The sequence below is a fragment of the Lathyrus oleraceus genome, chromosome 4 (assembly GCF_024323335.1).
Source record: "Lathyrus oleraceus cultivar Zhongwan6 chromosome 4, CAAS_Psat_ZW6_1.0, whole genome shotgun sequence".
NCBI lineage: Eukaryota > Viridiplantae > Streptophyta > Magnoliopsida > Fabales > Fabaceae > Lathyrus > Lathyrus oleraceus.
The window spans coordinates 489,989,341-490,061,429 of NC_066582.1; the positions used below are offsets into that span (position 1 = coordinate 489,989,341).

Here is a 72,089-nt window from a genome sequence, read left to right on the forward strand (position 1 = left end):
CAAAGATATATTTTCCTCAAAAATTAAATTCAATGTAACTTAAAATTGAGACTAGATATATAATCATTTTTGTTTATTTAAATAAACAAAATGATAACACTTCTTTTAAATTACACTACTGTTACACCATTGAGGCGTTTACCATAATAGTTATTCTTATATCATCCAAAAATCTTCAAATGTCTTTAATAGCCTGGGCTAACACCCATATAGCGAGTAAGTCTTTAGCAAACAAATCATTATCTTCCATAGAGTTCAATAAAAAGTTGAGTGCCACCATTCATCATCCTCATAAGAATGTGTCCTTTTTTAAAGATTTCTTTATGCATTTCTATGCTGCGTAAACCAGTGGTTGAAGACTTGAGGTGATAATAGAAAGAAATTGTGAGCTTGGATAAACCTTTCTTAAATTTGCAAATTATGAATCATCTAGTTGCTGAGAGGCTATTTTCTATCTGCCACGGTTAGGGAATGGAATTCCATAAGCAAATTAATTGTGAAAACAATAGAATACTATGTTCTACAGCCGTCTAATCCTTGGGAACAAATTCCTAGATGGCATATGCCCGAAAAAACTAGAAAGCAAGAATAAGCTTATTATTTATAGATGCAAAAATATACATTTTACAATATCAAAATTTACAAAGCAATTTTCCAAATGAGGGCACGGGGAATACAATGGGTACTCAATAGATTTATTTACAGAACCATCATGTCGTAGTTAAGTATATTACCGGATGACCGATCTTCAACGCTCCTTTTACTAATTTTGGAAGGATTTGGATTTGGTATAGGTAATGGCAACTTCTCAGATTCAGGCTTCAGTCACACAATATTTTCATCAAATAACAATATCGTAGCTTCAAGATCAACGACTCACAAGCCAACCCGGTTTTATTAGGATGTCTTCCTTAAAATTGCGACCAGAGACAGACACTGACTCACCTTGACGGCGGTAACACTGCAAAGTATTAGAAGCAACAATTGAGAAAACCCGTCTCTAACAATTTTCAATATTAAGGAGCTTATCTAAACAATCATCAAGTAATACCAATTAATATAGCCTACCAAGAAGAAGATAACAAAGGAAACAGCTTAATACAATTATTGATAAGGCAGGGAAGTTTGGACAAATGCTCTATTTGAGGAATCAAGAGAAGTGATCAAGCACTAACCTTGTAACATACAACTGTATCATCAGGGTACATTGCAAATAACTTGGTACCAAGGCGTGCATTACACGAGTCACAGAGACTCTCATCATTAATCTGCACATGCCTTGATCTTTCATCTAATCTTGACAACCTTGCATCAGTGTCTACGGCACGAGATAAATTATGGACAATCTGAAATATATGTTAATAAAGTTAACAATACTAGTCCACAGTACTTGGTTGTCTTCCAATTTATATCAAAAGAAATGTCGACCAGAAAATGTTGGACTACAAACAAGCTATCTCTAAAAATCCTCATAAACTGGTGATACAGTAGAGACTATACTCAAGATGATGGTATTTAAACCAGTCATATACTTTGTTCCAAAAGAACTTCAAAAAACTGTTGTAGTTACAAAAATCTTGTGGAATGCACCTCCCTAGGAAAGAACTTTGCAGAAAACAAGATTACCCATAACTCTTTGATAGCAAGTAGCAACCACTACAACTCTGATTTGTATTGTATCCCCTCCTCCAAATTGAAGAAAATAGTCTCTAAGGTTGGGAAAAAATCTATCCAGAAAAGAAAAACTGTGACAGTACCTGTCCTTGACGATGATGATGAACTCTGGCCCTGAACATTCTTAGTAAAGTCTCAGAAGCAAGTTGAAGGGGCATATCTGGTGATAGTTTCTGCATTTAAAAGCCAAAATATTTTACAACTACAGATTTGGGGAGTGCATAAAAATATACAATAGCAGCCAAAGATAGGCGAGCGAAAATCAGTAAATGATTAGATGCAGAGTCCAGCCATCCATCCAATCCTGATAAAGGATTTATGAAGCATTGCATATTGCTGAAATAATGCCTGTTTATGCATTTCAAACTATCTCTTGTAGTAATTGACTTTTGATGCTAATATTTTAATAATAAGATATCAGACATGTCCATAAAATATTTTCCTATTTATTTCCTACCAAAGCCTCTTGTCAAAAAGCATTTAAAGCAGTCAGGTAAAAACACAAGCAAAATTACATCATGTCCTACATGCAACCCCGACTTGAAAAGAGAATAGACAAAAACAGATCCTAATGGCGCGTGCAGCAGGAATTGTTGGATTAGCAAAACAATGCATGACCTGAATCTTCCCTGATCCAGTGATGGGCATAAATAGGTGTATTTGTATCACATCATTATGGCCAACTTTATGACCCCCAACCAAAAGGGTGTTTGACTATATTCTTAATTTTACCGTCTCCTAATATATCTGACACTGTTGCTGGGATTTAAGAGGTTCAAACTCCAGACAGAGTAGGGGTTTGTGACCTGACCAGACCAGCGAATGAGACAGTTCTCGGTGAAACTGACTAGTGTACTTGTTAAAACTGATATAGACCAAGTTTAATACCTCTAAAACTTGCAATGGGTCCAACGATTCTCCATGATTGTGGAGAAGGCGAACAGCAGCAGTAAACATGGGATCTTTCCCATCTTGTGGATCCAAATACATTTCTAGCAATCTGAGAAAATTTGACAAAAAAGTAAAACAGTCTTTAACATAATTATGCTAAATAGCTATTACTTACATAAATAAAGCATTAAAAGGATGAAATTGGGACAAACTGCATGTAGGCATCCGCTCTTCCAATCTCGGCACAATACTGCTCAGCAGCTTCACTGTCTTCTAACTTTCTGGGAGCCAATAGACAACAATAATAAATAAAGATACTCTGTTTTTTTTCACTTTGTAAGCCATTTGCATTCAATTGTTCATGTCAGCATGTTTTAATGAAATTTACAAAAAAATTATCTTGAAAATATGGGATAGTTGATTGAGCTGTGAAATCCATCGAGTTAAACAATGGTAAATCCCAAAAATCCTTTCTGCAAGTCCTATATCTCACCATGAATTGGAAGGATTTTTATTCTCAAATTATTATAAATTACAAGTTACTGTACTCTAGAAGGATCGGATCAGTGTTGTTCGGTAAAAATAGTAATCCATATTTTTCACTTCTTGCCCAATTCTTATCAGACTAGGAGAGGGCTTTCAACTATACATATCAAATGACATCTTTGACCTCTATCATAAATCAATTTTTCAACAAATCAAATTATAGCAAGGTCAATTTAATGAATGTCTCTTTTTAGTACATATAAGTAAACCAGGGTTATTACAATTCTCAACCCTCCTGGAGTTTAAGGTCAATTTTTGAGGTGACACTAGAGAATGGCTAGGACAAGTTTGTATCATCTAATGTAAAAGACATACAGGCATATAGATGGCATCATATAAAATTGTTCGTAAAATTACAATGAATCAACAAAAAGAAAATGCATGCAAGGAATTACATGGCATCATACAATATCGTTTAAGTAAATTTTACAAGAAAAAATAGACAATAGCTACAATTTCAAAGCTAATTTGAAACTTACAAAGCCAAAATTTGGAGGACCAGAGTCTCTTGCCCCAATCTTCTATATAGAATGGCCTGTCAAGTAAGCCCAAATAAACAAAACACAAAAATTGTTGGTAGACATCAATTTGAACATAAGGGAATTTATCACCGCCTGTCCCAAAGATAGTCTATGAAACAAAGAACTTTACATAAAATATACATCATACTAAAATATAAAATAAAAATTTGATAGCTTAGTCAAAGGACTTATAATTACCTTTTCCAACCATAATTCTGATCCTTCAATCAAGTCGAGAACTTCTTCTGGATCATACAGGTCTGATGATTGCAAAAAGATCTGTAATCTTTCCCTGACAGGAGTCTGAAAGATTGAGTTCCTCAAAGTAGGCAAATTTTCTCTCTCGGTATTTGCACTAGCAATATTTTCAGAGATAATTTCAAACTCAAAGGCTTCAATTGCTGATTTGGCAAGTGAGAGGGCATACAATGTATGCAACTGAGTATCAAAACAGTCTTGGTCTTCAATCAACCATTGGAGATACCTAAAATAACAAGCATGGCGGGATAAATTAAGAAGCAGAATGTTAATAAGAGTATAAACTAATATTATAACTATAAAACACTTCACCATTAGGTATACTCATATACATTACAGCATAAAAGCAATGAAGATGAGACAATAAAAGAACTAACTGCATACTGAAATCCTGAGAATCAATAATAACCATATACATCTCAATACAAGTCTCCAACATATACCTCTGTAAAATTTCTACCTTCTGTGGATCAATAGATGTAACGACTTCATCTGCAGTGTGAATGGAACATATCACTAATGATTTAATAAATAAAATTAACAGAAATGAAAACATGATGATAAACCAGTGGTCCAAACTACACAATAACAATATATTCAAAATTTGCATTCTTCAATACCCTAAACACTATCATAATATCATTGTATAAATTCATGAGGGTGAGCATGGTTGAAGAATTGAGGCCAACCAGGAGAAAGCTGGATTTCTCGTTTGTCGGATGTTAGAACTTTGACTGCAAGAACCTGGCTGATATCTGCAATCTGAAATGAGAAAGTTCAAAAAGAAGAATCATGGAATTGTACATTTTACTTGCATTAACAACCAACTTCTTAACCACTCATAGTCATACCCATCCTAGATGTTGGAGAATCAAATCTTGGTCAGATGATTCCTCAAGAATCCTTGAAGCTTCAACTGCTGCAATTGCCTTGCCAGAAATGAGGTTTTCCCCACTATTCTGTATAATAGTCTCCAAAGCAAGGTCTTTCCGTAGGCTAGATGAATAACTTCTTGCCAGGATGCGCCAAATAGACACAGCTTTTGAGCTCATTCCTTTACTAGCGTATAGAAAGGCAAGGGTTCGTAGGTGCCCCGACTCTTCTAACATGTGTTCCAACTCTTCCTACAAAGAAATGTATTATCATAAGATCATCTTTCAGGACAATCCCACACAATTGCCATCATGTCATGCAATGAAACAACCTAAGTTTTTGTTTAACAAGGATTTAGACAATGGGGTCACCTCTTTTACTTTTTCTATTCACAATTGTTGTTAGTGTTTCAAGCAGGTTTTACCATTCCAGTTTTGCAGCGTAATTTTGCAGTTGACACAATTCACTTTTTGGAGAACATTAAATGTGGTCATGCCAACAAGATATTTAAAAAAAAAAATTCTAAAAGAATAATAGGCACAATTCCTACTACTACACACTTTACTGTCAAAATTTTGAAAATTTATTGATATCTCTCCAATCAAATAGTTCATAAACAAAATTGACATTAATAGAGATGCAACATAACAATTTAAATGAATCAAATCCACAATAACAACAATCTGCACATACCACAATACACCAGTTAGTTGAAGATGCCAACCTCTCCATGTCCTCAACGCGATTTAGGGCTCTATAGAGATACACTAAAAGAGTGTCAACCCCCTCACTGACTGACTGCATTAGTTTTTTCTCTCGGCAGGCCTCCAAATACCTATTCATAATATTCATAAATAAAAGGTCATGAAGAAGATGATCGCTATATAAAAAGCACGGATACTTGCAAAAATACAAATCTACATCAATGCATTGTACGTTTTTGTCAAAAGAACCTTGTTACGTGGCAAAGTAAGAAACAAAATTTGGTGGCAAGGAGTCATGCTGAAGCATAATTTAGATCAAGGGTCCACAGAATGTGTGATGTGGTTTAAAAGACTACAGAAGAATTACTATTAGGCAAATCGACACCTATGAAAGTATACTGCGAGAACAAGTAAATAACTTGCATAACTCACTCTGTTCTCATGACAGAGCCAAGCATATGGAAGTAAATAAACACTTCATTGGAGAGAAGATGAAAAACTGTGAGTTCTGCGAAACGGATGTCATCCTAACAATCAAGTTACAGAAATTCTCACCAAGGGCCCGCCCAATAAGTACTTTAATGATTTTATCAACAAGCTATTTATCGGAGACATTTCGGAGCCAGATTGCAGGAGGGTAAGGTAAGAAGCAAAAGAGATGTCAAATTCTATGTCCTGGATAATAGGACTTTGAATAGGATAAAAGTAGATAATGGTACTAGTGATTCGATAAGATAAAAATGTAATTTTTTAATCTTTTGGGATGTAGAACACCACACAGATTCATGTCATATCACTTCTACTAAAAAGAGGATTTAGTTCTCTTTTCCAGATCAAACAAAAAAAAAATACATATTTATTTTTCTTTAAGTAAAATATAAAACAAACTAAAGGATATAAACCTTTCATTAAAAAGAGGAATATAAACCTGCTAATGTTTTTGATTGCTGACTCCAACAAATCAGCTCTATTCGGTGGATTCAGAAAAAGATCATTGTCTACTATTGTTTCTACCCCTGCTTTTCTTAGGAAAGATGCTCTCTGGATTGTCATCAAGCCATCATCAACTACATCTTCAAGAGGAGCTGGGGGAGGATGCAAACCCCAATACCGATTCCTAGGAACCTACAAAAGCCAGTTTGAACCTCTGTACCACATTCATAAAGCACAAACTATAAATATTTGAATAATTCATATGCATTAAGAACAAGTGCAAAATTTCACATCACCAGACCAAAGAAAAATTACCGGTTAATCTTGGATCCAAAGTTCAAAGTTATAAAGCACATCAAATACACCTAAGTATTACAAGAAACATAAATTTCAAATACATCATGTGGTCAAGCAAGATCATACCAACTCACTTGCACATTGCACAATCACATGGATATTTTGCTTAAATAAATATGTATCTCTATGCTATAGGTTCAGCAATGAAAAAGCATAACATGTATTGGTGTCATGTAAAAGAACATAGATCAAATAGTTTATCAAATTAGCACAAATACAAAATAAATGTCACTAAATAGTATCTGATGAAACAATGAAGCTTTTAAACAGGTTGCTGTACAAAACTGCATTCAGACTTTGCACTCTACCTTAATATTCATTTCAAGTGAAAACAAGGCATGAGTATTACAAAAGTAAATTCAGACTTTTATTCTACCTTAATATTCATTAGAAGTGAAAACAAGGCAAGAGACAAATATACAAATCTTCTACCAAATTTACATCTTATAACTGTTGCTAATATAGTAAATGACATTAATCAAGTATGGAGCATTTCTTCACACTTAAAGTTTTATTCCTGTTGGCTTAGCTCATCGCAGAGACAAAAATACTTGCGACAGTAATATATTAAAAGGGAGACAAACACGATAGTACCAGTAATGACCAGCGATTTGGATCTCTCATTATAAATGGGAATATTTCAGAAGGTTGCATTGTCTCAGAGAGCAAAAAGTGGTCCACAGCTTCTTCAAAATGCAAGTCAAAAAGCAAGAGGAACCCCACTTGAGCATGAACAAATGAGAGCAAGTCTTTTGACATTTCACCTTCATAATCAAGCTCCTCTACCAAGGATATAGCTCCCTTATAGTTCTTCTTCCTCAAAAGGTCTTTTATTTGTTCTACAGACGGTAATTTCTGATAGCACACAACCTAGTAGTATATGTAACAAAAAAATGAGTTTATTCAATGACCTAGTATTATGAGAGCATATGGGTTGCAGTTATTACATATTGCTTGATTGCAGTTTTCTAATCAAATAAAATTGTAATGATAGTCATAAAATCAAAATAATAGGCTAAACCTGATGTCAGAAATATAAGAGTGTCTAGTACTGCATGGAATGCATCCAGTCCAATGTCATTTGGTACTTAATGATACAGAATTGAATATAATCTAGGGCTGAAATTAAATTTTAGTTTCAATTCAATAAACTCAGTCAAATTAGGAGTGAAGCCTTTATTTATATTATCTTTACCAGGCTGAAGGTATACTCAAAATGAAGCAATATTGATTTCATTATACAATTTCACCAAATAATGTCAATGCTTCCAAAACTTAAGTTGGGCCATGCCTTTTCCATCTTAATGAATTACTAGGAAAATGAAAAAATGTCACACATTTTAGCAACCATCAGGGAACGAATTTCTGTAGTAGAGTAGTCAAACCATATCAACCGGGTTACCCTCGGTCTAGAATAGTAATCTGCACCGCACAAGTTACTACCCGTAGCAGGAGAAAATTCAATCCAGCTGACAAAACATGTGAATTTTCTCTTTTTATGTTTCAAATTAGTTTTTTGTCCACCAAGCATTTAGCTTGGCTACTCCTGAAGTTTGAAAAAAAAGTACATACTTGGCAATTTTACTTCCCACATCTGAATTTGTTTACAAGTTTGAATAATGAAGCAATACAACAAGATAGTTCTCATCTTTCAAATTGAAGGTACCCACAAAAATGAAACAATATCCTTAGTGCTACTAGAGTCTTCTACAACTACTTATAGTAAGTTCTCGTTTTCTAGTCATTTCATTTTAAGCATGTTAGGATTTAGAATAAGTTTCCTAATATTTAAAAACAAAATTATTTGTTGTAGTTTTTCAAATAAAGGTGTTCATGAGAGACCTATCTAGTATCTACTACAAACTACTTAATTCTCCCCTGATGTAGATTGAACTTAAAAGCTTTGTTACTTATATTTTTTCCCGTTAGATTTGACCATATGGTTACAATATGGATTCAATGTTATCATGAAATGGCTTCTATTTTGTTTATCTAAACAATCCTAGCTTTACATCTTAAAGAACTAACACACAGTCGCACACACACGTTCAACAACAAAACCACAAGTATGTCAATATGTAGAACCTGAACAAAGACCACAGGACAATCAGATTCAAACAACAACTTACCTTGGTAGCAGTTGCAACAGCAACAAGCTTCCCACCCTTATCTTCCTCACTAGCAACAACACAAGGTCCAATCCCTTCCCCACCAAACGGCAACACCTGAGCACATCCCCCATGTTTCTTATTATACAGCTCAATCTTTCCATCGCTCACAACAACCACATAAAAAGACAACTCTCCAACAGAATCCAACCCATTCCGAAACACCAAACTACCCCCAACCGGCTGCCCTTGCGCATCAACAATAATCCCCACATTGTCCACCAACAACAACACCCTCCACTCCCTATACAACAACTTCAAGCGCGGCGGCCGCGACACATCCGGCAACGAAAATATAACACTGCTCTGTCCACTAACACACGAAATTAAACTATAACCATTCGCAGTACCAACAACAATCGAATCATCAAGCCAAACCATAGTACTAACAACACCATCAACACATTGAATCTCTTTCAAAACAACAAGTGTTGCATTATTAACATCTTTATCACTCTTCCCACTTTTACTTCCTAAAACAAGCTCCACAATCACTAGCCTCCTCCCAATAGCAAGTGCTAAAACACATCCACCACAACCCTCACTATGTGATTCACCGTCTTTCACTATCAAACCTCCCAATTTATGCAAAAACCTTTGATTACTATTACTATCCAAACCTAAACCTAAAACTTCAGATTCATTATTTCTCATTCTCCTTCTCGATACAACAGCAACACCTTTCGAAAACCCTAACCTAACCGCGCGATTCGATAGCTCGGAATCCACCAAAAACAACGAACCATCGGAAAGCAACAAAACCTTCCCTAAATCTGCTAAAACTAAAACATCATCCACCGAAGAGTTGCTCACAGAAACGCTTCGCAGAAACGAGAGCTTCTGCAAAAAGGAAGGCGAGTTTGTGGGAACGGTGCCGTTTTGGGAGGCGTTAGTGTCGTTTAGGTTAGGGGAGAGGGAGAAGAGAGTTCCGGAGTGAGTGCCGACGTAGAGAATAGTCCGATTATTGGAAAGTGTTGTGATGGCGAGAGATCGGACGGTGGTGGTGCGAGAGTGTGTGGATAAGTCGAATTGTGAGTGTGGTTCGATTACGATTCGGGTTGTGGTGGGTTCAGTTTTCGCCATTGGAAGCAACGATGAGTGGAATTATGGGAAGAATTAGTGAATTGAAGCCATTATTACTGTATTGAAGGTTTTTTGTGAAGCTTAGTTTGGACTCTGCTTCATGGTGAATGGAGTGCGGAGATCATAATCTAGAACAAATCACGGTGGACTGTGGTTGTGTTGTTGACAAAAGCAGAAGCAAGGAGTTTAACTTGGGTTCGCGGTAACGCACCGGATTTTACTTTGGATGGGAGTGAGTGACTACCTAAATTAAATCGTTAAAAGAAATTATTACTAAGAGTGGTAGTTTTTTTTTTATATAACAAAGAAGACTAAGGCCCAAAGAAACAGAAAAGAAACCTTCTAGGATATCGATAACACAAGCACTTCTAGGATATCGAAGTAAATCTTAGACTTTTTAGCCATATAACCCATCTTAGTTAAAAGAATAGTACATACATTGGCTTCTCTGAAAGTGTGACATATTGTTACTAGATCATACTCTAATTAAATTTATAATTTCTCTAATCAATGCAAAACAACTAGGGATGCTTCTACTCTCTCCCTCATTAAATAGCTCTTACCATCAACTCAAAACCGAAACTCATTTCCACTCTCCTCAATCATAGACTCTTATTGAGCTTGAGTCATTTTAAAACTCTTCAAAATTCTACCATAATAGCACTACAATTTCCCAAAAACTTGAAAAAAACCCTCATTCATTCACCCCTCGTATCACGAATAACATCACTATACTCAGTTTTATTATGATCCTTACTAGCCCCATCAAGATTAAGCTTGACCATATTATTTGAAGGCGGCTTCCAACCATAATCCCTACTCTTCACCTCTTGCTGAAGCACAAGAGAATTCATGCTAATAGCTTCCTAATACTCCATTTGTCTCTGAAAAATAAAGTAAGTATGATCAAAAGGTCTCACAAACTCATCATCATGCTCTTCGATTCCTTAACAATCATCAAACCCTTTTATAATTAAGGATGAAAAAGGAGATGGTTTAGAGCCTTCGATTCCTCTCCTCGACTATTTGGATACGAGTTGCCTTACTCGACTACCCGAGTAATCATCATACAAACAAAACATTTAACATATCAATTCAACTTGTCACCCCATGTGATCAAAATTCTTGTCAAAAAGAACATTATTTAACTCTTTCTAACGCGTATAACAAACCAGTGCTTAAGCCTCCGCCGAGAGTAGACAAGTCAATGTTTAGCCTTTAGAATGCGATCTATATAGTTATTCATTAAAAGACACCAACAAACTGTAGTTTCTCGAACTACGAATGCTCTGATTTCCTTATTGCACTATAAGGATACGTCATACGTAGGCACGAGATTGCGAGATTTTGGCCAGCACACTAATGAAATGAAGGAGAAGAGCGATCCAAAATGTAACGGAATTTAAAAAAAAATCTTCTTTAGTGATCCTTACGAATGGGCATGATCAGTGATAGAATTGTTACCTCTTGTAGCGATTGAAACCTTTGATGCAGATCTACAGAGCGATCACGAACGTTGAACGATGACAACGCCTCTACTCAGTCCACACGAACGGATTCCTTCAATCTTAGTGTTAGCTGCTACGAATGAAGGCTTTGAGTGAGAGAGAGCGAGAGAGAGAACCGAAATTACAACTGCACAAATGCTTATGCACAAGGGTTCTATTTATAGAACCACTTGTGCGGACTGCAAGCTAAAAAGCACACTTAAGTGTATGTGGCCCATATCTTATAATATGCCAAAATCACTTAAGTGTGTGGTACCTTACCATATTTCTTATTCTACTTAAGTACATCGTACCTTACGATGTTCTACAATTCACTTAAGTGCACTGTACCTTACGGTGTTCCTTAGTTACTCTATCTCTCATCAATCCGTCCTTTTGTGTGTGACCCTGTAGGTTTTCGCGGCATTGGCAATTATATTAAATCATGTATTTAACATAGTAAACAGTGAGCGGTATCTAGCAACACATCACTGCTACCCAAGACACGAAAATGTCATGTGATCTGACAAATCCTTTTGTGATAATACTTATCTGTACAATTACCCTTTTGCCCCTTTGTCTATATTGAACACAAGGCATAGACCGTGTCATCCTTGTCCAGTTCAATATTGGGCTCGTAGACATTTATCCTGTTACGCAGGATGGGCAAATTCCATCTAGGTCACTCATGTCCCTCAGCATGCTTCGTGGAGTACCCATCAACTGTCTTTATGGTCATCCAGTTACGGACAATGTTTGATCAACAATAAGGCACTCGACTCTACATCTAGGATCCATAGTGGTTTCAGGTCGAAGGGTGGTATACACCACTATCACCATGAGAATAACTTATGACACATTGCATAACATTCTATATAGTATTCTCATAGCGGGTCAATCCAGTATAAATATTACTCTTAATATTCATACCTATGTTTAAAACTTGATAACTCCTTATCCATGACTCATGAGATGTGATCATCAATCTATATACATAATAGTCTTAATGCTTTAATGTTATCCCACTTTACAACAAAGCTCGACTAAAGATACTTTAAGAATAGTGTCATTATGTTTAATGGGATCTCATGATTAAGTCACACTTGATGCATTAAACGGACTAGCTATTCGATACAAGTACCAAAAGTATTGGCCTTTAGGGCTTACACCAACATGAAAAACCTTCATTTTCCCCTTATGAGGTTTCCTTTCATTTCTCTTTTCAATCTCTTTATCACTCAAAGAAATACAATTAACATTAGCTAACATTCAAATAGAAAATTAGACTAAAAGGTTCTCGTTGAGTACAACTGACGTAAGGGGTGCTAATACATTCCCCTTGCGTAATCGACTCCCAAACCCGACTATGGTTGCGACGACCATTATTTTGTTGTTAAAGGTTTTATCGATATTTTCCTGTTCCTTCATTGGGATAAATAAAGTTCGGTGGCGACTCTGTTTGAACTATTTTTCCGTGACTATCGCGAGGAATCGTATTTTTCAAGATGCGACAGCTGGCAACTCTGTTGAGGAAGACGACTCCAAGCAAGAGAGAGTCAAGCTTAACTTAGTTCAATTTCCGTTTGAATGTTAACCTTGTTTGTTTGTTATCTTTATTATGTTACTATTATTTCTTTGTGATTGTTATTTTGTGATTTACTGATTGATTCTTATTTTGCTATTGAGGTTCTCTGATTGTTGGCACTTTGTGAGATATGCTCTCTACCCGAGTCTGAGAAAAACCATAGGTTTAAGATGATGGTTGTGTAGTGAGGCCCACGAGGAGCCTTCCTTGTTGGGATGATACGAAAACCTCGCCTAGAGTGAATTCTCTTGAGATGTTATTGTCCGATGAGCCTTCATCATGGCAATAATGTTTTCAAGTTGGATATGTGACTATATGGACCTTTTAATACGTTTCATTTTCGGTGGTTGTGTAGTATTAACCTATGGGACTTCGATCTTGTTAGGTTAATAGAAAGCCCCAATCATATGAGAACCCTTGGACGTATTACTACCTTACAATAATATTTCCAACCTCGATCTATGATTATAGAACCTTTTTTAGAACCTTATACTTGATGGTTGTATAGTAGAGGCCCGCAAGGAGCCTTCCTTATTGGGGAAATACGAAAGCCTCACTCAGACGAGATTATTTTGAGGTATTATTGTTAGATGAGCCTTCGTAATGACAATGATATTCTGAAAAAGAGATCTATGACTCTAGGAGCATACCAACTTTAGTGCCTACCCATGGGATTCCAATTATCAGAGATACTTGTTGTCATGACCAATATTATGAACTTACATATACTTGTGATCCCAAAATCATGCATAAAAACATAGCATACTCATAACATAACACTCACATTTTTTATTTATTTACAGGGAATATAAGAATCAAAAGTTGCGGGAATTCATGAAGCATGGAATTAAATAAAATAAGCACTTATTATTTCAAGTTCAAAGAGCTTGATATGGGTAGCCTATGTGACTTGGTTTCTCAAATGCATCTAGTATACATAATCAACTTTGGAAAGAACTATGAAAACCTGCTTAACCTTTTGAATCAAAAGGTAGACCATACAACACTGGTGACTTTGGCTCAGTTCTATGATTCACCATTAAGGTGTTTTACATTCCAAGATTTCCAATTGGCACCAATGTTGGAAGAGTTTGAGCGTCTCACTGGAATTCCCATGAAGAGCATGTCATTGTTTATGGGGGTGGATGAATCCTTGAAACATGAAGTTATTGCTAAAGCTCTTCACGTGGATAAGAAAGAAGTTACTTCCAATCTAGGAGTCAGAGGAAATACCAAAGGCTTCTCACTCAAGTAGCTCCTAGAAAAAGCTCAGACCCCATTGAATACAGAAAGTTGGGAGGCTTGTTACACTACCATGGCCTTTGCTATCTATGGAATCATCTTATTCCCAAAAATGGATGGTTTCATAGACATGACTGACATTAGTATCTTCTTCATAGAAAACCATGTACCTATCCTTTTGGCAAATGTTTATTACTACTTAAGTTATAAACATGCGAAGAAAAGGGGAACGATTGCTTGTTGCGCTCCTCTTTTGTACCAGTGGTTCTTGGAACATCTTTCAAAGACATAAGCTTTTGTGGAACATAAAGATGATAGTTGGCCTCAAAGGTTTGGATCACTCCAATCTAGTGATATTTCTTGGTATTCTATAGAGTATGTTGGTATGGAGATCATATTCAGTTGTGGAGACTTTCCCAACCTACCACTCATTGGGACTCAGGGATGTATTAATTTTAATCATGTTTTATCAGTAAGGCAAATTGGGTACCCAATGGTAGGTCCTCCAGATGCAAACTCTTTGGAATCCTTCTTACTACTTGACTTAGGGGTTAAGAATCCTAGCCTATTCCAAAGGATTAGGGAAGCTTGGAAAAAGGTCAACCGAAAAGGAAAAGCTAACTTAGGAAGAGTTAATGAGATCACCAAGGAACCTTACTTCTAATGGGTGGGGGAAAGGGTGGAGGTAATCACAACGCCTTTCATCATTAGGATACATGTACCCCTTCCTGAGCCTAAACTCACTCATATCCCTATTGAGAAAGTTGAAGAACTCAGAGCTACCATATCAAGATTGGGAAAGGAAAAAGAAAAGTTACAGTTAAATCTCCAACAAGTCACTGATGAAAAAAACAAGATAAAATGGGAACTCGATAAGATGAATGCGCAACTTTAGGCAAATAAGGTAAAATTTAATAAAGAAGAACAACATAAGAGGAAAAAGGTTAAAGTGGGTGTAGAGCAACTGACCTTTATTTGGATACCATAAAGGATCAATTGAAGCAAGCCCAAAATGAATGTTAAAAGAATGAGCATTGGTGGTACCTTGCTAATAAGGAGAACAAGACAATAAGAGACACACTCAAAGCTCAGATAAAAGAACTCATTATTTCTATCTGCCATGCAAAGTCATGGGCAGATCGAGAATGCTGACTCAAACACATAGCTACAAAAGCTTCTCGAGTCACGCCTAGTATTTGGGAGGAGAAATGCCAAGAATTAAGGGATGCTAAGGAGTCTTCCAGTTATTGGAAAAACCAGTTAGAGGCTTTGCATCAAGATAGATTTATATGGTTGAAAGAAAGGGAATATGTGATTGAAGATTATGAGTCCTTCAAGAGAAACATTGACTTCCTGCAAGGGGATAAGGATAAGTATCGTGCAAAACTCAACGGGTTGGTAGAATTCTGCAATTGGGTAGCTAAAGACATGCCATAGAAACTAAGGAATGCGTTGGAAGAATTAAATGAAGATAATACATATCCTAATGTGATTAAATTCATCCTACTTTGTAGAGAATTGTTGAGAAGATTCAAGAAGGAGTTGGAAGAGCTTCAAGCAAGGAAACTTGCAATCTGATTTTTTGTTTTATGTATTTTTGATTATTTGTGATGTATTTAACTTTGGGCTTTTAGGCCTTTGTATCATGTACTTGAATGAATGATGTTTAAGTTGCTTCATTATTATCTTGTTTTGATATTTCTTACTTCTCTGAATAATTAAACAACTAATGAACTCAAACGATTTCCTGAAAATAAAATATGCATATCATTTGCATCTCCATATACATAACTCACCAGAAAGTCCAAAACTTACACCATCTTCTACCTTTTGTCCAGTAACGCTGACTAATCAACATCGATACGAGATGTGCAACAACTACATGATGATGTTGGAATAAGTTAAGGCCAATCAGGTCATCACGAGGACAAGTATCAATACCATTTAGGAAAAGATGGACTAGCTACTCAAGACTATGCTGGAAATTGCTCAGAGAGATAGAGAGTTGCTGAAATGGAGGTTGGCGCCAAGAGAATTACAAGTCAGGTGGGCACCTCAAGCTGGGTCAATCAAGATGACAATTTTGCTCGTGCTAAGGGAGTTCCTGTCCATATACCAGTGGGGAACGAAGACCACATAGAGATTTCTAACGCATCTGCTCAACATGGATCCGAAGTGGCAGAAGATGACTAATATGACACTTTTTACATATCTGATCCACCAAAACCAAAATTTCTTTTGTATCCTGCTGCAGAAAGACTATGCGCTTTAGAGAAGAAAGTGAAGGATATAGAAGGTAACAATATCTTTAGCTCAGTATCTATGAACATGCGATTGGTTCCGAATTTGGTTGTCCCGACTAAATTTAAAACCTCTGATTTCGAAAAGCACAAAGGTCATACCTGCCTAAGAAGTCATTCGGTGATGTACTTTAGGAAAATGGTTGCACATACTGAAAATGATAAGCTACTTATACATTGTTTTCAGGACAATTTAAGTGGGGCATCTTTAAGATGGTACATGAGCTTGGAACAAGGACAAATTTAGAGTTGGGAAGACTTGGCTGATGCTTTCCTCCGCCAATACAAATACAATCTCGATATGGCACTTGATCATATGCAGTTACAAGGTATGGCTATAAATGAAAGAGAGTCATTCAAAGAATACACTCAGATATGGAAAGAGTTGGCCGCTCAAGTTGAACCTTCATTGCCCGAGAAGGAAATGACTGGAATATTCGTAGACACCTTAAAAGATCCTTTCTTTGACAGGTTGGTGAGCAGTGCGGCATCAGACATTGCTCACTTAGTAACAATTGGAGATCAGAATTGAAAATAACTTAAAAGATGGTAAAATTCAAGGCACAGTTGGAACATCCAACACACCGAAGAAGTACTCTAGAGGCTTCTAGAAGAAAAAAGAGGGTGATACAAATGCCATCTCAAGGGGTATAAGGGTGAACAACAAATCCCTTAATCAAGTAGATGTTGTTGTACCTATACCATACCAAAAACCAATACAACAACAACAATATGTTTATCATCAACAACCTTCACCAGAGCGACAACAACTGAATGCCCCTCCACAACGGCAGTTCAAGCCAAAACTACCACGAAGACAACTTGACCTTTTGTTTGTGCCTTATAGCCATATATTTTCATACTTACAGAAGGAAGTATTGTTGAATTTAAGAGAATTAAGGACGACCATTTTCCCCTATCCTCCTGGATATGATGCTAATGCCCACTGTGAATTTCACATGGGTGCACCTAGACATACCATAGAGAACTATTATGCCTTTCAGAATCGTGTACAAGATCTGGTTGAGGCTAAGGCTGTTACTTTTACTCTGAGAGGTCCGAATGTTAAGACTAATCATATTCCTACTCATAGGGGGGTATCGGTCAGTGTCATAGAAGAAACCAATGGACAAAGATTGGTTAGGAAGGTGGAAGAAATCCAAACCCCTATTACTGTGATAAGAGTACAACTATTGAAAAGTGGTTTGATCCCAGTAAACCCTGTTGATGAAGATAACATTGAATAATTGAAGGGTTTCATCCAGGAAATGATGGACCGAGGTGCAATGCAAATCGAGCGTCATATCGAAGAAAATGAGGTAGCTGTGATTGACATTCCTTATGATGTGGTCAGTGTGCAAATTCCCATCACTCCTTTGGTGATAGAGTTTCCAGCACCGTTCGACTACAGAGATGAAAAAGTTGTGCCATGGATATATCAGCCCAAAGCTTTTAAGCAGAGGCAGGAGAACCACTTTTTGGTTATTAATGAGCAAATGTAACCTCTATTGTAGGGTCGGGAGGAATGACACACAGTGGCCGAGATTTTGCACCAAGAAATGTTAATACATCTGCTAAAACCAAAGGGAAGGAAGTTGTCAGTCATGTTCAAGTTCCTACTCCAAACAATGAATCTCGAGAAATGCACTTGTCTCCAAAAGCTGCCACTACTCAAGGAGAATGAGCAGAATTCCTGAGAATAATCAAGAAAAGTGACTACAAGGTAGTTGACCAACTAAATCAAACTCCTTCGAAGATATCCATGTTGTCTCTGCTACTCAGCTCTGAGGCACATAGGGATTTGATAATGAGGATTTTGAGTGCTGCTCATATTACAAAAGATATCACAGTATAACAATTTGATAATGTGATCGCTTATGTAACCACTGGTAATTTCCTAGGATTTAGTGATGATGAATTGCCTTCTGAGGGGAAGAGTCACAACAAAGCTTTACATATTTTCATCAAATGTGTAGACATCATGTTATCAAGAGTTTTAGTGGATACAGGTTCTTCCTTGAGCGTTATCCCAAAAACTACTTTGTTAAAGCTGGTTATTGAACGATTAAATATGAAGCCTAACACTCTGATTGTAAAGGCTTTTGATGACTCAAGGAGAGCAGTGACAGGGGAGGTTGACTTGTCAATCAAAATAGGCCCAACCATATTCACTATCACATTCCAAGTCATGGATATACATCCTGGGTATATTTGCTTACTTGGAAGACCTTAGATCCATGTTGCAGGCCCAACAACTTCCACCCTGCATCAAAAATTAAAGTTCATTACAAACGACAAGATGATCATAATCAGAGGTGAAGAAGATATATTGGTTAGCCACTTGACATCTTTCAGATACATTGACATGGATGGTGAAATCATGGAGACACCTTTCCAATCCTTGGAAGTGGTGAATGTGTTGACAGTCCAACAGAACTGTGACATTAGCATATTCCAACAGAACTGTGGAGGGTGAAATTACCGAGACACATTTCCAATATGTTGATCCAAATTGGAAGAGATCTCAATATGTCTTCTTTTATATTAAAGTCAGGTTTCCATTACCTAAGTAACATTGGCATATTCATTATTGTGTAAGGTCCATTCATCAAAACTGTATCCATGTCTTTGTGTGTTCTAAAATTGAGTAGGAAATAGCCATCATAGTGATATTGCATATCTGGGAGTTGGACAAAATTCCATGACTTGGTCATGAAATGCTTCACCAAATTCATACTCACCCCTAGAACATACATGATTAGTGCCGACTCCCAAAATTTCACTTCAGACACGATATCCTCCTCCTTTATTTCAATTTTGGTTGCACCATTAACAACCTTGGGTGCAACATATTCAATTGCCATTCAGTTTGATGGGTTTTTATTTTCTAAAAGCACATCGACCCATAATTTTCTCGGCTCCATGATTTCCTCTGTAATTTCCTTTTCTAGGGTTTCTTTCTCTAGTTGATTATTCTCGTTGTCTGAAGATTCATTTCTTTGAGGTATACCACCGAGACTCGAATTCTTTGGACTTGTTGTGCTACAATGAATTGACTTCACTGTTGGCGTGTGGTTTGACGGTGACACATGCACTATTTTCTTCGGTCGCCCCTATCCCCGACTTCCCATATTGTTTCTGGAAGAATTTGAGTATTAACGTAAATAAAGATAACTAGTTTTAGTTTTCTACCTAACAACAAAATATAGTCTTTTGGATGTATTGGGGATTTAGGTACTTGTGTGTTTAGAGAGGTTTCCTATTTTTCCATTCAAAAATAATTTGTTTAGACTTTAAAGAGTTTTTTATTTTTTCGTTCAAACATAGTTTGTTAAGAGGCTTTGTAATTTTTCCTTCCAAAAATTATAGTTTAGAAGAGTTTGCAATTTTTCCTTCCAAAAATTGTAGTTGAGAGATGGTTTGCAATTTTTCCGTCAAAAAATTGTAATTGAAAGAAGGTTTGCAATTTTTTTGTACAAAAATTATAATTGAGAGAGAGTTTACAATTTTTTTGTTCAAAAATTATAATTTGGCGGGTTTGCAATTTTCTCCTTTAAAATTGTAATTGTATGGGAGAGTTTGTAATTTTGTCCAATTTCAAGTTGAATTATCATTTTATGAATCTTTTGTTTGAATTTTTTTTTCTTTCTCTTTTTTATGGATATGCTTCCGCGTGCGTAGAATTTTTTGTTGTTGTTATTTTCCTAACAACTGCTATCAAAGTCTGGTTCTGATCAACAGAGGAATGAAGTATCACAAAAATTTCGATCAAACAAAAAAGGAAGAGTAAAAAAAATTTGATCAAGGGAGGAAGAAGACAAAAAGATTGAAGATTAATAATTTCATAAATGCGACTAATCATTATAATTATAATGATCATTTTGAAGATGAACTTGAAGACAAAGTGAAGATATGTCAAACTTTGGATGAAAGAAGAATTTGTTGGGTGAAATAGTATATTCATTCAAGTTTCACATCAGGTAGTAGGAAGAAAATAGAATTTAAGTATTAATATAAATAGAGATAGTTTATTTTAATTTTCTACACAACAACAAAATATAGTCTTTTAGGTGTATTGGAGATTTGATTATTTGTGTGTTTAGAGATGATTTTCTATTTTAATGTTCAAAAATAATTTATAAAGAGAGTTTTCTATGTTTCCGTTTAAAAATAGTTTGTTGAGAGAGTTTGCAATTTTTTCTTCGAAAAATTATAGTTGAGAGAGGGTTTGCATGTTTTCCGTTCAAAAGTTATAATTGAGAAAGAGTTTGCAATTTTTCCATTCAAAAATTATAATTTAGAGAGGGTTTACTATTTTTAGGTTCAAAAATTGTAATTTTGTGGGTTTGCAATTTTCTCATTAAAAATTACAATTATATGGGAGAGTTTTTAATTTTGTCATTCTAAAAATTATAAGTTGAATTATGATTTTATGAGTTTTTTGTTTGAATTTTTGTTTCTTTTTCTTTTTTGTAGGTATGTTTTTGAGTGTGTAGAATTTTTTTGTTGTTATTTTCTCAACAACAGGTATCAGAGCCTAGTTCTGATGAAGAGAGGAAGGAAGAGTCACAAAAAACTATAATCAAGCGAAAAAAGAAGAGTAACAAAAAATTATGATCAAGGAAAGAAAAGACAAAAAGATTGAAGAGTAATAATTTTATAAATGTAACTAATCATTATAATTATAATGATCATTTTGATGATAAAGTTGAAGAAAAAGTGAAGATATGTGAGACTTTGAATGAAGAGATGATTTGTTGGGCCAATAAGTATATTTATCCAAGTCCCACACCGGGTAATAGAAAAAAAAATAGAATTTGAGTATTAATATAAATACAGGTAATTAGTTTTAGTTTTCTACACAAAGACTAAATATAGTCTTTTTGGTGTATTGAGGATTTAGATACTTGTGAATTGGGGATCAAGGGAGGAAGGAAGAGTCATAAAAAAGTTTAATCAAGCAAAAGCAAAAAATGAAGAGTGACAAAATTCTGATCAAACGAGGAAAAAACAAAAAGTTTGAAAAGTAATAATTTTACAAATGTGACTAATCATTATAATTATAATGATCGTTTTGAGGATGAAGTGAAAAAGTGAAGATATATGAGACTTTGGATGAATGGAGAATTTGTTAAGTTAAATAATATAATCATCAAAGTCTCAAATCGAAAGTAGAATTTGAGTATTAATATAAATAGAGATAATTAGTTTTAGTTTTCTACACAAAAACAAGAGGATTTTTAGAGAGTTTTTTATTTTTTCGTTCAAAAATAGTTTGTTGAAAGGGTTTGCAATTTTTCTTTCCCAAAATTGTAGTTGAGAGAGAGTTTGCAATGTTCCATCCAAAAATTGTAATCGAGAGAGTTTACAATTTTTCCGTCCAAAAATTGTAAATGAGAGATTGCAATTTTTCATCCAAAATTATAATTGAGAAAGCGTTTACAACTTTTCCATTAAAAATTTGTAATATTATAGGTTTGGAATTTTCTTTTCAAAAACTGCAATTGTATGTGAGGGTTTGTAATTTTGTCCTTGTAAAAACTACAAGTTGAATTATGATTTTATGAGATTTTTGTTTGAATTTTTACTTCTTTTTCTTTTTTGTGGGTATGCTTTCGTGTGCGTAGAAATTTGTTTGTTTGTTGTCAACAATTTGTTGAGAAATAAGTGTGAGTTATGTTGAGAAACATGTGTGATTTCTAAGTCCCAAATTGCTTAGAAAAGTGGAGGTTGAGCACTTCATAAGTAAGAGGACCTATACACCTATCACGTTGAGGTTTTGGGTGAATATGTGATATCTCTCTCACTTATTTGGATGAATCTTTGGTCTTTAGGTGAGTATTTGACCCAATGTGAATGCTTCTCCCTCATGATAACCCATTAGTGGCATCATACCTGATTCGAGTAAGGGGTCGGTTCCTTGTGTCGAAAGTCTTTCTGACATATAAATAAGAGAACGCATACACCTATCACCTTAAAGTTTTAGATGAATATGTGATGTTTTTTTCTCTTGTTTGGGTTAGTCTTTGATCTTTAAGTGAGTGTTTGACCCAATGGGAGTGTTTTCCCATCATGATGACTCATCACATTGGATGAATTTTTGATAAAAATGTTTATTGTCTTGTGATATTTTCTTAACATTTTATGTGTTAGAATTTCAATTTTTAAACAGTGAAAAAATATTTTTTGAATATTCTATTATAATATATTAAAACAGAAACACGTATTCTCATGCTAATATTTATACTTCATTTGTGCTATATCATCTCATGATCCTATGTGAAATTTCTCAAAATTCATCTTTATTATTTAAAAGGCAAGCTAGATATAATACTTATGCTCTATTGATGGTCACCGGTTCGAACCGTCGCCGAAAAAAATATCATTTTGAATAAAGTGGTCTAACAAATCAACCATTTACTCTAGTTATGTATATTCCTTTAATAGTTATTCTAAAAAAAAAATCATTTTGAATAAAATGGCCTAACAAACCAAACATTACTCTAACTATGTATATTCCCTTAATAGTTACTTCAACTAAGAATATTATTTCAAATTTCAAAAATAAAAGAGATATGAAAATCCAAACACAATAAAATATTTTTTGTTTTCCTAAAATTATAGCATTAAAAATAAAACTTGAAACAAATATTTTTAATCTTAAATAGTTCTTACACAATTTTTAAAAATAAAATCGTTCATAATTGAACTTAAAATATAATAGAGTATACAATTATCTTTTATCATGACTATATACTTTACTAGTACAATTTTTATATAATATCAAATGATAAACTAAAGAAAAACAACATGATTTTTTATTTATCGCATATAAGAGTAAAGAGTTTTTCCATAATAAATTATAGTTTACTATTTCTTTTACTATAGTGACCATATATAGAGTATAATAAAAACTATAATAATAATATTTTAAAAAAGAACACTCATATTTCAACTTATATCAAAGATAAAATTAAATAAACTTTTACATTCTCATTAATAAAAATTAAAATAATTATGTAAAAAAATATTAAACTAATTTAAAATTTAGCAATTTCAATCCTTATTTATCATATAACTAAAGTTTGATAAAATAGACATAAATTATATAAAGTAATTGAAAATTTTATTTGATAATAATTATTAAAAAAGTTAATTTTATTTAACACGGAAAATTAATATATATCTTTATCGATTTAAAATTTAAATATCCAAATCAGAGATAAAAAAAAAAAACACGAGACTCAAAACAAAATAATCACTTTAAATTTACAATCATTTATTTTCCTTCCAAATAAACATGAGACCCACCGTTTTTATAAAACTAAGAGTGGAATAGCATCTCCATCCCCTTTATTAATTTGTGCATTACTCCCTTTGAATCGTGGAAATACTTCAATATTTGGGAGGATAGAATACACCATGCCAACAAAGATACAATCGGAGATGCATCTTCGAAAAAGCTCTTGTTTGCAACAATGGCAACAAAAAAAACAGCATTTCCCTAATAACCCAAAATGCATTCAAAGCATAATGCATGTCTCTAACAGCTATCTATTTCAAATGTAACTACTACCTAATGCATTAAAATTAACTATTTAGGTTAATAAAAAAGTTAATGAAAAACTTATTTAAAAAAATGTTCGATGAAAAATATTCAATATAATAAATGGAGTGAAATGGGAATGGTACTATTGAAGTAGAGACACCGTTGTTTCTTGAAAAATTAGCCTAAAAAAATTGTTCACAAGCTCCAATAGGGGTTTGTAAAAGTTTCATAAAATGAAAAAGAAGATTTGTAGGCAGACGTTATATATAAATTAAACTCGTTTAGAGATTCATCTCCAAAAAACACACCTGAATTTGAAAATAAGAGTTAATCTGAAGATACATATGTGAACAAGCCCTAAAACGCAGAAGCAGATATATTTTCAAATTAAATTTTAACAAGATTAATTCTTAACAAAGAGATTTTTTTAATCTGAAGATACATATGTGTCATAACAATATGCTTGGAGATGTATGTCTGAAAACATAGATATTTTTTATTTTTTTGTCAAGTATTTGAGAAAAGAAATTCCTTTATACTAGACTTTTAAGAATGAAGGTCCGTTGAAATCTTCAAAAAAATCTTTGACGAAGTATTGATTAGACCTAAGCTTTAAAGATCATACTTACCTTGCAAAACCTAACTCGCCTACCTAGTGCCACACCTCCAAATGAGTTATAATGAACACATACAGAAAATTCGCAAAATACACTCTAAAAAAAAAAGGAGTTTTCAGTGGCTAGGGAGGGGAAAAGTAGCATCCTTATATTTAGGGTTACATTCCCTTCGGAATTATTTGACGCCCGAAAAAAAAGGGTAGCTGTTAATATTACAAACTCCAATGAGATCAAATATTTGTATGATACACATATTTCATGATAATGTAAAGCTATTTTTAATGCTAAACAAAGCTGTACAAACAATTAACCTCGGTAAAAAAAAACTGTTTGATGCATTATCAAGAGATTCAAGATCTTGCAGCATTGATCAAAGCTCAGACAATCATTCAAAGGAAATGCCGGCGCTGGAACGGAGAAGACGGTGTCAAAAATGGTGTAGTTAAGATGTTAGGCTGCAAAGGCTGAAAAGAAAACCCCGCTGTCTGTGGAATTCCAATTGGCTGGTGTTGAACAGATCTGTCGAGAAGACAAGCAAGCCAATGCAAACGAAGCAGAACGATAAATTACGCATTGCTGGCTCAGTTTGTTTGGTTAACAAAAACTAATGCATATATCTATATATAATTAATCTAATAGTATAAATTGCAGCACTTTATATTATGCATATTTACATTGATCTACTTGTAAACCTATCATATCAACTTACACAAAAGGCACCATTTTGCTTAATTAAATAATATTACTGTTGAACTATTAATGTTTTCTAGGAGGCCGAGTCTCATTCTGATGGTGTCCAAGATGTTTATCACAAACACTAAAAATCACTAAATCACTTGTCATAATTCGTTTATCTGAATCGCGTGTATTTCATATTTTTCATATGGATTTAGATCTCTAGCAGTACTAAGTTGAATTCCATTTCAACATGTAACATTTTTATGGAGTAGTGAAGCATTTAGATCCTGATATGAAAGCAGAATATAATTAATTTTTCATCTTTTAAGAAGTCAAAAACATAGTCTTGGTTATACTTCTACTTTACCTTATGATAAATATCTGAGATATTTATTCCTCAAATATCACTAATATTACAATATAATGACATCAAGATAATATGCATGTATGATAAGAAAATGCAGAGTTTGTGCAAGAACTTACCCAAATGACAATGATAATGAAGTCTCTGCTGAGTTGTGAACTCCATTCTGATCAGGAGATAATAATGACCAAAAAACTAGATCACACAATAAAAGGACTATTTAGTATATCATATCAAGTAAAAAGAAAATGAAAGTTAACAGAAAATTTTCAAAAGAGAAATAGAAAAATGTCAGTCTCATTCTAGAAATAACAACCAAGCTAATTAATTGGAATCTGCAGGTAGTTCCACAATGTTACTCCATCCGTCTCATATTAAGTGTCCCTTTGCAATATTTTTTTAAGAAAATTATTTGTCAATTTAGAATTAAAATATCAATGTAGCATTTACTAATTTTCTCCACTACTATACCTTGTATTTCATCTATCCTAACTAGATCCCTAATCATAATTAATAAGGGTATTTTAGTAAACAAGAGGGTCTCAGAAACTAATTGGGATTTAATTGGAATTAAGAGTGAGAAATAAATGGTGCACAGGTTACAGCCACACAAAAAAAAACCTTCTTTAATGTATCTGAACCTTAACCATTGTTACTAAGCAACCGGGTCGCAAACCCAACCCGAACCCGTGAAACCAGAGTTTTGAGGAAGATGAACACAAACGGCAGAAATGCCCAATCCCACCGCCCCTACATGTTTGCACAACTATCCCAAGGTTCCCACCCAAATCCGAGTTTTTGCCTTCACAGGTTCGTCAAGCCCCATCAAGATTGCAAAACTGTACAATCTTGCGAGTGGGATTGCAATATTGGCTATCATGATCAACATAATTAATCATTATCTTAGAGAGTGTGCAAAACTCAAAGGGCAACTAAATTGAGACAAAGGAGTAGCATTTGTCCCTTGACATAACTGACCAAGTAGCTATGACTGTTGCTTCATAGGAGCGACTTAAGCATTTAATAGGATCTAACTAATTGCTTATCCCTGTCAAAAACTGGACCTTTGGCTCCCTGAAGCACGATGGTGCTTTTGTTAGTGTTCAAAGGAAGCTCTATGTGCACATTGAGTAGAAAATAAATCGGTAGTTTTTCTGTTTTAGAAACTACTAGCCTACTAGGCATATAGGAACTGGTAAATGCAGAAATTACATAAACAGGTGTGTCTTCTACAGTTCTACATTAGGCAAAAGAAATGTTCGCAATATCTGATGACATCACAGCACAAAGGATCCGGTCAAGAAGTTGACGCATCTTATTATTAGTATTGGACAGAGTTTTTCCATATATCTTCAAACAAAATTTACCACATTAGAGCAAAATAAATCCAAGATGCCATAAACAGAAAACAAAGCAATGAATGTATAGCATTGTCCTGGTGTCATTATGATCCTCAGCTAATTTGATTTATGCAAACCTTTGTGCAGTTGTTCAAATAGATATAGGGTTCAATTGTTTTCTTCTCTATTTTCTAATAAGAGGGATCAATTGTTCCATGTAAGAACTTAATGTTCTACCCCTACATAGTTTTACCATTTATGTATACAGCAGGATTTCTCCGCTGTATGTATGATACTTTCTTTTTAAGTAACAGTTCATTTATTAGAAAACAGAACGAAGATTTCCAGAAATATAAATCAAGATTGATAACCAAAATTCAAAAATTAAAAGCAAACTCTTCTCTGCAAATATAGATAACTTAATTAGAAGTTAAGAAACTAAGAATCACCTGATTGATCTTGATGATCATTAAAATTCGAGCAAAATAGCATATTCTGCATTTTCATAGTGCATTAAGTCAAACAAGATGTAAACAGATATAATAAAAGGAATTCAAAACAAACAAAAATGGAATATGGTATGTTGCTGAATATACAGCACTGTACACCAACCTCTCCCATACCACGCGATGGATTTTGAACCACATCTGCAGGAAATGACAATAATCAAATGGTCAGGAATGTTTACTATTGAATGAACTGCAGGAGAAAGTGAGAGAAAGTTTATAATGTGAACAACGGTCAGGGTTGCAAAATGTACTACAACAACAACCTTGTCTTTCCATTAAGTGAGGTCGGGGTTGCAAAGTGTACAGAGTGAAGAATATTTAATACTGGAAAAAGCTTAAATATCTCAAAGAACTGTTAGGTATGGGCGTCTTTAAAAAACAGAACCTAGATTTGACACGAGAAAATGAAAATCGTTATCAACAAATTGTAACTTGAAACAGATACAGCCATACAGATCAGTGGCGGGGTTTCAGTAGAAGCCAGGACATCTTCCCGTGTGAGTATTAAGAAAATCAAATTGAAATAAGGGGGGAAATAACAAAATTCAAACAATAACAATTGACATGCTCTAAAGTATGTCAGTTAGTCAAGAATACTGCTCCACTTAGTATCCTCAAATAACAAATTTAGATAAATAAATATTCTACCCCAAGACCACTATTTATTCATTAGACTCTCGCCAATTCAATCAATCTTCTAAAAGAAAGAAAGGCTTAACTTTTTCTTTTCATAACATACCACTGCATTCAAAGAAAGGGAATGAGATCATTAGTCTAGGCAGTTCTGTTTTCAACATCATTCCGGATGACAAAGACGATTATATATATCACAAAAAAAAGGGTGTCATGGACAGGTTAACCACAGTAAATGACATGGTTGGACATGAAGATTATTATTATTTATTTACTGAAAATAATAAAGTAAAAAACTAAATTAATAAAGTTAGCCAACTTCTAGTGTAGGATATAACTTTGGCTTTCAATCTGTGCGCAATTGGCATTACGAATGAGGCACCTCAACCCAACTTTAAAATACAAATTTATTTGTTATGCAAACAAGAAAATTTTAACAAAAGAATTGTTATTTCCATTATATTACAAACAAGCAACAATACCAACCATACTATTCTACTAAAATTGGGTGCAAGAGAGCAATCACTTGGGCCAAACACATTAATTACATTTTCTATAGTAAAATAAATAGTTATGATACTATACCTAAGTTTGAAACGCTGGGCTTTACAGCCAATGTCAAGCCAAGAAAACAATCATCGGGATCAGGGCCAAAATCATACAATTTCAACTCAAGATTTGGCTTTGCCCCTGAGAGCAGTGCAGAAAGAAAACAATAAGCACTAGAGTAAAAAACCTTATCAGTGCAATTAGCCTTTAACATAGTAGTTATCTAACAAACTGAAAGGGCTCAAATTAAGGATATGACATGGAACAGAAAAAGAAATTTCCTCACTCTTGTTACTCAGCTTCAGCTCGAGTGGATCACCGAGTGAACGAGGAACCCTTGTATGCACCTGTTCAGTATATGTCGGTGAATTGGAGACCTTAAGTATAATAAAACAGGCTTAAAAAAAATGTTACATGGAAAAAAGGATGTTGCAGTGACTGATCCGCATCTGGTCTTCTAGATGGGTCCCATGATAACAATTGCTGCAGAATTTACAATGGAGTAGATACTAAAAAAAATCACTATTCGACATAAATTAAAACAGTAAATATTTTGTATTTGATATGAAGATAGGCAGATGCTATTGGACCAAAACATACTGTGATTAAATCAATAGCTTCCATGCTAGCATTTGGAATGATATCAGAAAGCTTCATAGGTGGAACCTGTAGAACAATCGCGACAATAAAAAATACAGGATGCGTTAATGAAAAGAAAATGATAAAACAATATTACATGACCATATTACTGCTATATGAACACTTACAACTTCATGGCGTACAAAGTCCAATAGCCTAGAGTTGTTTGCACCTATGGTGAAACAAGTTGAATCTGGCATACCAAGAATGCAGTATATTTTGTACAGTTGATCTATTTCACTGTCATTGGACAAAAGTAATTTTATAAGATGTGATTAAAAAAACCAGTAGTTCATTTTTAGGAATCTATAAGATATTATGCTTGAAAACCAAATAGATATTTATTTTGAAGAAGTCCACAAAATTCATAGAACATACATTTTTTATACGAATTTGACAACACCTTGAGATATATAATGAAGTCATAAAAACAATATTGTCCATTACTAAATTAGCTATTGAAAACCTGAACCATAGAGAACGTAAATTGTACATTACTAAATCAGCTATTGAAAACCTGAACCATAGAGAACGTAAATTAGCTATTGAAAACAATATTGTCCATTACTAAATTAGCTATTAATAGTTTATTAAATGTAAAGCACAAAAAAACAAGTAGGTGACATAAATGAGTTTGTCTTGCCATTATCACTACAGCAGACAACCATAGAGAAAACATGGGACTCTTAAGATACCTTTCACCGGGAAATATGGGGGTCAAAGTAAAAAGCTCAGCTAATATAGCACCAATAGCCCACATGTCTGCAAAAAACTTGTGTTTGTTATTCATCGTCACAAGAAGAAAAACCATCTTAAAGTGACAGCATAAATGGCAAACAAGTTCGACAATATAGAAAGTGTACCAAAAAAATGTAAACTCATAGCAAAAGAAAGTGATGGTTCTACTCTTTGAAGCATGGGTACTTATAAAATAGTGAAGTACCCACACCGAGTACACGCACCGTATTCGTGGTACTTACTTTTTTCTCATTATTTTGTTTAGAGTGAAATTTATGGTTTTCTCATATATATAATTTACACATATATAATGTACACATATAATGCCTACCAACAGCAGGAGTATAGCATGCGGACTGCAACAAAACTTCAGGAGCTCTGTACCTGAATTCCCAAAAATATTAAATGTGATGAAGTTGATAATGTGATGAAGAAATATCTTAAAATAACATGCGCGCACACGCACAGACTATAAAATATTTAATGTTGCATCCGAAGTTGAAAAAGATAAACTAATAAAGATGACATGAGAGAACATAACTCACCACCGTGTGGAAACATATTGAGTATATGGAGGCATTGATGATACTTCTCTAGCGAGTCCAAAATCAGCAATTTTAAGAACATCATTTGACACCAGCAAATTTTCTGAATAGAACAAACTTTCCTATCAGATCATGATCTTTTTGACTCTTTTGACAGATTGAACTGGAAACATAAGCACAATGTGCCATTAGAAATTCGCTAAATGAAGTTATATGCCTTACCAGGTTTTAAATCCCGGTGAAAGAATCCTTTCTTGTGCACGTGACTAAGTCCTTGGAGCACTTGCTTCATCAAGCATCGTATCTCTTCCTCCGAAAAGGGTTTTTCTTTCTCTTTTATTAATTGATAAAGATTACAATCCTGAAAGACGAAATAGTGTGTTAAGAACTTGCTGAGAAAACAACAGTCAATCCCACCCAACCTTAAGCGTGAATATTGGAGGATTACGGATAAATTACATAGGAGTTAATAATATTTCCAGTCAACATGCATGTAGCACAGAGAACCGTGTAACAATATGTTATTTTCTGCCAAATTAAGATTTAAGGATATTATCATATCCCTGTTCTTTTAGGCTATAAAATTGGTTTTATTCAATGGAAACGCGCCATAATATATCAGTAGATCGTTTAGGTAGTTCTTCAACCATTTTTATGGTCTAGAATTCTTGGATGATAATATCATTTCATCCTAATTACAATTCCTCCTCTTTGAGCAATTTTTTCCTCAACATTTGCAAGATAAATAGATAATATAGCCCTCTTCATTTTCATCACTATATTATAAGAGATGTAAAAAATGTCAATAAAAAAAATAAGATATCTAAAAATCACTTCACATGCTGAGAGGAAACTTAAATGTAATATATATAATATACTAAATGAAGGAATAAATAAAAATTTAAGAATAAAAGCTTTATTTACCATGTATTCAAAAATTAAAAAGAGTTCATTATTTTCTTTAACAACTTCTCCCAACTTTATGATATTTGGATGATTCATTTTACGGAGGGCCTGCAGAAGAAATGCAACGCACATCAGTGGAGACAAATCAACATTCAAATAAGAGTCAATTTGGTTTGAATATAATTTTTCGATTGGTCAATGTTTCCTATTCAAATCTGTGAAAGCAAGATGCATAAGCAAAAGTAAGGTGACAATTTTGTAATTAAAAGTGAATATAAAATGGAAGGAAAAAAAGCTCTCAAACCAAATAAAGTTCAAACTCTTTATTGCAGATTCAAGAATGCGTGAAAATCACCTTGAGTACAAAAAATCTACTGTAGTGCATACCTTAACTTCTCTTAAATTTGTGTATTCTTCCCAAAAGCAAAACTTTCTTTTCAACCTTTTGACAGCAACCTAATAGATAAGATGAGAATAGGAGCATAAACGTCAAAAAGATATTCCAAAATGTAACATCAGAAAGTACAATTTTATGGAATAACACCACCTCGTGAGAGGGGGGGGAGACAGAAAGTAAAACATGCTTTTATAATTTAAACAAAACTTAGATATCCATTTCGACCTTCACTACAAAATGTATGTATGAATGTATAACACCTTTATCTTTATTGCATTCCCCCACAAAATATCCATTGACACATCTCACTTTAAACATATTATACATTTGCTCTAGACCTAAACTTATCAGAGCTATTATGACATAAAATTTATTGGCTATCGTGCAGAACACGGGGGGAGTTATCACGTGTCTTGACGGTGGTCCTACATTCCAACGAGAGAGGTCTTGCAAAAGGCACTCCAATTTGAGGCTTCCTTTCATAGTAAACTCAATTGTTCAATAGACACAGTCCAAATTCAATTCTAATAGATTTGTGATTAATACATCATGCTGCCTCCTCCAACATGATGTATTAACCACTAAACTATTAGAATTGAATTAGGACAGTGCCAGTTGAATAATAGAATTGTTAATGGAGGTCAGCCTCGGGTTGGCGATAATACATGGGTTGCCCAAAATATAAGGTTTGCTCTTTTAGCCCATTTAACACTCCTCCGCGGGAATAAGGATCTTGGACTCCTTATTTTGACTACCCCTATATTGTGGTTGACTTAACATCAGAGTGCCATTTGCACGTAGCCTGCCCGGCCAGCGAGTAGGACCAGCATGTTTTGTAAGAGAAAGATGAAAACTGAAATACAAGATTCGAGGATACAGAGATAAAGAAAGAAAAATGTTTAAAACAGTTATTTTGGGATGAACATGACACAATGAAGGATAACTTATACCAGATTGCTAGAAGAACAAAAGCACATGAATATGCTGAAGTTGAAAAGTTTACTTAGTTAGCTAAAGTTGCTTACAATCTCAAAAGTTCTCGTATCACGGGCTTTATATACATGACCGCAAGAACCATGTCCAAGCTCTTTCAAAATTTTATACCTAGAGAAAAAGACAAACATGAAATAAATTAATCTGGGGCCGTTATTGAGAGCCTGAGAATTGTGCACAAACCAATAGATGAAAAGAAACTAACCTTTCCATTTTTTAAATTTATAACACTATAGCCGATAACACTTCAAAGAGACTGGAACGGATTCCATGAAGAGACATCTAACTGTCAACACTGTGTTGGAATTTGGTTTGAATATGTAGTTTAGATTTGAAATGTAGCATGAAGCATTTAATATCACCAATAATCCACTTTTCATGGTAGAAGCGATCCACAAACAGCAAGCAGTATGTCAACGTGTACCTTTAGAACCCCTGCTGACTTGGTGATATCGTTTGTATACTACAAAGTTGATCTATCATGATTACATCAACTTCAAATTGAGTCGGTGTATTGGAAAACAGGTGATAAGCTGCACTGGAAAATAATATACAAATTTTAGTTCCTTCAAAAATTAATTACCACCTTAAACATCAAACCAACAACAAGTGCACTTGGAAAGTACAATATTAGGAAATACAGTAATAACATAATATTTTATTGTGCAAACTGCAAACTCAACAACAAAAAATCACTTCATGTTCAACCAATTTGGAGGTTTGCCTTTCAATTCACTCATGACAGACCCTAACCAGTGTCATCAAACGTGGATCACAGAAAATGGTGGTTTGCTCAAATTTCGTTATATTTTGTAACATACAACATACTGCAGAACAATAGTGATTTGTTCAAATTCCCCAATACAATATCATTACCATGATGAATTCAACTTAAACTCCTCTATTTAACCTCCCCATGAAAATTAAAATCTATTGGCCAGCAGATCCAAAAATCAATTTAGAGAACACATAAATTAAAAAAAGAAGGAAAAAAAAAACTATAAACTTAAAATTCCTTTGGATTAGCGGAAAAATAATCACTTTTTATTCCAACATCTCTCAAGAAGCTTGAAACGATTTGTGCCTGTGTGTTTTAATATAAACACAAACCAAGCCATCACTGTAAACAAAAACAGAATACTGAATCCATATAGAAAAAGTTTCTTTGCAATAATCATATGTCAACAAAATGTCATATTCACATTCAATACAATCTGTTTAGAAATAATTCGAAAATAAAATTGGATTTTGTTCATTGCAATAGATCAATAAACTATTGCTCCAACTCAAACCAGTGATGAAAACTCATCTTGAAATTTCAATTTTGATTCTCTAAGGAAAGAAACAACCGATCATAATAAGAAAAAAATGAATAACATGATTCAAACTGCATTGGAGTTTGCTTACAAGCTACGAACTAGAGGAAAGAAATCAAAACGAAGAACTGGAAATTCACGAAACCGAACAGTGAAAGAGAAAGAAAAACAAAACTCACCGTGTAGGATAAGAATCGGAGCAGAATCGACAACGCGGATCAGTAATGAGAATGGCGACTCGAGGAAGAGAATCGGTAGAAAACGGTTATCGGTGGAAAAAAGAGAGAGAAGAGGGAGAAGCTTGGAGAGAGAGAATTCGGATATGTGAAAAATGCAAAAAAGAGAGGGTGGATTCCATAGAATAGAAGAAAAACAAAGGAGAAGAAACCAACCAAATGATAAATATTTTATTTTTAGGGAAAATATAATAAATTGGGTCAAGCTATCATTTGTGAAAATGGGTTGGATCCAAACCCACACAAAACAAAACGGTATTTCTTAATCCACCTTATATATTACTAAAGTCCGACGTAAAAATATATTTTTAGATTTCAGAAATACATCTTCGGATGCACTTCAAAAATATATATTTTAGGTCAATTCTAAAGCATATTCTAGGAGTGTGTATTTTTTAGATTCGGATATACAGTTCTGAAATCTGTCCGTAACATACTGAAATAGAAATAGAAATAGAAAATCAGAAAGTTATATTTTGACAAAATAAAATTATCATTCATAACATAAAATCAATATTACATAGGTGATGTTAACATAAAGTTAGACATTACATTTCAATATTTAGGTGGGTGTTTCAACATCTTCACAATATCTTCTATCAATATTGAAATTGTCGCCTCCACGATGATCCGAACTTTTGTTTTGAAACGGAAAAATATATTTCACATAGCCATTACATCTGCGTCTGCCTTGAGCTCATAGTTGTTGAACTCAATCTTAGTATCGTTGTTAATTGACGGTGAACAGTACTCGGACTTCACAATTTTCGATTATCTCCGTAAGGTAAGAGATTTCGCACTTCGTGTTGCAGATCTTCAAAAGAGGTGTACTCACTGTTCTTAAACTTTAGTCGAGGTGTCGTGCTAAAAAAGGAGACATTTGCGACATACCAGATGATTTTTATTTGTGATATTTGTGACATTTTCTTTTTGTATGAAATAAAAAACAATATCCTAAATTTATAGAAGTTATAGACAAATGTGGTGATTTCGGAGATACATTTCTAATACCATTATATTATCTTATTTTATAGGTACATTCCCGAAACCTCTCATGAACCAAACAGAAAACAAAACTTTAAATATTCGGGCAAACATCATATTATTCTGGAGGTACCATCATATTATCTTTATTTGGCAGATGAACAAATCTTTTGGCAAACATCAAAATATATTTAAATATTTGAAATTGTATATATTGCACTTCATTAATATTAATACATAATTACATACGCTTAATTGATGAAGAAAAAGTAAAACGAAACGAAAGATTTATCGTCGACTAAATATATAAGTATGGGTAGTACCCCTTTGACTTTTGTGCCTTTGATTTTCTTCCAATGTTGCTCAATACGGTGAACTCTTGCATCCTTTCCACAAATTGGTCTGACAAAGTCTCGACTTTTATTGTTGAATGAGTCGTCCACTCCACTAATGTAAGTGGTATAGGACATCCCGATTTCAAATAAACTTGAACAAAGTGTCGTGACTCTGAAAGTCATCCAATACACATAATACGATCAAGGATCGGTCTATGCACAAATAATTTTCAGCTTCACCTAATCCAAAATTGTACTTTCAATATATTTTAATAAATCTAGATATTTCTCGCACACCTTCCTCAAATGTATAACAGAATCGACATATAACTCTTTAGTATACAAATTTACTGTAACATCCATATAAAAATTTACAACAACGTTAGATGTTTTTGCAAAATTACTAATTGAATTGACTTAATCGAGTAATTAATAATGATGGTATGATGATATATATATATATATATTATATAATATATAATATATATATATATATATTATATATATATATATATATATATATATATATTATATATATATATATATATAAATATATATAAACCTTTTTAAATAAATAAGATTTAAATATATTATTCGTTTTTTTATCTAAATTAAATTTTAGTAGTTTATATATTTAAAGTTAAGTTTTTAGTCATTTTATTTCACAATTTTCACTCCATTAAATTTTGATTTTAACTTTTTTTTTGTTAAAGTGATGTCATTATTAATGATTAATAATATCAAATTTATTAGTTAAATTAAAATATTAATAAATATAATTGAGAAATATATTTAATATAAAGTATAAAATTTAATAAAATAATAATAACAATAAATATTTAAGTCAGTTAGTCTATATTTAAAATGAAAGATGAAAATAGTATTTAATCTATTTTATTTATATATTTTTTTAATATGTGTGAAATAGGAAATTGTGTTATTCTCCGTCAGAGAGAGTAATAATAAATAAAATAATAAGATATATCCGTGAAAGATATCTTTTTATTAAAATAATTGAGTTTTCTAAAAAAAAACTTTAAATAATTAAGTTTTTAAACTAATTTCGAAAGTACCCATGCTTTAAAAAAAATCAGTAAAGCAAGAGCATGTTAATCCAATTAGTATTTGAATTTTAAAAAGTAGAGTTAGTGTGAATTGAATTGGTAATTGTAATCAATTTAATTGGTACAAGATGAATATGTTAATTGAATTGACTATTGTCTACGAGATGAATTGCCGGATATATTTACTTCGCATAAATATTTGTGAGTGTCACCGATTTAATTGACGTAATTATATATATTCTTCGATTCAATTGGTGCTAGCTCTATTCTTTTAAATATTTGCGTCAATTGAATTTGCATGTATTTTGCACTGTCAATTTTTTATAAAATATTTAATTATTTGGAATTAATAGGAAAATTTGGTTATTTGGAGATTTTTTTTTTAAATTTAGTTATTTTAATAAAAAAAATCATCTTTTATGGTGTGTAATTTGGTCAAATAATCATCTTATAAACTATATTCGATTTTTGTTTCAAAATAATAACTAAAAATGTCAAAAAAAGTAATTTAAATATTAAATAATTCTAAATAAATATTTAAACTTTTAGTTTATTATTTTAAATACTATTTTTAAAATATTAAAATAAGGATTGCTTGTCTGTTGTAAGTGGGGTGGGGACGTGGTCCCCTACGTTGATATAAAAATGTATTGTGTCTTTACCATTGTGCCATTCAATAACTTTAATAATAACATAAATAGTATTGAGTGTGCAATTTTACCCTTATTTTCAGTGGTTTGAAAGACGATTTCATCCTCAATATTTTTGGAAAGACAATTGTACCCTAGTTGACTGGATAAGAATAAGGAGTCAGAAAGTCTTTAAAAGTATTATTCTGGTTTTATGGTCATTTCGTGGCCAGAGAGACAAGCATATTCTGTTTCAGATTCTTATGCTTGATTTTTAGGAAAACAATAAAACAATTTAATTGGAATGTTAATGTTCTTTTATTAAGAATTTAATTAGAAATTATAGAATTTTATAGATTTAATTTTTTAGGAGAAATACATATTTAATATTTATGTAATAATTTAGTGCAAATTGAAGAAAAATATGAATGATAATATAGTATATGAGTCAAAAAAGAAATTAATACACTTTTTTTTTGTGGGTGTGTTAAATTTAATACACTTTAACTATTGTTGTTATTACACTTTAAGTTGAATTTGTATTATTGGTTGAAAATGAATAAAGTTGAGTCGAATTATTTTCAGTGTGACTCAACTCGATAAGAATTTGTTTAGCTTAAAATTTGATTTAAGTTTGATATGATTTTTTTAAAGTTCAAACTCGACTCATTTTAAATTCACGAATAATTCGGCTCAATTCGTTAGATTCAACTCGTTTGTTTCATGAATTTAGAAGTCATTTTTTAAGTCTATTTTTTTTATATATTTGATATTTTAAATTAATATTTTTCAAAAAAAATATTTAAATAAAATAAATATTATAAAATTCGAATTTAATTTTTTCTAAAAAATCTTTGAAAATTTTATTTGATATAAGAATTTTATTAAATAAAAAATTTAATCTTTAATCACTTTATATAATCTTTTTTATATGACGCAAATTTATTAGTATAATTATTTTTAGAAATATTTTGCTCACTTAATAATATAAATGATTAATTAAAACTCTCGGAATAAAACAAAATAGAAAGCTAAGACTTAGAGTAAGTTTTTAAATCTAATCTTATAACTAATATAACATTTCTCATATAGTGGACTTATTAACCTAATGAGTCAAACTATGCATAGTTCAAATTCAACTCATTTAGTTAACGAACTTAATTTTTTTTTTCATATTGAACTCATTTGGTTTATGAACCTAGTTTAACGATTTAGTTGTGGAGTCAAGTATCGATCTATGTTCGAATTGATTCGGTTCATTGTCAACTCTATCACAATGTCAGTCATATATTAACTCAATCTCTCAATAATAATTACTAGGATGTGATTAATTTAGGGAATTTCTTTTCCCACCTTTAAGGTTTGACTAAAACTATTGAAAACTCAAATTTGTCATTGGGTATTTTTGGAGATATGTTTTTGGACCCACCTAAAAACACTCCATCCTTCGTAAATCAATCAGTCATCTCATTTTTTTCAAAACTTGTCTGGAGATGCATCTGCAAAACTTTATGTAATACATTTGGAGATGCATCTCCGAAAATAACCCTGAACTCCATTTACTTTGCATTTTTGATTGAGCTGATTTATTTAATCATTCAGTGATATTTTCGAAAATGCATATCCGAAAATATCAAGTGGAAAATTGAATATAACACCATCTTGCATGACCATATCTCCCACACTCCATATCATTTCCATAACCCAAAACCCTTAAAAAATCATTCTCAGTCAATTTTTTTACTCCAAATCATCATTCATGTGTTTTACCACATCAAAGGGAGCAAAAGAAGCTACAATTTAAGGTAAAGCTCACTCATTTATCCCACATTGCTTACATTAATCTTCTTTTTAAGTTGAAAAATGAACGTCGAGTCCGGATGTGCATATTCGAATTTACCCAGTCATGTTTTAGATGTACATATCCATATTTTCCTACTACTGTGAGTTTTGAAAAACGTTTTTTTTTGTTTTAGTTCGTATCAGATATGGTGCACCCAAATATGTTTCCTAAAGTTGTTATAAGTAATGATGTAAAAATGGATGAAGTGAAGGATTATGTTAAACCGTATGACGTGAAGGATGATGTTATAGTTGTTGTCGAGACAGATGTTGGTCAACATTTTAGAAATGAACAATTGTTTACTTCTCGTGAACATAGGCTTGAATGGGTTCATACTGAGGTCATGGAATTGAGGTTTGACATTGTAATCGAAAGGTCTAGCAATGGTTCAAATAAAATGCAAGCATTTGCAACCATGAGATGCGAGAGAAGTGGCATGTATGTTCCACCGTTCATAAGTTGAAACGTGATGACACCGGATCGAGAAAATACGAATGTCTGTTTAAATTATATGGATAATGTAAGGTTAATTATACATGGAAATTTAATGTGATTCTGAATAACATAAGCATGCCTTGCAAAGCGAACTAGTTGGCCATCCCATCGTATGTTGCCTTAAACCGGAGGGTAAGGAAATTGTTTCAGATAAGTCTTTAATTAGGGTGGCACCGAAAAACATACTTGCATATTTGAAACGGAAAAGACTTGAAAGTGTTTTAAATATCAAGCAGATATACAATGCGTGTTATTGAAACAACATGACGATAAGAGGTCCAAAATCTGAAATGCAACAACCTTTGAAGCTTTTGTATGAGAACCACTATGTTTCTAGGTACAAAGTTTATGAGGATAAAGTCACTATTTGTGACATATTTTGGACTCATCTCGAAAGTATCAAGTTGTACAACACATTTTTCATTGTCCTCATAATTGATTCAATGTATAAGACCAACAAGTATAGGCTTTCGCTTCTAGAAATCGTTTGTGTTACTTCTATGGAGAAGACTTTTTTAGTGGGATTTGCATTTTTGCAATCTTAAAAAAGAGGACAACGTTACATGGACCTTGGAAATGTGCAAGACTGTGTTGAAGAACCAAGAAAACACGTCGAACGTGATTTTTACCGATCGAGACACCACACTGATGAATTCGATTACAAAGGTGTTTCCTACATCCTACGCATTACTTTGTCAATATCACATAACCAAAAAAGTGAGAAGTCTGCTCATACTCGCGGTAGGCACCAAACAAATCAAGGGTGAAGACGGAAAAATGGTCAAACCTGGTGTGGTGTTGAAAAAGATAATGGATGCATGGAATGGTATATTAAACTCATCCACAAAAGACTTGTGTTGCACCGCGAAAAATAGAGAGTCGCCAACAAATTTTATTTATTCTAAAGGAAAGGGAAAATATCGATAAAACCCAAAAATAATGGTCTTCACAATCAATAGCAGATTCGGGAGTCGGTTATGCAAGGGAAAGGTATTAACACTCCTTACATTCGTTGTACTAAATGTGAACCACTTTGTCTGCCAAGGATTCAAACCATTATGCTTACGTATCCTTATTGTGCAATAAGGAAGTAAGAGTTTCATAGCTCCTAGTACAAAATGGAATGTGTGTTGATTGTTTTTAGTGAACAATGTTAACATTCACGTTCTAGCGGTTAACCTTACTTGTATGCTCGCACATAGGAGACTTAAGCGTTTATTTGTTTGCGATAAAATGGATGTGCTTGGATTACATTCTAGAAGTTAAACATGACTTGTGTGCTTACACATGAGAGGCTTAAGCATTGTTCATACCTCGGTAAAACGGAAGTAACATTTAGTGTGTGAAAAGGTTTTTGATTACCCTAAGGCGGAAAATTGGATTTGATTGGTTGTGGTTACTTTTAGACTTGGAGACAAGTATCAGACCACAAGCTAAGTACGACAGACAATCTGAGTACTTGGGAGTTAAGAGGACAATTGCATCATAACCTCTATTTTTCATCCAAAGAGTTTTTGTTTATGAAATTGTTTGGAGAGTTTAATCATTGGTACTTAGAGGGAGACAAACATCTAACCACTGGATAAGTACAACCAACAATCAGAATACTCGTAAGTTAAGAGGAGAATGGCATCCTAACCACTCTTTTTTACTCTCAGAGCACCAAATTGGACTCGTTTTATTTGTAAGTATTTTGAATGGAAGTCAAGTATTGGTCAACAAGCTAGGTACGACCGACAACCCGAGTACTTGAGTGTTGTGCACAAGTATGTACACCCCGCCTTTATCTTCTAGTTTATTGTGAAAATATTTTGAAAAGACACTTAACATTGGATCAATTGTTTGAAATTTATTTGATTAAGAAAAGTGTGAGAATAATGGGATCGAGATAGAAATATAAATGTGAGAATGGAATGGAATGAATGAGATACTTGACGTCGGATCAAGCACTCACGTTGCTTTCAAGTGAGTTTTAGTTGGAAAAGCACTTGACGTTGGATCAAGTGTGTTTTATTCTTTTGAAAAGTTATCTTTATCGTTTTATTTTATCTTATTAGTTAGCATGCAAAGGAAAGCAATGAAGGAAATTAAATAATAAACTATTACATGTTCATGGGAATGAGGGACATTTTACCCACAATGGGGGGATGATATAAACCAAATGAAATGGAAATTATCATACAAGTTTTCAACTAATACATTACCTAGAACAATCAAGTGGCCATGGTAATCCTCAAGCACAATCACACAACAAAAATGAGAAATGCAACAAGGATGCAAGTTAGGAACTAGGTCTAATCTTATACGTGATCAAAGTAGACAAATGAAGGTGAATGGAATTATATGATCACATGAGATTTTCAATAAAAAAAGAACTAAAATAACTAAAATCCAATGGACAATTGAATGCAAAATAACCACAAAGATCAAGTGAAAATTGTCATACAAATGATAGCACTCGAACTTACCATGGTGAATCAAAACCTAATCAAGAACCTAGGTTAGCCATATTATTTCAAAGTATATTAAAAAAACTCAATGTAAAAATGATTAAAAAAATCAACTTAAAACCTAATGGATTAAGCAAGTACACTTGTTAATTTCTAATTATTTCATGTCAAAAAATGCATTAACAACAATTAACCAAAATATGTAAAAAAAATGACAAAAACAAATAGCAAAAAAAATAACAAAAAGAATGCAATGGCATAACAAACAGGGGGTTTAAGAGCTGAACAGGGTGCAAAAAGGAACAGGGCGTAGGGCCCATCTGCACAAGCCCCATATATTTCTCTTGTTGGAGTCAGGGGTGTGTTAGTATTATGAGAGTGCAAGAAGGAAATATGATGGGCCAAGGAGTGAGTGAGGCCCAATGTGTGTAGGGGAAAGAGGGAAGAGATAACCATATTCAAATAAGAAACGAAAATAACATGTTTATGTTCATTTCAATATCTCACTTCACCCTGGCCCGAAACAACCATCATGCACCACACTGGAAGTCGCCTCTGGCGGCGGCGGAGAGCTAATCCAGAAATCTCAACACCATTACACTCATCTTATCATGCTTTATCCTAATCCATTAACAATTTCATTCAAATCGAAACCTAAAGCTTATACTGAATCGAAATCATGCAAGAACCCTAGGTACTAAAAAGATAAATTAAATGATCATCTAATGGAATCAAAGCCCAAGAGGTCGGGGCTTTGATTTCCCACGCCTCGGTTCATTTCCTGGTAAGAATTTTGAAGCAAGAAGGTGAAATTGAGCTTACGCTTACAAAGACTATGAATATGACAACATAATTCCGATAAGGTTCTTGCTCTGAGATTTCTTTTCCTCTAAAATTCAACTCTTCTTTTTCCGATTCTTCTCTTGATTTCTGCTTCTACCCTGCCATTCTTCTGTTGATGTTTGAATTGAATTGAAGGCGAGGTAATGAGAGAGATTCAAGGAGAATTTTAATGAATGGATTTCGAAGTGATCTGGTTCAATGATGATGAGTGAATGGATTGTAGGGGGTGATGAAGGTGAATGATTGGGATGAGTTTGATGAATCGAGAGAGTGTGGTGAATGAAGATGATCAATGATAGGGTCTGAAGTGAATCAATGAGTTAAGCTTTATAGAAGTTAGGAATTGGTTGCATATGGATTGGTGGAAGGTTAGTTACAACTTATTCAGTTAGGTTTAGAAGAATTAAAATTTTGTCAGTGGTTGCAACTGAAAATCTGTTAGTGAGCATTTTGATTTTTCTGTTACATTGGTAAGATTGCGGTTAGTTTTTATGTTATAGCAGTTAGTGTGAATGAACTGTTCAGTTAGTTGCAAGCCTGTTTTGAAATATGTATGCTGCTAAATGATTGTTGACTAGTTATGAACTGTTTCGATGAAATGGTTAGTATGCAGACTGTTAATTCAGTTGCAGTTGGATGAATTACGTGGAATTAATGCATGTCTGATGTTAGCTTTATTAGACGAGTTTTGGATTATGTTAGTGCATAATTATGGTTAGCTATTAGGTTTGGAAAGTTTGTCATGAATGTATTGTGTTGCTTGTTAATTGTTGTTATATGATGATATATTGTGAACTATTATGCTAATTTGCATTGCTGTCATGAAGAATTGGTGATGATGAATGTGATATGCAGCTTGTTATGAGAGCTTTTTGTGTTAGGTCTGCTAGTGGATGCTTAATGAATGTGTGACTGTTGTATGCTAATTGAATTGGATGCATGACTGCTATGATATATTGTTGTTATGCTTTTGCCATGTTAATGTATGATAGGGCTGCTTGCTAACGAATGCTTATATGTTATGCTTGAATGTTCCTAATGTGTGAATGCATGGCCTGCTGCTGCTATTGATGAATGCTTGTTAGTTGCTAGTGATGTTTTGCTGTTGGGTGAATGGTATTTCTATCTCATGGCCTGCTTGTAATTGTTTGCATGGCTGTTAGAAATGTATGGTTAATGGCTATGTGATTGGAAATGCTAGTTTGCTAGGCATTGCTTGAAATGGATGTTATAAATTATTTGAAATGTTTAGAAATGTAACTGCTAATGAATTGAATTGGATGCATGACTATGGTTGAATTTATGTTATGCTTTTGTATATCTGGAATGATATGTATGATAATTGTAATACCCTAAATTTCCCCCGCGTAAATTTAAAATATTTATTAGAGTAAAACAAATAAACATGCAATTTAGGATGTCACACTACAACATACAATCAACATGCTCAATCGAAAAGACACACAACACTTTACAGTTATAAAATCAATAGTAATAACTACATGTCCTAATGTTAACTTTTATTAAATCGCAGCGGAACAACAATAATAAACAGATAATTTATCATATCGAACATCAATATAACATGTCATATAAGAAATGTTAAAACATAAAGAAAGACACAACGTTCCAATTCCTCAGTGTTACACATCAGAGTAGACGCCGATACAAAAATAAAATGGAAGGCTTAATCTTTCACTCACATCTGAGCTCTTACTGCGGATTATCTGCACGTTACCAGCGTGGAGGCAACATTCAAACAGAAGGGGTGAGATATCATAATTATATAAAGGAAATCATGATAATAAGTAAGCATCAGATTATCACATGTACAACACCCATTCCACAACACAATTCCATATAATCCGCAGGACAACTATCCATACATAATAGCAACATCACAACTATCTGACATAATAACAACATAATCAACCATCCAACATAATAACAAATGCAACCAATGTACAATGCAATCAGACTCACCAACTTGACTCAATGCACGTGGTACCAATACGTGAACACTCAGGTTCACCACTCTGATCCTTACCTCATAGGATCAAAGTCACTAATTTGTTACCATCACCTCCGATGACATCTCACTAATTCCGTCACCTCCAAAATCAGTTACCGACTCAATCCACACAATGTGATTTGATGCTCACCAACAACTGACCATTTGTCTAACGACATGAATGCATGCAACATACAATACTTGCAACAACAACATCATGCATAATGACTCACCTCTGTAGTCAATGTACACCACCAATATTGGTCATCATGCATCAAACACATGTTATACAGCTCAACAACATCAATATACAACATAATAAGCAACAACAATGCATTTAAGGTTATGTCACACCATCACATAAACATTTCAATGTATGTCAACACCATCGCATCAAAAAATATTCATTTTCATGTACTCAAATCAATTTTAAATGATAGTACACACTCTCGGCTTTCCGACCATTCGAACGATACTCGGAACAAAAGTTATGAATTTTTAAAGTTTTTAAGAAAATGCTCTCAGTCTAACTGGTTACCCTAAAACCAGTAACCAGTTACACTACATCCAGTAGCGCAACCACACTACCAACACACACCTGGTAACCGGTTACCCAAAAATTGATATTCGGTTACACCCCAATTTTCAACCCCTGCATGGCCTTTGTTACACAGGGTAACCGGTTACACCCCTCAAATTTTGCCCAAAAACGTGTTTTTAAGCAGTGTAATCGGTTACTCCAATTCTGGTAACCAATTACACAGTCGCATAAGCACTTTTCTGCAACTTTTTCCAAACTAAAATCACAAAATTCATCATAAAACCCCATTTTCCTCACAAATAATTTATTTCACGTTTTAACACAAAAATCACTTTTCTAAAGCACAAAATCCCAACTTATTTACACTGAAAACATTCATAACCCAGTTCTGACTCTGACCCGAAACAACATCAATCGCACAACATTGATAACAATCAATCCAATCAATTTTATGATTCTAACAACAACAATTCATCATTCACACAATCCAACAATTAAAAAAAAATACCATAACGGTCATGAACATAGAGAAGAAGAACATAAAAAACCTACATGACATAATCTACCCACCATCATCATGTTAACCTTTAGATAATAAGAATCTCACTCTTATCTTAGAGTTCTTAGCAATAGATTCTTTGACCTTGAACAATGATGAATTTTTCTCTTGAACCATAGCCTCTTCTTCTCCCTTTCTCAATTTCTTCTCTTTTTTCCCAAATGTTACATTCTCTTAGTTTTTATCCCTCAATCCCCTTTTCTATTTTAGTTAACTTATTATATTATCAATAAATTCTTAATAATAATAATAATAATAATAATAATAATAATAATAATAATAATAATAATAGTAATAATAACCCACTCAAATTAAATAATTAAATCAATATTCATCTAATATTAATTAATTAACTAAATAATAACTAATATAATTAATTAGTTTTACTCATCACACCATCATTTCTACATTTTTGCTCTCACACTTCCCAACACCTTAGTTTCTAAGGCAACTACCCCACACCAAGGGTACATAACACATCAAAACATCAATCAACACAATACAACCACAACTATCGCATAATTAAATCATGAAAATAATCTAAACGAAATCGGGGGGTTACAATAATACTAATGATGAAATTGTCTTGCAAGGTTAATGCACACATGAGAATTGGACAAAGTCTTCAAAGTAACTTGCACTTGAAGCAACATGGTGGAAGCAACATAAAAAAAGAGTCATATGAAGCTTTGAAGGTTCAAGTTAAAATGGGAATTAGGTTTAGGATTGGTGGAATAGTTAGTTCACTTTGGTCAACTGGTTGACCAAAAAGTCAACAGTTGACCAAAAGTCAACTCAGGTAGAAAAATATTTTTTTATATGGAATGATTTGTAATGTAATATAATGATACCTTGTAATGCTAGATTGATATTTCCTTTGAAATGAATGGACTTGGAAATGAAACGAACTTGAGTGAAACATGATTTAATGGCATGGACCTTGAATAAATGATGACTTAATGAATTTGAACGAATGACTTAATGGAATGAATTTGAATGAAAGATTCACTAATGACTCTTGTATTAAGATGAAAGGCATGTGAATCATGCCATTTGAATGAATGAAAAGAACCTCAACCAAGCAATTAAGACCATGAACATGAATGAAATAGATATTGTCATGGCATGGAAATGGACCTGAACAAATGAACTTCAACCAAGCAATATGATTATGAACATGTAAAACCTTGAATGAATTCTTAATCAAGCCAATAAATCCCTCATGAATGACCAAATGATCAAGATGATCCTCAAACTTAGATGCACACACAATGGATGATAGTGCCACAACCAGAAATTAGGGTTTTAGGGATTTGATTGATCATGATGATACTTGCAACCATGGTCCAAGAATTAGAGTCAATTTATACTCCATGATAAATACAACAAAGATAAAGGTCTCACACAAACAAGCATGCCATGGGAAAACCCTGGTTTATGACTCAGCCTCAATTCAATGCTTTGTGTGATCAAGGCCTTTGAATCCATATTTTATTTCAATGCAAATGAATGTACTATAATGCTAATATGTATGCAGATGAAATCCCAAACCAACAATTAGGTGAAAATGAAAAGGGATGGGCAAATTTTGGGGTATGATAACTTGTATTCTGTCTCTGTAATGCATTTAGGAGTGTGTGTCATATATATATATATATATATATATATATATATATTTCTTGAAATACATTGAGAGTACTATTATGGACCAAGTGAACGAGAACATTATTTGTGCTTGGACCGATCAGGTTAGACACATCGGTAGTACAACAACTAACAAAGTTAAATATTCACATCCGACACTAAAAAAATGGTTGGGTAGTAAGGGTGATTTTTGTAGAGAGTGAGACGCCATGAACCAAATACTCTAAAACCAGCATAATAAAATACAAAAAACTTCTGGTCTGAGCATACCTAGTTAGAACACCTATTCAAAGACAACACTCTCTATTCGGACCTGGTTGGCAATGTATCTCGGGAGGGATTGAATTTCATTTTTCACGAAGAGAAGCGAGCAAATAAGACATGTTCGGATAGTTCAAAGTGTGGATTTACACTTAGGAAGACTTACGGTCTTCTATGTGCTTGTATCATTTAAAAAATATTACTCTTGATGCCTCAATACATATGAATGAAGTCTACAATCACTGAAAAATGCTCCAGTTTGATGATAATGGTGTGATGAAGGATGGTAAAGTAAGTATAACTATCATGACTGAGTGGGAAATGATACAAGATAAATTTTCTAAAACAGACGACACCGTGAAATTTAACATCAAAGAGAAGTTAAGGAAGATTTTCTAAAACATACTACACAAGATAACAATTCAACGAAACGACCTCCTTCATTATTTGAACACATTGATTCACATTTCTCGAATTATCCAACTTCGAAGTTTAAAAAAAGTGTTTACAAGGGTGCTCGCATTAGCAAACCACCCTTTCACCACTGATGCCGAAAATAATCCATATTTAAGAAATGTCGATTTGTATGCACAAACATATTAACCAAATTGTAAATGTTAAGGGTGATCATAATTACGGTTATAGGGTCGTATCCAACTTGCTCAGTAAAGGAGACGAAAATCACTTTCTTGTCTGCCAACAACTTTTGAAAGAGTTGACGTTGCATATAGAATTCTACACATTGTCATACGGAAAAAAAGAACATTTTGATTCAATTCACGATGCTCTTATTCCTTCTGTTAACGGTCATGTACTGGAGTCAAAATGGACGCACTTCCCTGAAATTGGCCATCTTATAGATAATGAATATAGCATGGTGTGAATCGATCTGACAATGTATAGTTTCTCAGAGACATTTTTTCCACTTCAGAGTGGTCCACCTCAAGATCCATCCAGACGCATCATGTGTATTGGCTGGATTTCAAAATCAATATATTTTGTTAAAGTTTCTTTGAATCCGGTGTGTCTTATACCAAGTACATCATTGGAATGGATGACACATTCCACAAAAGAGGCAGAAACTTGTTCGAATCAATTTCTATAAAGGTTTGAGGAGTTCGCCAAATTGAGCAAGCTTGAAAGAAAATCAAATATCGATAAGTTGATGGAGGAATCAATCGTAGATTTATACGGTGGTGCATCTTTTGATACATTTTAGATTGTAATTGATACGCTTTTTTTAAAATGTATTATCGTCAACAATGTAATCTTGATACAACTTAATACATAAGTAATATATATTCAACAATGATGGTGTAAATCTCAACAGTTTCAATTTACAAATTTTTATGGCTTACATTTTTTGTTTTTGCTTACATAGTTTCTAGTGTGATTTTGGTTTAAGGTGATTCCAGATATGCCTATCCGGATACATTCCATACTAAATAAATAAATAAACATAACAAGGCAGTTTACAGATGTTCATATTCGTAACACCTCTTTTTCGTAAAAACAAATAGGATTTATCTGGAGATGCATCTCCGAAAATGTCCCTGATGACAGAATAAAGTTTTTAAGGTTTAAAGTGACCCAAAACATGTATAAATATGGTGTCTCTCATCCCATATATTTATTTTTTTATAAAACACACCATAATTAGAGAATGAATGCATATTCCCACCTTGCATTTGTGTATTTCAATGGTACAAAGTCTCCATTTAATTTTAAGATCACCGATGACATACCTCTTGCCGATCAAATATCCAAACTGAATACTATCATGCGATATCCAGAAAGTTAGAGAGTTATCAAGCTCGAGTATTGTTCACCTCGTTTGACAGCGAAGGGAAGATACAGTTCACCAACTTTGAACTAAAGACGGACGAATATTTAAAGGTCATGTGGATTACATTTTACTATTACGCATCAAATGGTCCGATTGAAGTGGAATCGAAGATTGTAAGATTCGTCGACGATATTATTAATATGTTGCAATGTCCTGAAATACCCGTTTATAATGATATGTAATGTTAAATTTATGTTAACAATTATCTATGTAATTATGAGAGTTTTAATTTAATTTCAAATTATTTTTGTTTCTAGATCTTGCTCATAATGTCTCTGTTACTGGTTTGAAGTATCAAGGGCATTTTCAGATATGCATCTCTGAATTATACCAAATACACTTACTGAGATGCAACTCTGGACTAAAATTAAGTATAATATGGGTGACTCACTCATTTGCGTTCAATTTTGTGAGAAGTGGGTGAGTTCGGAGATACATCTCTGAATTCTAGAAACATTTCTTAGTTTTCGCAAAAGGTTTGTGATAATGTATAGAGGTGGAAAAAGAAATTCCCTTATTTTAATGGCGAGATAGTAAAGAATAAATATACAAATCTTAAGAAAAAAACATTTTAACAAAACATATGAAAAGGAAAAAATGAGTGTATTTGTTAATTTTTTTTTAAATCATGTTTATCATTTTAATAGTGTTTGTTTAAGAAATTTGGAAATCATTTTTAATATTAAAATAAAAACTAATGTAACTATTTTTTTCAAAATCAATTTTTTTTATAATAATAAACTTAACTTTAGAAGTCTCAAATTTAAATAAATCATATTTTTTATGATATTAAACAAACTAAAATTTCAGAACAATTTGTATATTTGGTGTTTAATGGATTACTATGACACATTTTTTTTGAGATTTCTCTTTACACCCTTAATGGTGAATAAACATATTTATAAAATTCTAAAATGTATTTCATGTAGTCTGAATTTCAACATTTAAATGCGCATATTACACACCAAATCACATCATATGTGAGTCATCCCCATTTTGTAAAAAATATATTTGAAGCTTAAACTCTAGATGTAGTCCGAATATCAAAATCTTTGTTGTAAAATATCTTTTTTTATTATCAGGTGTACTCTTTTGGAACAATCTTTGTAAAATCTCTTCTTCTAGGTCACTTATGTGTTCTTCAACCTTGACAAATGACCGACTACTACATTCTCAACTCCTTTATTATCTTTGATATCCAAGTCAAACTCTTGTAGCAACAATATCCACCTTAACAATCGGGGTTTGGAGTCTTCCTTAGTGATTAGGTATTTGAGTGATGCATGATTTGTAAAAATAACAACCTTGGAACCAATTAGGTATGAGCGAAACTTTTCCAATGCAAATAACACGACCACCAACTATTTTTCAGTAGTTGCATAATTCACTTGGTTTTCATTCAGGACCTTACTAGCATAGTAAATAACATGGAAAAAGTTCTCAAATATTTGGCCTAATACCGCTTCAACCGCATAACCACTTGTCGCAAATTAGCTCAAAGAGAAGTTCCCAATTAGGAGCAACAATTATAGGCGCATTGACTAAATTTATTTTTAATAGCAAAAAATGAATTTAAACAAACATTATAAAAAACAAAATCATTCTCTTTCACAAGGAGGTTGCATAAATGTTTTGCAATCTAAGAGAAGTCTTTTATGAAACGATGATAAAAGTCGGCGTGTCTTGAGAAACTTCTCACTTCTTTCACACTAGCATGACAAGGTGATTTTTCTATCACTTATATCTTTGCTTGATCAACCTTAATACCTTTTTGAAGATATTTTATGCCCCAAAACAATTCCTTCAATCACCATAAAGTGACATTTTTCCCAATTTAGAACAAGGTTTGTTTCAATGCATCTCTTAAGAACAACATTCAAGTTACTAAGACAATTATCAAATGTGTGTTTTCTAAAAAATTACAGGGTGTATGTGTGTCCCCCCGACAAGGATAGGGACACTCATAGGCCCTAGTAGGTATATTACACGAATGAGATGAAGGCTATATCATAACGGTGAGTAGCCCTGTGTGCTGGTTTTTGAGGCTATTTAAGGGACCAACTCACGTGGAGTGAGAGGCCCTGTTGGAGGTCGGTATTGCTAGGTTGTATAAGGGCGGTTAAATGATCATGTTATGACTGTTGGAGCTAAGTGCTCTCTAAGTAGTATTTGGTGGTATTTAGTGAATATGACTTGATCTCTCATTTTGACGAATGGGGTATTTATAGGGATTCCTGATCCTCAAAGGTTCTTGGAAAAGGTCGTCGTCTTCCCAGTCAAAGGATGAACTGTTGAAATAAGGATGAGGAAACTCCTGTAAAAAAGACAAAGAGAAAAAATGTGTACAATGTTATAACTATGAAAAGTAGGGTCACGTGGCCAAGAATTCTTGGTACAATAAAGACAAGGGATCGACAAAAGGTAAGGAGGAAGGAGCAAACTTTGTACGCCAAGATTCAGATGATTATGAAGATATGGTGGTTATGGCTGCAGTTGCAGATGACCATTTCGAAACCAATATATGGTTCCTCGATTTGGGATGCTCGAAATCACATGACTGGTCGAAAATTATGGTTAGAAGATTTCGACTCGTCGAAGAAGAGCAAGGTCAAACTTGTTGATAATAGCTCGTTGCAAGCAGAATGTGCTAGCGACATAGTTTTTCAAAGGAGCAATGGAGGAACAACTATGATCAAAGATGTACTCCATGTTCATGGAATGAAGTGAAATCTACTAAGTGTTAGACAACTGGTCGAAAAAGGTTTCTTAGTGATTATTAAAGGTGGGGCCTTGAAACTGTTTGACACTCAGAATAATTTGGTTTCGAAATCCCCTTTGTCGAAGAACATAAAATTTAAGACCACAATCAGTTCTATTGAAGTGCAATGTTTGAAAACTGTTGTCGACCACAAGCATAGTTGGTTGTGGCATTTGATGTTTGGAAATTTGAACTTTCTATCACTCAATCAACTGATTACTCAAGATATGGTAATTGATATAACAAGTCTTGAGATACCCGATAAACTCTGTGAAGGTTGTCTTTCGTTTCGACTATGCCAATGAGATCCATAAAGTCTTTTGTTTCGACTATGCCAATGAGATCCATAAAGTCTTTTGTTTCGACTTTTCCAATTAGATCCTCCTGCATACTCGAAGTTGTAGATTCAAATGCATGTGGACCTTTTGAAGAGCATACCAGTGATGGAAATAGGTATTTTGTTTTGTTTGTCGATGAGCTTAGTCGAAAGATGTGGATCTATATGATCAAGCGAAAGGACGAAGTATTTAAAATCTTTAAGAGATTTAAGATGCTTGTCAAAAACCAGAGTGAAAAGAAGATAAAAGTTCTGCAAACAGATGGAGGTGGCAAATACACATCCAAGATGTTTGAAGAATTCTATGCAGAACATGGTATTTATCATGAGGTAACTGCTCCTTACACGCCTCAACATAATAGAATAGCATAAAAAAGAAACATGACAATATTAGACATGTCGAGATGCATGATGAAGCAGGATAATTTGCTAAAATCCTTATGGGGTGAAGCTGTTTCCACTACTATTTATATTCTGAACATGTGCGCTACCAAGAAGTTGAAGAACAAGGTTCCTGAAGAAGCTTGGAGTGGCAAGCAACCATTATTGAGTCATATGAAAGTGTTTAGCTTTATTTGTTACAAGCATGTTCCTAATGCTAGAAGAAGGAAGCTTGATGAGAAGAGTAAACATATGATTCTGGTAGGATATCATATAACTGGTGCATACAAGATGTTCAATCCAATTAATCAAAAGATTGTGATGAGTCGAGATATTGTGATTGATGAAAATTCTGCCTGGGATTGGAATAATGATGCAATTGATAAGCCATTAATGAGTTGTGATTTCGATGAAGCAAGTAATGATGTCGAAGTCAAAGCTATTATCGATATTCTAGTCAAAGTCAAAGTAGTTGCTGACATGCCCGACACGATCAAAGTCGAAGATGGTGTAACTAGTACTAGTCAAAGACCTTAAAGAACTAGATCTCGCCCATCAATACTTCAAGATTATGAAGTGACTGGTGATGATGAAGTCACACCAGATGAAGAATTAATTCATTTTGCCTTACTTGCAGGTGTTGAACTAATAAACTATAACGAAGCCTTAAACGATAAAAGTGGAAAGTCGACTATGATTGGAGAGTTACAAGCAATTGAAAGGAACAACGCATGAAAGTTAGTCGAATTACCAACACATACAAAATCTATCAAAGTGAAATAGGTGTTCAAGTTGAAGCACAATGTTGATGGGTCGATTACAAGGCATAAGGATAGATTGGTAGCTTGAGATTTTCTTCTGAGAGCAGGAGTCAACTACTCTGAAGTATACGCACCAGTAGCAAGATTGGAGACAGTTCGACTAGTAGTTGCCTTGGCATACAGGTAAGGCTGGTCGACATTTCACTTAGATGTGAAATCAATTTTTTTAAATGGTCCTCTAGATGAGGAGGTATATGTCACACGACCTCCTGGGTTTGTGACTAAGGAGGAAGCAAGGAAAGTATACAAGTTACACATAGCGCTCTATGGTCTCAAGCAGACACCTAGTGCATGGAACAAGAAGATCGACTCATACTTGGTCGAATTGGATTCGTCAAATTCAAATCTGAGTATGATGTCTATGTTTAGGTTGTGGCACAAGACATAACAATCATTTGCTGATATGTTGAGGACTTATTAGTAATTATAAGTAGCTTGGAGAACCTGTTGCAGTTCAAAGAGCTTATGAAGAAGGAATTTGAAATGTCGTATCTGGGAAACTTGTCTTATTTCCTATGCATGGAATTTCAAATGTCAAAGCAAAGTATGGTGTTACGTCAAAGAAAGTATGTGAAGTAGATACTCAAGATATTCTGGATGGATGATTCGACTCCTGCATCTTCACTTGTCGAAACCAATTTGAAGTTGGAGAAGCATGGAGAGAAAGACAAAGTCGATGCAACTTTGTTCAAACAAATTGTCGGATCTCTGATATGTGTGCAACAGTCGACCTAATATATAGGTTTCTCAGTCGGATTAGTGAGCAGATACATGAGTGAACCAAGGGTGTCACACATGAAGGCTGCAAGAAGAATCCTGAGATACTTAAAAGGATTGATAAACTATGGAATTCTATTTCCACAAGACTTTGAAAGCAAAAAAGTTATGGTTACTTGCTATTCAGATGCTTATTAGTGTGGAGATAAGGAAGATCGAAGAAGCACAACATGTTATTTCTTTCAAGTGTTTGGTTTCCTAATCTCATGGTGCTCGAGAAAGCAAATCGTGGTGGCATTGTCGTCGTGTAAGGCTGAATATATAGCAGGATCCTATGTTACGTGTCAAATAATTTGGATCAGATTCGTGCTTGAAGAAATAGAGGTCGAAGTGAAGAAACCTCTGGTGTTGCAGATCGACAATAAATCAGCCATAAATATTGCGAAGAATCCAGTTTTGCATGGAAGGAGTGAACACATCGAAGCTAGATTTCATTTTCTTAGGAGTAAGGTAAATCGAGGTGAACTTGAAGTGAGGCATTGCTCAACAGTTGACCGACATTTTCACCAAAGGATTGAAGATCGACAGATTCCTGGATTTGAGAAAGAAATTAAGAATAGTTCAGATCGACTATGATTAACATATGTTCGACAACTTGGATTATAGGGACGTATGTTGAGATAGAATATAATTCAAGTTGTGTGAGGCCCAAGCCAAATGTTAATTAGGATTTAGAGTTTGTTACTTAATTTGTTATATTTGTTACTTAGTAGTAACTTTGTATATAAATACATGCATATGCAAATCAGTTTGCAACACAATTATTCTTCATTTATTAAAAAAATTAATTTTATATTCTCTTTTTTTTCTCTTTCACAAAAATGTCTCACGCACGAATATTAGTGATTTTTTAATTTTTTCGAAAATTCAATGAAATGACTATCCCATCATCATTTTTGTGTGAAATTTTATAGTTGATCAACATTGCAAATATTTAATGATTTAAACTAAAAAAAACGACCAAAACATTAAAATGGTCAATATAAGAGACGACATAATGCACCAAATTTTGATTGAATCACATAAAACTTTAGTCTAGATAAGAAACATTGATGTGTGTGATTGTGCACAACAAATGCTACCATACAAATTTAAGAATACTAAATTAAACTTATATTTATCTTTATGAATATGGTTTTGATTCCTTTAAAAAGAAACAGTAAATATCTATTAGATACACTTTTAGAATAGTTGAGTAGTTTCACACTTTATGGCAAATACTATTAGAGGGTTCAAATATAAATCACCTAGACTTACAAGATTCTTCAATCATGCAGTTAAATAATTGATGAGTCTTTAAACTCATCTCTATTTCTGTACAAATAAGAAAACATATTTCTTCTCTCTAATTACATCATATCATAACCATCATAAAAAAAATCTGGAAAATATTCAAAACATATATATAGATACATATACACATTGTACAATGTAAATAAAAATGTGTACTATACAATACAAACATAACCAAATTATCACTCAAAATATAAAATCGAAACTCACTATATACACAATAGGAATTCGCTCAATGAACATTGGAACTTACTCCGCTTCTTCATTTTAGTACCTTAATATTCGAGTCAGTGTTACTATAGTCTCTGAATGCATCAAAATATCGAAAACAACATTGATTCTATTATGCGTTAGGACCAATCTGAGTAACAGAAGACACGTAACGATAGTACTCGCCACAGTCAAGGATCAAAATGATTGCTTACTTCTATCTTAATGATCCTTAAGCTTATATACATTGTCAATGTAATCTTCAGTTTCCCACAAAAATGATCCAAAAGCAACAGCTTCCAAGACTAGTCTCTTCAAACTTGAAAATGAAGTCAAAATAACATCATCATTCTCAACAGAATCAAACCCTTCATTGTTAAAAAGTGCACAACTATAACTCCTAACCAAATTCACAGCCTCCTTAGATCTCAACTTAGCACATCTCTGCAATGATCCAGGGTGAAACTTCATAACATAGCACTTCAAATCTTCAATTTCCTCTTCGTATCGAATTAGCCCTTGCCCGTGCCCGATCGATTGCATGTTACTCAAATGACCAAATATGTCTTCCTCGAATCCGTAAGGATACATATCTTTAAATGAGAGGTTAGTACTCCTATGACCAAGATGAACATCATTGTTAGCCAAATTTAGGTTTCTTTCTAGATGATACCTTAAGGAAACCGACTTCAAAAAATAGCCGTATAATATTGAAGCGACATATACACGCGCGAGTAAGAATTGTCGAACTTTGGTAGTTGCCCAACTTTCTGTTACACTAGGTTTTGCTTTCAAGCCGGTCACGGTGGTTATGTGTTCCCTTATCATATCCAAAACTTCTAAAGTGTGAATAGACTCTAGCTCCCAATCTTTAGAAGGCAATATCTCTAACCTTCCATTGTAAAGACAACTTGAAAGCTTTGGAACCAAAGGAACCCGGATTTCGGAAAACTTGTAAAATATCAACAAGGACATAACATCTTCTACAGCAACTTCACATTGATTCTCTTTTATTTGTGCAATCCTCCTGCAGGCATTAGGTTTTTAAGTCAATAGTTTTTCAATGAATATCAACAAATTACAATTCTACTATCACAACATCAGCCTATATAGTATTTTTTAGGACTAAATTAGACATAAATCATATTTCTAAGATAGTAACAGAGCTTATTCAAAATCTATTGGAGCACCTGATATCAGGTATCTGCTATCGGGTCATATAGACATGAATCTTATATCTAAGAAAGTATCAAAAACTTATCTAAAATTTGTTGGACCACCTCCTATCAGATATATCTGCTATCGAGCCATCTACTATTTATCGAGCCATCTACTATTTATATCTACTTATGAAACTCTATTGAGTTTGGCTTAAGAAATTAAATGAACTGATTTTATAAAATAACAATACAAATTAGTTTATGTAAATCAGGGTAAAAATCTTCAAAATCAATTCTAAAGTCAAAAGCAACTAAACCTTTCAGAATCAGTTTTAACTGTTCCAAAAATGGAATCAAAGATAGACTTAATTAGGTAAGAATCATATATGGATGATGAAGATTAATTAAAGCTAATCATGGTTTTTACCTGTGAAGCAAGGCTTGATCGGAATCAGAACTAAGGATCATGCGAGAAACCGCAGCATCTCGATCATCAGCCAATAGTTTAAGTTCTTCTTGAACAGCAACATGAAAGAGATTACGATGATTCTGCAAAACACCACTAAGAAACTTTCCAACCGTGGATTGTGGTAACAAAGGAGAGTTCAAACTACTGAACTGACAGTGGCTAGCTCCGGCACTCGCCTTAATCACCTTCAATTTGGTGCTGTTGTTGTTGCACCTAAATTTCAAAGAAGAAGAAGAAGAAGAAGATGAAAAAGAAATAGGTTTTGTGAAGAAGAATCCTTTGATTGTAAGGTGGTGAAGACAATTTTCCATCAACGGCAAGGTTGTTTGTGTTTGTGTTGTTGTTTGTTCTATGTTGGAAGAGAATGAATGAGTTGATTAATTTGAAGTAAAAGTTGTGTTTCTTTATGATAGGATAGGATATTAATTATGATGATGATAATAATATAAAAAGAGAAATAATTGGAGTATATTAGGATAGTGGAGTGAAGTAGAGTATAATGGATAAGGTTTTGAGACTTTTGAGGTATGAGAAGGGTCAGAGAGAGAGGTTTTCTGTGTGCTCGGATAAAAAAAACGATAAGTGATAAGTGCGTATTCTAATGGGACTGTTGTTATAAGGTGTACTAGACGACAAATATCATTGTTAGTCTTATCATCAATTTGCATTACAATATGTACAAAGTTTGTTCTCTCAAGAAACCTAAGTTGTACTTACTTACTATAGCTTTATGTGTATGATAAAATGACATTGCATGTCTTTTATCTTAGGTGAAAGACACTTTATCACATGTGTCCTCCCTCTTTCTTCTTTTTAATTAATGCTCTCACTAGCTTCAACCTTTATTATGACACTTTTAAAATTTTATACTATATTATAAACCGTTTTTATCTTCCATTTTTACCCATATTACAAAAATAATATATATAATTGTTATTGTGTGAAAAATAAAAAATAAATATAAGTTTATAATATATAATTTGTGATAATATATAAATAAATATTTATGTTTTCGTGAGTCACCCTAACGGGTTTGTGAATCCAAACTAAAAAATCAAGGGGGAAGAAAAGATTTGAAAGGACGTATCAAAGATGGTTGTACGAGTGTTTCTTCAATGTCATTTTTTGAGATGATGAGCGAAGATCTAGGTAGCAAGAACTTGGTAAAGCAAGTAGTTATGACACGGTCTCGTACAAGAACATGGTGGCGAGTGAGAAGATTGACATGATAGAAGAAATCTTAATCAAATCATAATATGGAGAGGATTTGGTGGAGGAAGAAATCGAAGCGAGAAGGAATAAGGATTGTAGAAAACAAACTTGGTGATTATGATTGTCCTGAATTTGTGTTGTCTGCATTGGAGGAAAGGAGTATAGCAAAACCTTGGGAACAAGGAGTAATTGTCAAAATTTTGGAAAAAAAGATATGCTACAAGGCTTTGGAGAATCGACTGTAACATATGTGGGTAAGGAGATGGGTGCTAAACATAATACATCTTTGCCGAGAATACTACCTAGTCACATTCACAAGTGAAGAGAATCAGTTTTTTTCTTTAATGGAGAGATCATGGTTAATATACGATCATTACCTCACAATCTAGGAATGAAACCCCAACTCTTGTCTATTGAATGATGTAGTGGAACAACTAGTAGTATGGGTAAGGATCTCAAGACTCCCTATCGAATACTACGATAACAGAGTTCTCACATTACTTGGGAATGGGATAAGGAAAATTGTTAAGATGGATAAAAAGACACTATTAAGAGAAATAAGGAAGTATGCAAGATTGTGTATCCATGTAGATCTCACTAAATTGTTGTTGGCAATGTTTTTTATCAAAGGGAGGCAATACAAGGTGGAGTATGAAAGACTTCATTTGTTATGTTTAAACTGTTTGGACATTACGTTGAAGGATGTTCAGAGAAAAGAGAAGCAGGAGCATGTAAGAACAGAGAAAATGATCCAGAAACAAGTGTAAAAGCCAAATACATGACCATGAATTGTAGTTCAAAGAACTAGGAGGACAAAAGAGGTGGACTGAAGTTCAAAAAGAGTTGCAACTGGCAAAAGGAAATGGTATTTCAGGAAAAGACGATATAGTTAACGTAGGAACACAAAATATGGGATATTTGTTTATGGCTCTTAATGACTATGACAATAATGGAGATGTTGATGAGAATATTTAGGCTAATGATAAGGAGAATAATTATGACATTGATGTGAATAATCGTGTAATAAATGATGGTCACATGCATGAAAAATTGCGTAAAAAGGAAAATAAAAAGAAATTAAAGGAACCAATGTGAATGCAAGACGTAGCGAATAATATCAAGTGAGTAAAAGGAAGAAAAAAGTGAAGAATATTGTAACTAGCCCTTGTCATTGCCTTGTGTGACATTATAAAAGAAAAAATCAAAGTGATGACACGTGAAAAAACCAAGAAAAATATGGGAAAATTAATGGAAGATAGAGAAGTGGGAAAAGCTTATTAGTGGGCTTAATTTATCTGAAGGGATGATGACATATAGAGTATGCAAATGAGCGATGAATTATAGAGTGTACTACCCAAAACGAAACAACTTGGACTAACTTGGCCCAAAAGTTTATGGCCCAAGGTTCCATTGTGAGTGAAATCTCTGAAATGTGTTTTGTTTCAGTCTCAAAATAAAGACAAAAGGGAGAACCCCATAATGAAAACAATGGTTCAACTTAAGCAGTTGAAGACAAAGATGAAGCAGACGATGATTCAGACATGGAGCTTGTGGAAGAAACGTTGAGTCAAAGGAAAATGGATACAAGTATTATCCAATAGTTTTATAGGAAGTTAAACAATTAATAATAATGTTTTGGAATTGTAGAGAAGCGAAAATTATATTCAAGAAAGGAAGCCTAATATTTTCATTTGAGTTTGCATCAATTATATTCAAGAAGGAAGCCTAATATTTTTATTATAATGGAGATAGGAATTGACCCAGGGAAAGTTAACAAAGATTTCAAGCGATTGTGTTTTATTGGGTATGAATTCTCTAAAGTAAAAGGTTTTGCTAGAGGAATTGCTATGGGGTGGAAGTTTGAGAAGGTTAAAATAACAACCATCAAGAACCATTTTCAATTCATTCACTCAAAAATCAACACAAGTGATGGAAGTGAGTGGCTACTAACAATGGTGTATGCTAGCCCTAAAGAGGAAGGGAAAAATAAATGTAGAAGGACTCAAGGAGATAATGACTATAATTGACAATGGATGGCTTATGGAAGAAGACTTCAATGACATCATGAAAGTCAAGGTGAAAAGAGGGGGAGATCCGACAACAATCAAGAGGTGTAACCTTTTCTAGAAAATGGTTAACTCATTCAACCTCATGGAAATTGGTTTTATAAGGTACAAAACATGGAGAATACCCGTTTTTCATATGGGTATACGAGTGTATGAAAAGCTAGATCGTGCATTCAATAATGACATGTGGAGAGTTCAACTCCCAGAAGCTTGTGTCAAAGTTCTCACCATACTCAACTTCTGGTATCCACAGAATAACTTTTCATGACATATATGATCTTAGCCATAAACTTAATATCAATTAGACCACTTTAGTTTTGGCTAACTAAATAATGGCCATAACACATGTAATATTATATTTGTGACCAAAAATTCTAACAATAAATACAATGTGTGATGTTTTGTTTAAAGATCGTAGGTTTGTATTCTTTTTGTTAGTTTGTAATGTTTTTTTGGTAATCTTATCTAAATTGTAATCGGTTAGAATTGTACTCTTGATGTGGTACTTATTGATTCTAAAAGTTACACACAAAATAAAACAATTATATAAAATAATAATGAATTTACACAAACAAGGGAAAATGGAGAGAGAGAGAGAGAGAGAGAGAGAGAGAGAGAGAGAGAGATGGTTGCATGAGACTGGTGATAGACAAAGGGAGAGAGTTATGTGAGGGTATAAATAGTAAAGGGAACATAAAATAGGAAACTCTTAAAAGAGGGGTTTTGAGAAGGTAAAAATGTTTCTAGTAATTGTCCATAGTGCTAAAGTGGCATAGGTTCATCCATTTTTTACAGGTGCATATTATTATTTATATTTTTTTAGGAAAAGTCTATTTTATTGTTGTTTTTCTCAGTTTGCGAATCAACATTTTCCGGAAAATTCGATCTATGTAATATGTATGATAATTACTAGTATTTATATTGTTCTTGCTACTATTTTTCCAATGATTGTGAAAGTTACAAAATGTAAATTTTAATTTGATTTGTAGTACACAAATTCTTTGTGATTTTAGAGTTGCATACGTCATAAAGATGAACAAAAAGGACGTATGTGCTTTAACTTACTTCGGAGATGAGGTTTCAAGGAAAGTAAATTGCACAATTTCCATAATGATAAACTCATTTCCCCTCCCTAAGAGGAAATTTCTACGCGATTTAAATATGGCATGGATTAAGAGCTTCGGTCTTAAATTTTTTAAGGAGTTTAGGTTATATGTATTAGTCACGGCTAAAAAATTTACATTTTTAATATTATTTTTTGATTTAGTAGTGTTTAAAAAAAAGAATTGTTATCCCATCCAATTAAATGATGACCAAATGGTTATGTTTACAATGATTTTGCTTTCAAGGATCCTTAATATGATAAGTTTTTTTTTTATATTTTATATATATTTTAATAGATTGAGTTATGAGTTATTATCATACCCCCAAATTTGCTCTATCTTTTTCTCATTTTTTCATCTGACCCATGGTTCACGATTCATCTGCATACTCTTACCCTAATCATCTATCATAGCACATTCATCTGCACTTGCATTTTTCAAGTGACATCATTGATTCAAAGAGTTCTTGTTATTTATGCTACAAGACATTGAATTGTGACAAGGAGGTTAATTCATGAGCAAGGGTTTCCATGGTACACTTGTGAAGCTAGACTTATGGGATCATTGTGCTATACTTGACTTTTGATGTTCACTCTCTTGACCCAAGTCTTTGGGAATCCTTAACTTTGGTATAGACATGTTGATTATGTTGGATTACAACATGATTATGATATTGGAAGTCATTGGCAAGTTTGACTTTTTGGTCAACAATGTCAACCATTGAAGGTTGACTTTTGGTTGACCGTTTTCTTTTGAGGTCATACATGGTTAGTTGATTGGCTATTTGTCCTCTTGATCAAGACATTTAGATTCAAGTTCAATATTGCAAATTTTAGAATTTGGAGGGAAATGACACTTTTCTTGAGAAAGAAGTCATAAATCACATTCAAGAGGTCCACATTTTTATTACAAACACCAAAAACTCATTAAAAAAACTAAAATTGCAAATGACACACAAAAAACACAATTTTGACATAAGGTTGACTTTTAGTCAATTGTTGACTTTTAGTCAAATAGTTGACCAAAGTCAAACTAACTGTCATACCCCAAAATTTGCCCTACTTTTTTTTTTTCTTTTCATCTACATGAGCATGACATGAGAATTCCATTTTATCATACATTTCATTACACCATTCAGAGATATAGATGGATGAATAGTCTAAAAGTTGATTGTTTATAGTTAATTCTCTATACATAATCCGTCTGTATCATTATCATTCATCAACATCTTTTGGAATAAAACACAGAAAAGTCAAAGTTTGACTCAATTGACTTTTGTTGCTAATTCATGTATAATTGATTCAAAGTTCACTTGCACTTTTTTGAATTTTTATTTTATTACCATCTTACATCAAAAGGTTGATAAAACCTGCATCTTTGATATTTGAATTCTTATTTCGAATATTAAATTTGCATTAATCTAATTAATGTTGAATATAAGGAAAATAAAAATAAAAATAAATTACATTTTTATTAATTAAGTCAAATATTTGCTTTTACATTTTTATTAAATAATTCAAATATTTGCTTTTATGTACTTAGAGATGCACGACTCGAAGCAACAAAGAGGAAAGGGATGTGAGAGAACTAATGGAACAAATGACACCTCCCAAATTTAATTAAGTTATGCTTACAGAGATCCTGCAACCCTCTATACAACCCATATGTTACTTAATCACCCTTTCATTCGAGATCAGTCAGCAACAAAAGCTGCAGACGTCAGGATACCAGAGGCAAAGATATTCTTGTACACCAACATTGAGAAAACATCTAATGCTAATTATGTTCATGACGAGTTTGTTTCCTTCTTAGCCAGTGAACCATAATATACAGATAAATTGATTAAATTGTATGGACACTCGCAATGACTGCATTAGAAAATACTTAACAAGTGTGAGTAAAAAACAACTTGCACCATTTGCACATAAATTTCCCAATGCGGATCCTTTATCTCTACGTCTACTAGAAAGGATGCTTGCATTTGATCCAAAAGACTGGCCTACTGCTGAACCTGATTAAGAGTTACTTGTAGTACTGCTAAAAAACAAGACCATGGAAGAACGAGAAGTTAGCCCAATAATTCATTTGAAGAAATTTAATAATTGGACAAAGAATGTCTTAATTCAGCTTTACGCTCGTCGAGGAGGTGCAGTACTTGACCTTGCTTGTGGCAAGGGTGGTGATCTTATCAAATGGGACAAAGCGAAAATTGGATATTATGTTGGTATTGACATTACGGACGGATCAATCAAATATTGTCGTACCCGTTACAATAGTGATATTGACCATCATCATTTCTTGCTCACCTCATGTGTGAATATTGTTACGAGGTTCGCTTAGACAATTGATTAATACATTTTGATGCATATTCTTCTACTATTGTACTTAGGTAAATCTATAGTTTATTCTATTATTTTTACTATTTTAGTGTGTTTTTATATTTAAGTTTATTTTTGGCTTTATTTTATTTTCGTACTTTATTTTCAGCATAAATAGTTATTTGATACCTTGTTACTATACAGATTATAACTTGAGCTACAAGAATCAGATTGATGTGTTTAAATAGGTGTTGGAAATATGAGAGGTTAAGCTAAAAGTTTCATGTAGAAGTTAGAAGTTGGTTCCAAGTGAAGAATGGTCGAATAATTCATTTTAGTTACAGACTTAAGAAAATACTTAGTTTTGGGGCCAATTTTGTATTTTTTTCGGGTCGGTTGCTATTAGGCCCGAATTCCATTGCTCTATTTAAACAACTTTAGTAGTTTTAGGATTCAATTATTCAGCATTCAAGGAATATATAATAAGGCATATGAATACCATGGAGAACTAATTTCCAAAGAGTTGATCTATTGTATTCAAATTCCACTTTGGGTTTTTTATTAATTTCAATTTAATTTTGATTTCTTTTCAATTCTTCTTATAAACCCGTTTGCTTAACTCGTTTGCTTAAAATCAAGTATTTTCAAGTATGCGAGATATTGTTTTTTCAATTCTACTTGATTTTACCATGAAAACTAGTACATACTTGTGAAGGGATATTGCTTTTTTTTGTAGGGAACCAAGACCCTACATACCTATGTTCTCGTGTAACGCCTGACCTCTGAACCTGCATCGAGCAGTGTATGTAGACTATCCGAGATCCATTGTATTGTACATACACTTCTGCATACTATTATTGCATCCATGTGTACATATGCTGAATTTTTGAACTTGAATTTATTGCACCATTAAGCCTTTGAATTTATGGATATTGCATAATTATTTGTATTATATCCACAACATATGCATACATGCATTTACATCTCATGCATGCCAAAAAAAAAACTCACATTATCCTTTCCTTAACCAAAAATACAACGATTCTCCAATGTCGATTGCCAAAGAATCATGGAACATGATAATCATGAGAGTACCATGTGGAAAAAGAATTTGGACTATGTTCAAGGCAGGGATGACATGACCTTGGAGCTATTCATGGACAGTTTGACAATTGACTTCTCCGATCGAGTGGTAACTAATGAACAAACTGAGAATAAACTTAAGGTGGATGTAGTCTAGAATGCAAATGTAGGCAATCCATCAGGTTATCCCCTACCAAATTAGAAGCTCGCTCAAGGCAATCAGAAATGGAGGTAAAATCAAATCAGCAAAGGAAACGACGACCAAGAAAGAAGACATCTTCGCTATGATCTAATCCCAATGTCTTATACATATCTACTTCCTATTTTGATTCATGTTGGGGAAATTGTGCCCAAGTGAGTACCAAGACTACAAAAGCGTTCCTTGGAACAGTCAATCAAGCCGAATAGCACTTCCTCAACATTTTCGATCATTAGGTCATTTCATCATTTTCATTTGCAATCTTTCTTGTTTGTCAAGCATTATTTACCTGTAAAAACTCGTTTGTCTTTTAATAATAATCATAATGAAATGCTTATGCATGTTTTGAATAAATCCATTTGTGTTCACTCATACTTTTGATAAGTATCAAACACTTGATCAAGCAAAATCAAAAAGAGAATGATGAACTCAAAAAGACACGAGATCACTGTCTGTATGCTTCGAATAAGACTCAACTGACGATGTAAGGCATTGTTTCAATCCCCAAACACTAGAGGTATAAGGAAGATAATCCCTATTCAACCCCTTTAGGCCTTGAAGCGGGACTCCGTTTCTATACATAAAAATCCTCAATTTTGACCAGTGGTAGGGTAGTCTTCAGTTAGTTTGACCATGTGTTCAAATTTTAACAAGGAAACATCCCATATGAGGATTGATCACAACATACTCATCTTGCGAGTTCGTAATCACAAGTTCATAAATGGTTATCCTTCACTAACAAAATGAATCTGGGCAATCACAACCCTTACAAATCAATCAAGCGAATGTCGTATGATTTGATCCAAAAATGAGAAATACAAAAGAGGAAAAGTCAAAATATTAAAATTAAAAGAGCAAAAGAAAAGCCCGCTAAGTCAAAAACTCGAAAACAATTGACTTAGGCAAAAATTAGGGCATTCTGGTGGACTACAAATTCAAAGAAGTAAGTCCATGTAAAAGTTAGGGAAATCAAAAACAAAATAAAAATGAGGGATCAAACAAAATTGTCGCATCCTGCGAAAAATCAACCGGCGAGCCTAAAAATAAAAACACACAGAGCCGCCACTGCGCGTTATTTATCCCAAGATAGGGAAAGGAAACGCTCAGAGAAACCTGGAAAGACATGGTCTCGCGACCAGAGAGAAAAGGTTCGGGAGTCGGTTACGCGAGGGGAAGGTATTAGCACCCCTCACGTCCGTCGTACTCGACGGGATCCACGTCCTAGAATAAAGAAAAGGTTGCTAAACATCACACACACACAGGGAACGCAGGTGGGGTTAAGAGAAAAAAGGCTCGATAAGGTATCGCACCTTATGCCTACATATCTTGTCTGGAACAAGAATCAGAGCCACTGTAGTTCGGCTTACGCACGCCAAACAACACAAAACAACACAAACAAGCAAGGGTGGCAAACATGGAGCCCGACAACCACTGGATGGAATTACGTCAGCATCCGAACCAAAACACACTCAAAAGGGCAAACGTGGAGCCCGACAGCCAATCCTGGACTTACGTCGGCATCCGAACCCAAACATACATAATCAGATAACAAGTAAACACACGCAAAAAAGAAAAAGGTTGCCCGGAGTGGTCTCGCACGACCACCTGCCTACATACCTCGTCTGGAACGAGGATCAGGGCGATGTAGTTCCCCCTGAAAGGGACTAAATTGCTAACCAGAAACCGAGGGGAAAACACGACACTAGGGAGCTGAGACTCGAGCCTAATGTTGTCATGCAAAGTCACCCTAAGTTCGGTTTTCTATCCTACTTGCATAAGCAAACTAACCTAACCAGGAAAGAAGCTAGCACACAAGCATACAATCATATATCATCAAATGAGAACAGGTATCTCAAACAAGCATGTCAATCAGATATCCACATAACACGCACTATAGCCAAACAAGGGGCTCAATCAATCAGGTTTGACTGCCTAAGCAATCGTCTGTACAGGCTGTGTTTGCTCTTAACCTTGCCATTACGAGGCTAAGGTGAAGCAGATGATAGGATGAAGTGAGGATCAGACCTCACAGCTCTTATCCCTAACCAGGGAGAGCATCTGACAAATGAGCATGGGTCCAGAATGGGGGAACCCTTCTATACTCAAAGACTCTGACACAATGTGCACTGCATAGGATCTTGGGTTAGGATCTCAATGCTTCAACCATGTAATGGGAGCAAGGAGAAGACTCAACTGAAGAGTGGGGGGTAGGCTGCATACCCCTACCTTCCACCAATTGCCTTATTTAAAGGACTTTCACCTGCTTGGGCTTAAAAATAAACATACACAATCATTGCCTCTTAAGGAGGACTTCAGACAATTTGCCCGGCCCGGTAACAACCGGGTCTCCAGACTACATGAAGTAAGAAGGTTATACCTCAAATGCAAGTTGCTTAAGCAAAGCAAAGCAATAGTTCACAAGGAACTGAGCAACTAAAGTACCTGGAAACAATCAAATTCAGTCAGCATTCAATCAGACAAATTGTACAGCAGACAATCAAACAGTTTAAACAATACAACACAAAGCAAGCTCAAGGCTTAAGCCCAAGCTCCAACACCTACAAAACAATGTTATGTTAGTGTACAAACATCCACAACATCAATTAACATCAACTTGTATCATTCTCCATGTACATTGCTTTTTTGATCCTGAAAAATCAAGCAAATATTAGCAACTAGACCACTAGGCCAAGCCTAGGGTCCAAAAGCAAGAAAAAGTTAAAACAGCAAGGCATTCACAATCAAAACTCAAATTAAAGTCAAACAAGAGCAAACATCATTGGTCCCATGTCTATATCATCCATTATGTTCAATTCATGCACAAAACAAGGCACATTGGTTCAAATGAAGCACCAAGCATACAAACAGAATTATTGCATTCAAATCCATACCAAAACACATCCAAAAATTCTCAAATTAATTACACCTAAACAGGGGGCAATCAAGGTCTACCATGTCAAATTTGAGCTCAATTGGGCAAATGGAACCATGTTAATGAAAATCAACAAAAACAGACACAGTTACATGCTTCAATTCACAACATCAATGCATACATCCACTTCAAAAATTCATAACTCAATGAAAACTAAAAAGAAATGGATGGGACCAAAACAGGGATGTCACAACATGTGTCTACTACAAGCATATCAAATTTCATGATCATACAATACAATATGAGGATTTCCCAATCAATCTACCAACATGTATCACATGAGCTTGCAATTTCAACAACCAGAAATGAAAAATCATGATCAAATTGAAAATACAGTGAAAAATTCTACAAAAATTCATAAAACATCCTAACATATCAACAATTCACCATGCAAAATTTCAGCCAATTCCAACATGCATAGGTCATCCAATTAAATTCAACAATTTGACATCAAGAGGTGTGACACAAATTGTCACACCTAAGTTCCAGAATTTGCTGCTCTCTAACCAGGTATCAAAAATTCATGAAATTTATATATAAATAATCCTCAGTGAGTCAAGAACCACCACAAAAATTTTCAGCCATTTATTTTATGATATGAGTATTTCATGATCAAATTACAAATATGTGTCAAAAATGGACATACAATGGAAAACCCTAGGTCAATTGAAAATCCTACCAAGCACAACTTTGACCAATAGGTCAAAAAAATCCTACACTCAAAGACAAAGTCAAAGAAAAAATCCTCACATTTTTATGAATTTTCTACAATTTTTTATGATTTTTTCAATGTGTTAATGATTTTTAATAATTCATTTAGAATATACATTAATTAATTAGATGTGTTAATGGCAGTATTTGTAATTACGTGAACAGTAACGCGGTAACATGTTTTGAATTTGGAAAAGCCTGAAACGTGAATCAAACAGGAAAAAATTCCCAGGCTCGTCTTCTTCACCGCGCGGCATTACGTTCGTCACCGGCAGCTTCGACTTTGCTCATTTCTCAACCGAATCTCACAAATTAATAACCGTTGGAAAGGTCTTAACACGTAGAGTACGAATATCATCATGATTTTGTCTAACTGTCTCTAAGTCTTCTGGATCGAGCATTTTAGGTTTTCACTTCAAAGTTTCAAATCGCGATATCTCAACCTATGATTATCCATTCCTAAAACTACCAGCATCATTGCATTCTACATCAAACATACTTTCAAACGCACATAACAATTCACTAATCCATGAGATTCGAAAAGTTACCTCGATTCGAAGACAGTGATGAATTTGAAGATGTTTGCACTTCCTTTACCAAAACAGATGCAGCATATGCTCCAAGAAGTTGAATGATATGATCAGGTTCGATTTAGGTTGCTTCTAATGCACAAAAGCTTGATTCACCATTGATGGAGCAAACTTGGACAGTCGTGTTTTGGAGCTCCTTTGATCTTGCCTTGCCAAAACAGTTGGAGTATGAGAGGAATGAAGATCAACACAAAAAGAATCTTCGAAATTGATGAAGAAATGAAGAAGTTCTTTGGATTTTGGTGTGATGTGTTCTTGAGTGTTCTTGAGTGTTCTTGAGAGAAGTTGAGAGAATGTGAGAGGTTTTTAGATCTGAATTCTTGGTGATTGTGATTCTGTTATGATTAGCAAGTGATTTTGATTATATATGTGAGCCTAATCCATGCTTAATCCACTTGATTAGTCAAATGCATAGTTAGTGTAAATGGTTATTTTCAAAGTGGGGGCAAAATTGTAATTTCACCATGACAGCTAGTGCCACCTGTTTTGACAGCACATACACCTTCTAAATATCATATGTGAACTGTAGAAACTTGTTTCATGCTCATTGGTTGCTCCATTCTCAAATTCAATATGTGTATGCAAAATGACCAATTTTCACCATTTCACTTTTCAAGCCAAAATCCAATTCTCATGCCTTAGCCATGAAATGAATATTCAAACACACTCTAAATGCCATTCCTGAGGTGTTGGAAAAAGTCCCATTCAAAAATTCCAATTATTTTGACATTTGGACGATTTTGCCCCTGGTCCAATTCAGCTGTCCAGTTGAAAAGTGACTTTTTGCCTTGGCCATCTTTGGGCAAATCCAATGATGCACCCTCAAAGTACATGTCAAATGGAGTTTGTGCATATAAAGAACTTGCAATTTGGACAAACCATGTGGAAGTTATGGCCTCCTGATTACGGTCTTTTCTGAAATTCAATGAGCCATATCTTGCAAACCACACATTGGATTTTCAAGTTCTTGGACTTTTTGGAAAGGTGAGAACAAGATCTACATCTGTCATGTTTGAACAATTTTTCATTTGAAGCTTCCTTGGACTTCTGTTTTTGAGGTCAAAAACTTTCCATTTTTGGAAACTTCAGTTACAAGTCGCCTGCTATTTTTGGCAGTTTTTGTCCTGACTTGATTTTCTTCATTCTTAGGCTTCGAGATGTCATTTAACACTTGTTCCAACATGAATGAAGTGTGTCTAACTCATTTCCACCTCCAAATCCATCAGATCATGTACAGTTGACCACAGTTGACTTTTCAACTGACAGATGAATCAGGCAATGCACAGATCAATTTGAACCCCAATCTCCAACTGAAATGGCTCAAGGGTGAAACCCTAGCCTCAATAATCACCATATAATCACAAAATGAAACTCATAACCATCAGAAACCTCATCTCCTGATCCAGCCCTGATTGGCCCAATACAGCTGATTAGGGTTGACTAGTGGTCAAAACCCTAATCTCAAGGAACGTTCTTCAATCTCCTGATGACATCCAACCATGATGATGATGATGTATTAATTCAAACAAGATG

At 33.8% G+C, this 72,089-nt stretch overlaps 3 protein-coding genes across 9 annotated transcripts; all 3 read right to left on the reverse strand.

Annotated features, from left to right (window-relative positions):
• Positions 1–576: 576 nt before the first annotated feature.
• LOC127076537 (vacuolar sorting protein 3) lies at positions 577–10,264 on the reverse strand. Of its 2 annotated transcripts, XM_051018214.1 has the most exons (14): positions 8,887–10,263; positions 7,352–7,627; positions 6,396–6,592; positions 5,457–5,598; positions 4,742–5,014; positions 4,580–4,652; positions 4,334–4,382; positions 3,831–4,116; positions 3,591–3,646; positions 2,778–2,846; positions 2,563–2,674; positions 1,758–1,847; positions 1,176–1,346; positions 577–961 (listed from the first exon to the last, which is right to left on the reverse strand). In XM_051018214.1, the coding sequence occupies exons 1-14, from the start codon at positions 10,006–10,008 to the stop codon at positions 869–871; spliced, it is 3,009 nt and encodes a 1,002-aa protein (XP_050874171.1). In that variant the 5' UTR covers positions 10,009–10,263; the 3' UTR covers positions 577–868. The 2 variants fall into 2 exon arrangements, 1 of the variants encoding a protein (XP_050874171.1); XR_007786834.1 differs by lacking the exons at positions 577–961; positions 1,176–1,346; positions 1,758–1,847 and having other exon boundaries at positions 3,591–3,741; positions 8,887–10,264.
• Positions 10,265–24,911: 14,647 nt separating this feature from the next.
• Positions 24,912–34,792, reverse strand: LOC127076538 (serine/threonine-protein kinase MHK). 6 transcript variants are annotated; one of them, XM_051018217.1, is made up of 19 exons: positions 34,575–34,792; positions 33,504–33,617; positions 33,285–33,374; positions 33,112–33,190; positions 32,077–32,145; positions 31,708–31,797; positions 31,006–31,144; positions 30,784–30,886; positions 30,570–30,622; positions 30,196–30,262; positions 29,629–29,740; positions 29,462–29,527; positions 29,276–29,344; positions 29,148–29,208; positions 28,898–29,002; positions 27,783–27,817; positions 27,620–27,665; positions 25,950–26,025; positions 24,912–25,307 (listed from the first exon to the last, which is right to left on the reverse strand). In XM_051018217.1, exons 3-19 carry the CDS (start codon positions 33,290–33,292, stop codon positions 25,178–25,180), a joined length of 1,308 nt encoding a protein of 435 aa, XP_050874174.1. In that variant the 5' UTR covers positions 33,293–33,374; positions 33,504–33,617; positions 34,575–34,792; the 3' UTR covers positions 24,912–25,177. The 6 variants fall into 6 exon arrangements, 5 of the variants coding, with proteins under 5 accessions (XP_050874174.1, XP_050874176.1, XP_050874173.1 ...); XM_051018219.1 differs by having other exon boundaries at positions 33,504–33,612; positions 34,575–34,780; XM_051018216.1 differs by having other exon boundaries at positions 33,285–33,617.
• Positions 34,793–56,599: 21,807 nt separating this feature from the next.
• Positions 56,600–58,924, reverse strand: LOC127076539 (UV-B-induced protein At3g17800, chloroplastic). The gene is made up of 2 exons (XM_051018221.1): positions 58,301–58,924; positions 56,600–57,740 (listed from the first exon to the last, which is right to left on the reverse strand). The coding sequence occupies exons 1-2, from the start codon at positions 58,651–58,653 to the stop codon at positions 56,936–56,938; spliced, it is 1,158 nt and encodes a 385-aa protein (XP_050874178.1). The 5' UTR covers positions 58,654–58,924; the 3' UTR covers positions 56,600–56,935.
• Positions 58,925–72,089: the final 13,165 nt, after the last annotated feature.

What these genes read in the sequence shown, in the direction of transcription:
- LOC127076537 (XM_051018214.1), bottom strand. Translation starts at nt 10,008, where the DNA reads ATGGCGAAAACTGAACCCACCACAACCCGAATCGTAATCGAACCACAC. An exon ending in CAAATCGCTGGTCATTACTG is followed by an intron (nt 6,593 to 7,351) that starts GTACTATCGTGT and finishes TGGCTTTTGTAG; the next exon opens with GTTCCTAGGAATCGGTATTG. An exon ending in TTCTCCAACATCTAGGATGG is followed by an intron (nt 4,653 to 4,741) that starts GTATGACTATGA and finishes TTCTCATTTCAG; the next exon opens with ATTGCAGATATCAGCCAGGT.
- LOC127076538 (XM_051018217.1), bottom strand. An exon ending in TCACCGGGATTTAAAACCTG is followed by an intron (nt 30,887 to 31,005) that starts GTAAGGCATATA and finishes TGTTCTATTCAG; the next exon opens with AAAATTTGCTGGTGTCAAAT. An exon ending in TCATTATCATTGTCATTTGG is followed by an intron (nt 25,308 to 25,949) that starts GTAAGTTCTTGC and finishes TCTTCTCGACAG; the next exon opens with ATCTGTTCAACACCAGCCAA.
- LOC127076539 (XM_051018221.1), bottom strand. Translation starts at nt 58,653, where the DNA reads ATGGAAAATTGTCTTCACCACCTTACAATCAAAGGATTCTTCTTCACA. An exon ending in GATCAAGCCTTGCTTCACAG is followed by an intron (nt 57,741 to 58,300) that starts GTAAAAACCATG and finishes TAATGCCTGCAG; the next exon opens with GAGGATTGCACAAATAAAAG.